Here is a 72,089-nt window from a genome sequence, read left to right on the forward strand (position 1 = left end):
CAGGACTGAGCCTCCCCAGCAGTCTGCTCAGTCTCTGTCTCCTGGATCCTGTCTGCCCACAGCAGGTGAAGCTCCTCCAATGTGACGCCGGCGTCCGATGTTAGCTCCGTCAGCCACGTCCGTGAACAGCACAACGCCACTCCGCCCTCCAGCAGCCCCTCTGCTGCTGGGCTAGCACGGCTAGCTCGTCCATCCCACCAGAGATAGATCCCACGTTCCCAACAACGATGGATGGAAGGGCAGGTCCACGTCTTCACCTCCAAGCTCACACCGAGAACCAGCACATCGTCCTCACCTCCTCCTCCTCACCTTGAGGGAAATCATCAAGCCTTACACTAGTTAGCATTGACATGCTACAGGCTGCTAACAGCTAATTTCACATGTAAACAATGCAGCCATGGTTACATGTAGGATCTCCAGACAAACAGGAGAAAAGTAGTAAAAATATCACTGAAGACACAAAACGTTTGGTGTCTGTGACCAACAATGAACCATACAAAGTGATGATCCACTCCAAATACAAAGATGATGAAAAAGAGACGAAAAAAATTACAAGAAACGGACAAAGAAGAGTGAGCTGCTGCAACAGGCAGCTACTTGGGCAGCTACTAACAACGATATCATCCTACATTTAACTTTATGAATCAATAACATTAGCATTAGAGCTATATTTGTCAAAGCTGAGGGTTTTAAAAAAGGAAAACAATAATTTTTTCGTAATTTTGGGACCTGTCTGGGTTTTACTCTAAGGTAACGCCACAAAATGCGTGCTGTATCAAAATGAAATGAACTGAACCACTTGGTAGAAACAGTGCTTATGATATGGGATATGGGATAGAGTTTTTTTTTAACATGGGTCAATTCAGACAAGAAAAACAGACTTGATGCGCAAAGCCTTTAAACAGCTAATATCCAGTGTTCCTGAGACATCATAAACCAGGTAATGTTAATAAGTTTCAGAGTTCATTCAGATCAGCTTTAGACAAAGACTAAATCATCAATAATCTTAAAGTGAGGATTTTAGCAGTAAAGTGACTTGTGAGCTTCTAAACAGAGAGCAGGTTTTCTTCATGGTAACGTGTTTGTTAAACAGGTTAAGGGAACAGACAAATCTCTGTTACTGTTTCTGTTTGATCAGAGTTATTACAGCGCACATGTGCAGACATACAAACAGCTGTTAGAGCTGACTGACAGATGATCCAGAGGTGATCAGCTGATGCCGCTCCAGAGCTAGGGACGTCTCAGATCTCCTTCTTTCTCTTAATTTCCTTTAATTTCTCCATCATCTCTCCATCATCTCTGGTGGGAGGCAATGGTGTTTTCTCCCGGAGGCTAAGGGAAGCCATGCTGTATGTAGCTGTGATTTAATGAAAATCCTCCTTTTAACAGTTTGGATAATTCTCCTGTGTTTTGTCACTGTCATCTCTTCCTTATTTCTCTCCTCTACTTATTGAGCATTTTACGATGTGTAAAACAGCGCCCTCCTTAATGTTATGTGGTGAATGAGTGGTGAAAATACGTTATTGCACACTGTTGTCTGCAAGGAGGCCTAACTTAGTTGGCGCCCCTTGGTGAAAAAAACAAGAATGGTTAACCAATCAGATGAGGCTGCGGTCATGACACTGCTCAACTGTGATTGGCCAAGACTGTGTGAAGGGACTCCAACCAATCAAATCACAATATCATCATCATCATCATCGAGCCACTGAATGAAATCAGGGGGATTAGCACATTAGCAGTGTGCATGAAGCGGCTGGTTGTATATTTAAGTGGACGGTTGAGTAGATTAATACGATATTTAAGCTAAGTCAAGAGGACAATGTACGTGTGTGAATGAGTGACTGAGGGTGAGAGAGTGTAAGGGTGTGTGTTGGTATTCAAAGTATTTGTTACATAACAAGTGTGTTTGAGTAACAGGTCATTCTGTTACATGAAATAACAATATACAAGCTGTAACGTAGTCTTTTATGTACCCCACTCCCTAAACACATACAGATCAGAGGCTTTGACTCGGCTTCCTCAAAAAACAAAAAAAAAAACAAAAAAAAAACATGCCACACCACAGGTGGGAAGGACCAAGACACAGGTGAGCGATATCATCAGACACACACACCTGACTCTGCTCTGTGATGATCCCTCCATCACACTCAGTGGCTGTTTCCAAACTACCTACAGCGTAATGCACATAACAGCAGTTTGACTCTTCTTCTGTCTTATCGTCAGATTTGATCTTCAGGCATTTACCACATGTACCAGTTATGACTTCCTGGAACATCATTACAAAAGCTCAAAAGCAAAGCCTGATGGGATACTTGAAGGCTTGAGTCTTTGGCTGCCGTTGGACTCGTAGTTCTGCTGAAGCCTGAGTGTGTAGCCTGTAAATCTGTGTGTTACTCTGACTGTTACTGTAACTCTGTGTGAGTGTGAGGTGAGTCAGACAGTCTGATCTCATCTCTGCAGCCAGGTCATGAAATCTACTTTTCCACTCTCTCTGCTATCTCCCTGAGGTTCGGGTTATGTGGCCCACATCTTGACTGCGTTTGGGTCCTGTCTCTTGTTTTTTATTATGATTTTGGATTTGGGTTTTGTGTACAAATATGTTTGTTTGTTCTTGTTCCCAGAAATATAAAAAGAAACCCAGAACACGATGTTCTCTGCTGGATTCATGTGGGCGACTTATTGGTTTAATGTGAAGAAATGTAACAACAGCAGGACAGAAAGAAAGATAACTTCTGACTTTAAATCATCAAGTTATTCCAATTTGGTTATTCATCCCCCTCTTATGAAGTTTTACATTTTAACATCAAAAAACTCAGTCTAAACACTCAAACTCAGCCTTAAACTTTGGGTCCTCAGTCTAATTTTGTCATTGGTCCCCTCTTCGTAAGTACGACAAACAAACACACACTGACATTAAACTTCAGTCCTTTTTTTTTTGGTGACACAGTCACCTGGAAATGCTCTGTTTATGTTGTAATTTCAGAAACAGAAACTAAGAAGTTCTTAGTTTAAATCACTTTCCAGTGGTCTAAAGTTTTTTTTTTTTTCTAAGCCTGGTCCAGATATCTCATCATCGTTGTCGTGTGTGTGCGCTCGTTCCCTTCCTGTGTCCCACTAAGCTCCCTAAATCCTTAGCTAAACACCTCGGCTGTGAAAGGTCGCGCCAGGGTCAGAGGAAATTGAAAATATGTTGGTTAGCAGGACTCACAGGCATCACACACACACACACACACACACACACACACACACACACACACACACACACACACACACACACACACACACACACACTGACTGTCACACACTCTCACTGTCTGCACTCGGGCTAAGTGAGGTGAGTGAGTGTGTTTAGATAAAGTGTTAAAAGCTCAGACGGACATCGTCGTGGAATGTAAAGATAAGGCGTTTTTGCTTATACAAAGAAGCACACACACACTCAAACACACACAGAGAGTGGCGCGGCACACACCTCACCTCAGTGGTAATTATCTAACTTACACACATAATGGTGTTAATGGTGTTAATGGGCTAAGCAGCGACAAATCTCCCTGACCTGGACCGGAGACGCTGAGAGGCTGACACATTACACAAGAGGTCGTGACCTCATGATGGAGGGATGGATTCACATCCAGCCGGGGAGAGCTGGCTGATATTTCAGTAAGGCAGCATGAGCGGCTTGAGTCAGCTGGTTTGAACCCTCTCTGAACTGGGATTGGTGGGATTGTGGTGAAGTAAGGACTCTGTTTTTAGAGCAGAAGTTTGTGAATCAGAGCTGCTTTCATGGACTTCATCATTTCTCTGCTCCAGGTTTTTTCCACAACAGCTCTGAGATTCAGTCCAGGATACATGACTCAGTCAGAACAGATCCCTGGGGCTGGGAGCAAAACGTGGTCCTTCTGGAGGGTGGACTGGTTTCTGACTGTCACTTTAAGAATAATCAACAAACGAGTAAACATACAGAGCAGCTTTAACATCCACCCATTCATCTATCATTCCTCCATTTATAAATCCAGTTATACATTCATTCATCCATTTATCCATTCATCCATTTATCCATCCATCCATCCATCCATCCATCCATCCATCCATCCATCCATCCATCCATCCATCCATCCTTTGATACATTCATCCATCTATCAATCAATCCATCCATCTATCAATCAATCCATCCATCTATCAATCAATCCATCCATCTATCTATTACTCATCCTTCCATTAATCATGTCACCATGCATTTATACATTCATCATCTATTTATCCATCAGTTCATGCATACATCCATTAGAACAAGTTCAACAAACTTAGTAAGTTGACCCAAATGTCCCCCATTCGGCAGCGTCTTCATCTTCTGTCTATTCTCTCGATTATCATTATTATCTCTTCACTGATCACCTCCTCTCTATATTGAGTCCATGTTTGGTCAGAGCCTCGGCCCCAAACCAACTTTTTCAGTAAATAAGCAAAGTCAAATCTGTATTTGAAATATTAATTCATATTGTTGTTTGTGGTCAAACCTGGTTAACTGAGGTTGGATAAAGACGAAACATTTAACTACACACCCACAGACGTCGCTGATGTTTCAGTGTAAAGTGTGACCCTGTTAACTGATGACTCCCGGCCGTTAATCACATAGACTGTATAAAACATGGACGTAGCCTCTGCAACGTCACCTGTCTGTTCCAGAAACTGTGAAATGAAGCCAATGGTCGCAGCCACATCTGATATGACGCCGGCTGTGAGTTTTTCTTTGAGCAGCTACAGAGCGCCTGGCGGTCACGTGACCTGAGCTGTGTCGCTGATTGGACCATCAAACAATCCTAAATACTTGTAAACCGTGGAAATAGAAAGAAACTCACTCACCCTACAGTGTGTGCCGATAGTGAAATCAGTGTTTCAGACCCAAGCTGTTTTTGAACCAGACTGTAAATATGTTTTTAATGCTGTAAAAGTCAGTTTTTATGGCCTCTGATCAGCCAACCTCAAGCTGATTCTAGATGCACAGCCACTTTAAGCACTTCCACATAGGCTTCATTTTTACTAACCAGATGTTGTCCAGTGCTGCTAACAGGTTGAATTCAGGGTTTTAAAAAACGCCAACTTGAATGAATGAATAAAGCTAAACGCTGATTCTCGCGCTTAAGATCTGTGCACATCTTTATGGTGACTTGGACTGATAATCCCTCTATAGAGATCTCTGGTCCTAGGCTGTTCCAGTCTATCTATCTATCTATCTATCTATCGATATCTATATCTATATCTATATCTATATCTATCTATCTATCTATCTATCTATCTATCTATCTATCTATCTATCTATCTATCTATCTATCTATATATATATATATATATATATATATATATATATATATATATATATATATATATATATATATATATATATATATATATATATATATATGTATACACACACACACACACACACACACACACACACACACACACACACACACACACACACACACACACACACACACACACACACTGGGCTTGACCAGCTCCAACACTGAGCTTCCTCTTATGTTTCAGCTGTGTTTTCTGCTGTGATTCTGGTTTCCTAAAGGCTGCCAGCAGTGTCTATTACATCAACCCCATACCCAGAACCGCTTTAAAGAATGTCTGTGGGGTATTAGTGATATAAGCATGATCTCAAGTGTAACCAACATCTGATCGACCATGACCGGGGACGGCATGTTGTGGGTTTATAACTCAATGGGTGACACAACGTCTGATGATGAGAAGAAGAACAAAAACCAGGTCTAACTGAACCATTTCTTTGTGTGGAGACGTTGTACAGGTCTGGTTGTATCTGCTTTAACTCCTTATTCCTCTTTATCTACTGACATTAAGATCAGCTTGGTTCTGTCTGTGTGAAATGGAACGACGCTGTCCATGGTGCTGACACTCCCTCCAGTTCACCTTCAGGTCATTTTCATGCTGCAGCTCTGCAAACCTGCAGAAACTCCAGGCCTTAGCTGTAAATAAGAAACCAAACAAGCTTTTCCTTTTCACAAACACTCACCCACACACACACTCACACACACTCACACTCACACACACTCACACTCACACACACACACACACACACACTGCATGCACAGCGCTGTTTTCCCATCCTGAATTTCAGATTCTGATAATCTGTGAGTCTTGTTTAGAAGAACAGGATGTTCTGTGTATGAATGTGAGGATTGTACCTTAAGGCTGTTTTGCTGCAGGATTTACATTCGTTACATACACTCCCTCCAACCTGTAGCTAATCCACGGGTCAGCTGCATGTTTGCCCGGGTCAACAGAACTTTATGCGTGTCATGTAAGCAATGCATTTCTGGTTTTCATACGGGACCAACAGTTTTCTCCTTTTCTGCTGGAGGAATAAAAACTTAAGCATCTGCAGTTCCAGCCTCACGATTGTGCAACTCCTGAGGAGAGTCATATGATGTGACAGAAAGATCCAAAGCGGACGTTAAATGAATCCTGTGGTGGGACTTTTGTGCCAGTAACATGGTCGTGTTTCTGAGACGCCTCTGCCCACAGCAGCACCAAATCCTCCTCATCATGATAAATGACCCGTGACATGTTGCAGCTTTGGGATCTTAAAAGCCTCAGCTATGTTCTTCAGTTTTCTCTTCTTCAGATTCCTGAAAGAGAAGTTCTCAAAGTGAAAGAGGCTGAAAACGGACGAATAATTGATCCTCATGAAGCCAGAAGGTTGATATCCTCTCCTCCACGTGAACAGATGATGCACGATGAGTGTGTCTGTGTCTGTGTGCAAAAAGTGCCCATGCACACACACTTTCCCCATCAAAGCAGAAAATCAAAACAGTGCTGTGTCTCTGTTTTTCCTCCTCCTCCTCTTCTTCTGGCCTGCTGCCATGTGTCTGTCCTCCGCTAGGCGGCGGCATTGAGCCGTTTTCAGTGTGTGAGATGCTGAGCGGAGGAAAGGGAGAAGAAAAAGACCCTGAAATCCAAAGCCAAAGATTCCAAAAGGAAGCAAAAATACTTCTTAGATTCACTCTCTTTGCTCTGTTTGGAGACCGAAGAGACAGAGAGAGGAGAACCCAGATTTCAGGAGCAGGGGGTTAGAAATGTGTAAAAAGAGGTGGTGAAGCTCATCAAACACATCCTGACACATAAAGAAGCTCTAACTGCTCCTGTGTGTTTGACCTCTGCAGCACTGGGTGTGTGAGGGTCTCCTCTGCGTTATATCACCTCCGCTGATATTCCTGATCACAGTCTGAGGACCTAATTGAAGCCACTCACTTTCTTTGGCACCGCAGCGTGCCGAGAACAGCCCCGACTTCCCCCCAGAGCCTGCGACTCATTGATCCGTTTGTTTCCTGAAGGCTTAGGTGGAACGGAGAAGCGAGGCGAGGACACGACAGCGACACGTAGACCAGACCTGGAGTCACATACGTGACCTTTGGGTGAGAGGACACGAGAGGTGGCGTTAGATCACGGGTCGTCAGAGGTCTGAGGTCAGGAGGGATTCAGAGGAAGGACGGGGAGAAGGTTACCTTTACCTGAAGACACATTCTCATTGGAGCTCGTTTGGCCTCTGTAAGTTTTTAGAAAACCTAAAAGACGCATTCTAAAAAGAGAAAGAAAGAAAGAAAGAAAGAAAGAAAGAAAGAAAGAAAGAAAGAAAGAAAGTCCCTCCTCTGTGTCGACGCTCAGAGATTAGTGGAGAATTAAGGTGATAATGCGTTAATTGAAGCACCTCTGAGGACTTATGAATCAGATTTAGTTTTTTGGCACAGGCTCATTTCGGAGCTGAAACATTTGCCAGCTCCAAGGTCAGCTGGTGGTTTCCCATGATGCACCGGAAGCTGGAACGTGAGAAAACTGTAAGACGTTGGACTCGGGAAGGAGGGCGCACTCTACTTTTTACGCACCGAGCCCTGCGCGTAAAAAGCGCGCCTGGGAATCATTCACGTCTGGTGTGAGTTCGTATGATTCTGCAGCGTTTTCATCAAACTGCGCTGGAGTTTGTTGATTCGCTCTGCTGTGTCTGTGAAAGCGGGGTTACATCAGTCCCGATGAGCGCGCAGCGCGCTGTGTTCGTCTGCAGGTGATTAGCTCACCAGTGCGCACGTCCTGCACGGAGACACGAGTCATAAAAGTAAGTGCGAGCCCCGCTCCTCTCGCTCCCTCTCTGTCTGGCGCTCTGCCAGCTGCAGCACGCTCCAAGCCTCCTCTCCTCTTGCGCTGCTTGCCGCTCACTTTACACCAACCCCTCCCTCTTCTGAGAGGAGAGGAGAGGAGAGAAGAGGAGAGGAGAGGAGGGAAGGTTAGGAAGGGTAGGAGGACAAGAGGAGGTGGGGTGAGGGGAAGAGGGGGTCCTCCAGGAGCTGAAAGAGGTGGAGCAGAGGGAAGGGAGGGAGGGAAGAGGAGGGAGGGAGACTCTCTCTCCCTCTCAAGCCGACGCTGGAGGGGGGTGGGGGGCTGGGGTGGGGGGGACGGGAGCCCTTGGCCGCCTATTCGCCTTCCAGTTGCCTCCGCACTATATAAACACTCATTGGTGCCTCTGGCCTGACGCACACACACACACTCTTTACGCACGTATCCACACACTCACACACACTGAGGGTGACTTGTATATGAAGAGAGAGAGGGAGGGAGAGAGAGAAGCGCTTCAGAAACAGAAAGGTACACAGAGGAGAGGAGAGAGTGGACGACAGAAAGTGAGAGAAGGAGAAAGAGGACGGTGGCTCCTGAGCATCTCCTGCGCACCTTTTCCCTCCTGACGGATCTTAAAGTCTTCACTTTATCCTCCCCCTGCTTTCCTCAGAGAGAGATTTAACTTTTGTTTTTTTCTTTCAAAAACATTTTTTTAGTTTTCTTTTTTAATTTAAAAAAGTTTGGAGTTGAGAAAGACGCGATTCCTGGAGGAATTTTTGTTCTTTTTTTTCCCCACCAAACCAAGTCTTTCCATCCTTCGAGAAGTTTGAGAAAGTAAAGCCCTTCTCAGTTCCAGGGCTCGGCTTCACTTTTTCCACGTGTCCCACGGTTCCCCACAGCTCCTGAAACAAACGTGTCACTCTGTTTTTTTTTTTTGCCTGCTTGGGAAGTTTCAGAAATTCTTTTCATTTCATTTTGAATCACCAAAAGAGACCAAAATGACATTTCAAGCCCCAGCCGTGTGTGGTTCTTGTCCCAGAGGCTTAAATCACTGAACAGAGTCAGTCTCAGAGATTTACTGAGGTGTGAAACTGAAGACACGGGGAGCGCAGCTCACCTGTAGCATCTCCTCCACTCTGATAACACTTGTTTGCACTTTTTACGCACAGAGACGCCACTTTGTGACAGTTTGAAAACAAAGACCCACTCTCTCTTGGAGTGGAATCTCGCACTTCAGACACTTCATTCATTCGGCTGCCTCTTGTCACATCCAGCGGGGCTTTGGAGCGCGTAAAGGAGCGCTGCGCTTTTACGCATAAAAGAGTTGAAACACTAACTTTTGCAGCACCCAGAGGATCCAGACCTGTCTGCTTTCACGAGTTTCAAGAGACTTGAGCATCTTTTTGAAAGTCTTCCAGAGCTCTACGGGGACGCCGGGCTCTCCATCATCATGCTCTTCGACAGCTTCGACCTCGTCTCGGCTCTGGCCACTCTGGCTGCCTGCCTGGTGTCCATGGCTCTGCTGCTCGCCGTGTCTCAGCAGCTGTGGCAGCTCCGGTGGACGGCCACGCGGGATAAAAACTGCAAGCTGCCCATGCCTAAAGGATCCATGGGCTTCCCTTTCATCGGCGAGACCTGCCACTGGCTCCTGCAGGTAAGCGTGCGCTCAGGGCGGGGAGGAGGGGGCAGTGATCCCGGAGTCAGACGGGATTTAATCCAAGTCTGATGAAATCACCCTTATCTGTTTCAGGAGCTGGCTCTCCAGACTCTTGTTCTGAAATCTTCTGCTTTGGCTTCATTCATGAGCTCTGCACTTTTTCAGACTCTACTGAGCGTGCGCTGCTTTTATGGGCTTCAGTTTGGAAGAACGAATGAGTTAGACTGAAACGAGGAGCGAAATGAGCTTCAAACAGACATGTCCAAAACTTTAACCAACTTTTCCACATTTTTTGAGATAATTCTGCAACTGACGCTTTGAACGCACCAATAACGCTCAGTGTTCTTCCTCTTATCCGTGAAATATCTATAACTTTTCAGATTCTCTGACTTTGAATGCTCACGTTACGCGTGATAAAGCGTCTTGATTCCGTTCATTCTCAGCCTTATATCGACACTTTACGTGACTGTAAGTGTCGCGCAGGCGGCCTGACGCTGATCCACCCCCTCACAGAGCCCTCACGCACACTTTCACTTCACCTTTGATTAGTTCAGAGCGCGGCTCCATCAGGGATCGGATCAGTTTTATTGTCTCAGACGGGAGCGTGTCGGGTCAGCCAGCCGCGGCGCGCGCAGGGGTCGAGCTGCAGTCAGGCTGATAGTTTATCTGATAGGCTGAGAGTTTGGGGCATTTCCTTCAAAATAAAAGTCTGAAGGATGATGATTGGATGAAGCTCTTAGAGTATGGGGTGTGAGATAAAAAGTGCAGGGGAGAGACAGAGGGGAGGTAAATGGGTGAGGGGGTGAGGTGAGGGTAAAGTGCACACCTCGGACACCCTCTCTCCCCCTTTCCTCCCCCTTCTTCATCTTGGCTGCATCCAGAATCAGTTCCCAGCACGCTGCATGTTTCATCGAATAATTCAGATTCCTCTTGTTGCAGTGGTTTAGGAAAACTTTCTGAAAGTCTGACTGAGGTATTTCACTCCAAAACTTCATCTTCTGAATGAGGAAGTTTAAAAGAATCCTTTGAATGCAGCAGGAATCTATGTTTGACCTTTAGGTTTGGATCAGTGAAGGTAAAAAGGAGAATACAGCTCACCAAACGGCGACAGTCCCGGTGAAATTGATGTCTCCAGGGGCGGTGGGGCGGGGGGGCTTATAATGAGAGAAAGGGGGAGAAGGCAAATGAGCGGAGGCTTGAACTCGCCGTGCTCCTCTCCGTTAACATCTGACACCGAGCGAGACGCGTTCCCGGAATGCAAGCGGGGACCACGGCCAAGTTTATGGAGTGTGTGTGTGTGTGTGTGTGTGTGTGTGTGTGTGTGTGTGTGTGTGTGTGTGTGTCAGATGGAGGAATAAAAGGCTGAGTGTGAGTACTTATGAGGACCAAATGTCTCCGTAAGAAGAGCAGGATGGGGTCCTGGCTCCTGGATGCAGCTCCATCACGGTGAAGTGAGGTGGTTAATGTAATCCATGAACTGCCTCGTAAATCAGCTGAGCTCGCAGAGAGGGAGAGATACTCAGCTGCAGCCGGAGGCCTCGTCCGCTCTGTGGGGAAGCAGCACACAGATCCAGGTCTGATGGGGACCCCCTGTCCCAGATGATTGTTCATGTCCCAGCTAGTAGCTTGATTGGTCGTGAAGACGAGGTGTCAGCCGCGCCCTGAGACAGATGTGGGGTTTCTCTGCTCCGCTGTGGTTTGGATGAAGAGTGTGAGAACAGGGAGAGGGAACATTCAGAGATAAGACGATCACTGACACTTTGACGTCAAACACAGCTGCTGACATCTTCACAGCATCTTCGCTGTTCCCGCTTTCTTCAACATCCTTTTCCTTTCATTCGATGCACTTTTAAAGTGATTCATAGACTTTCTCTGAGAGTTTGAGTCGTGTTTGGTAGTTTTCAGCCTGTTTCCTCACTGATCTGATGAGTACCAGACAGGAACTCCTCAGCATTTTGATTGGTGTGGTTTTTTTCTCTTCTTTTAGCTCTGTTTTTGGTCTCCTCCACCCCTTCAAGCAACTCTCTGCCTCTGTCTCTGCCCTAAACACCTCTTCTGTCTCTGAATTGTGTCAAACTTTGGATATATTTGATTTTAAGTGCTTTCCTGCTGCTTTACCGTCAGTGTTTGTTTCTTTGCTGAAAACTGATGCAAAAAGTCGTAAGCGAGGACTGAAAAGCAGGAGCTGAAACTCTGCAAACAACATTTTCAACCCTTTTCATTTTGTCATTTGTTTGATGAAACATATATTTCCACGACTCTCATGGAGGAAAAAGCTGAGCTTCACATATAAGAGTTTAGATTCCTACAGGTCATCGATGAGGCGTAGACTTCTTGCTCGCTTTTGTTCTCCGTCTCCTTTTCTTTCCCTCCACATCTTCTCTTAAACTCTGCTACATCAACACACTTTCCTTTAATCTGAGTGTATACATACGGTGTGTATATATTTAACCTGACACACACGCACAGCGGCAGCAGCAGCAGATTTCAGTGACAGCTCCGTTTTAAAGCGATCTGCAGTTAGGAACAGTTTTACGGTCACTCTGCCAAAGACCTGTCTGCTCTCATTAGGAGCTGGAGCTTTGTGGACCCACGGTGCCAAGCAGGAGCCTCACACACACACACACACACACACACACACACACACACACACACACACACACACACGCACACACACACACACACACGGGGCAAATTCATATACACAGTGAAATAAACAGGAGTTATGCACACACGTCTTACCGTTAACACATGCTTTTCGCTTAGGAGCGCGCGCACACACACACACACACACACACACACACGTATGAACAAAGCATGAACAACACACATCGATTCATGTTTGTTCAAATCTTGACTCCTAAAAATGTTCTCCTCAGAGGTCTAAAACGTGTAAATGAATGAAATGTGCAGCATCTTGTAACTGGTCACAAAGATCTGACGCCTTTTTTCTTTGACGTAAAAAACTTTGAGATGCTAAGATTAACATTTCACCAGATTTATTTGAATTTTAATCAGATATTGAAGCTTGATGAGTGAAGACAATGCTACTTTTTAATAAACTGGTTAAGACTTCATTCTATAAGTTGTAAAAAAAAAGACAAAATTGGGAAATCATCTCTCTTACTAGAGGAAATCGTCATCGATTGTCAGTTTGTCTCAATTAAACTCAAACTTTTTCAGCAGTTACACCTGACAGTTTGAAGTAAAGAAAAACTGAATTTGAGACAGAAACAGAAAGTTTCCAGATACCCTAACCCTGACTGTGGCAGTTACCTTCTGCTGCCACAAGGGGGGTCCTGAAAGTGAGCCAAAGGTCCTAGAAGCTGTTTTGGATCAGTTTATGGCTTTTGAGTAACATTTAAAACTTTTCTTTGAAGTTTTTATGTTTAGATGCCGAGTGTTGCAACATGTACAAATTCCACTTTTCTTAAACACATTTTCCACAACTTTTTTTTTTTTTTACCCCACATTTGATAAGGGTTTCAGAAGTTATGAATACAATTAGTACGGTTAGAGCTAAAACAACAGATTTATTTAAATTTAAAAATAAAATAGTTGTAAAAATATTTAAGCATGATTTCTGTAGAAACCAAAACACTTTCTTCTTCTTGGGGCCAAGGCCAAGCTGAAGGTTTTGGAGAACAAGCAGGGTTGTAATTTGTGGGACTTGAAAAGTGGAGGTCCTTCTCCAAAAGAAATTTCTAGATCAAAGGTCAATCATGAAGAAAAATGTGATAAAAAAACTAAAAAACTGGAAGAATAAAAACATCAGATTTCTAAAGGAGCCGATTGGAGCAGTTACCTTCGGACACCTCTAGGAGTCCCCAGAAGTTCCCAGACGCTGTTTAGCTGAATTTCTACCAACAAAATTAAACCATCTTTTGAAATAATTTATTTAGTTTAGATTAGATTTCTTCCATGACACTTTGTGAAGAGTGGAGGATAAGAACGCTGCGGCGCCACGGCCCGGGTTTCCCGTCGTACAAATTACTGCTGCTCCTGGACACTGAAGTGAAACCTATCAGCCATTCTGTACGCGTCCTCTCACAGTCTGGTCCTGATATCCCACAAATATGCACACAAATACACACGTGCACACATAAAATGACACCACACATACACACACACAAACACAAATACACACACATGTGGTGCAGACAGGCTGGATTGAATCTGGGTCAGACCTGCGGAAATGAACACATGGCACTGGGACTCAGACTGTACTCAGTGTGTGTGTGTGTGTGTGTGTGTGTGTGTGTGTGTGTGTGTGTGTGTGTGTGTGTGTGGAGAGCCAGGCACAGAATACACACTCAGAAGACGGTCCGTGCAGACGCTTTAAATGTTTTCTCTGATTGTTTTTATCTGGTTATCTTTCCAGGATCATATTAGCGACAGTTAGCATGCACAGCTACAGTAAACACACGCATACACACACGGAGTGATGTGTGTCCCTCTGTGCCAGCCTGTCTGCTGGTCTCTGTTGTGCAGTGATGAAGTGTAAATGACGGTGGGCAGAGTAATAACAGAGCTGCAGACCAGAAACTCTCTCATCTCACACAGTGATGACAGCTCTCTCCTTCTCCTCCTTGTCCCTCGCTCCTCTTCTCCTTCTTTTCTCTAACACCTGTCCTGCTCTCTCCAGCAGCTCTACAGATAAACATCCTTCCTATCTAACATGCATCAACCAGTTAAGTTGAAGACTCTTAAGATAAGTTCAGGTCCTGCTGAGCGGACATGCGTTTTGTGGTGTTTCCTTTGGCTGAAACCGGGACAGGTCTCCAGATTATCGACCTGTACTGTCCCACTTTCTGGTTCCATTCTGTTGGGGTCATACCAATCTGACCCTAGAAGGAGGAGGTAGAAACCCTGCAGTCTGTTGATTGATCGAATAAATGGTCACTTCCTGTGTGACAGCGGCTGTTTTTCTCCTGGCGACACAGCCTTCTCTGGAACAAAGCTTGATTGTTCTGTGTAACAAAGAGCTACATGCCGACCACAAAGAAGACAAACCACTGGATTAATTAGCAGGTACCTTGTGTCCACCATCTTGAAAAATTCAAATTGGTTATGGGCAGTTTGTTGTCAAGTGACTTACAGAGACTGCTCATGCCAGTTTTCATGCTGACATCACCAACTTATCACACTACTGAACTGCTTGACCAATGGTCATCTTGACTTTTTGAAGCATTTTACATCTTTTTTTTTTTTTTTTTAAAAGAGTGGCTATTAGAGGGTATATGTGCCAAATCACATTCACATTCTGCTGCACTATTTTAAAGTGGACATATCATGCTTGTTTCTCCTTTTCACTATGCCAGACTAGGATGCCTGTAAAGCATTTCTGCCCTCGGTACAAGTCATTTAGTTCCTTCATTGCCCCACAATAGCGTTCTCAATATCCTCAGTTTAGACCATTCTGAAGATCTCGTTGAAACGCTCCGTTTCCAGAATGACCTCCAGTAACCTCGCAATGTCACAGCCCTTTGTGCTCTGATTGGTCAGTTCTATCAGAGGGGCGGAGGGGGTAGAGCCAGGGGGTGGTTTTTGCAGCATGGCAGTGTTTACAAAATCACCACATTGAATGGAGCAGACCGAGCGAGTTTGCTGTTTGCCAAAACTTCACCATAAGGCATTGATAGCACTAATAAAATGGCAGAGTGTAGGATACGTCCTTTTGTATTGGACCCCGAGTCAGACCCGGACGGTTCTGCAGCTCAGGTGGAAGAAAATCCACCTGGACACAGATCATCTCAGGACGCTTCAGTGTGGTGAGTCAAAGCGGTACTGTAACATGTAGAGTTTATACGTGGAAATATAGGCAGACTTCACCAATAAACTATTTCTATAACAGGGCTCCATCCTGCTCCTTCACTTTTCTCTGTCTGTTTTATCCATCATGCTGAAAGTGTAGACTAAAGATCGCCTCTACCGTCAGTTCCTCACTATGTTATTACCGCAGCATTATTGTGGTCCAGGTTCACAGTGCATGTCAGAACAAGCATGCAAATATCACAGTCTCAAAAGTATTACAACGTCTGCTAAAACTACAGTGTTTCAACTGCTAATTCACCATGTAAAGCCGAGCTGCTCAGCAGAGCAGAGTCCCTGCATCCAGCACTCAGTCAGTCGGCTCTTGGTGGGTGTATCCCTCGGTGGCTGTTGTGTGACTCGTTCTAGGATATCAGAAAAAATACAATATCTCATGTTTTGAAAATTCAGGAGGTGAAAGGTCTTGTTTTCAAATTTATTATATTATATGTAAGTATTAAATCGGGGATCAGCATGATATGTTCTCTTTAAGGATGTTGCATGACAAAAAGACAACTTTCAAATACTTGTGCCCATGTGGTTCACGATTTGAGGACATCATCAGCCTTGATAAGAAGCTTTGTTCCAACGTGTTTCTTAAATGTTGTAGAGATCGCCTCCACGCGTCTTTTAGAAGCTTGCTCCTGACCTCATGGAAACTCAAAGTCACGCAGGAAGAGGTTTGAGTCCTCCGAACTGCTCCCGTCACCTGGAGTGTTTTGGACTTTGTGGCACATATGGGATCTTTTTGTTTTTTGATTCTCGAACAGAGCGTGGATTGTGAGGCTTGGTGGCTTCATCTATAGAAGGTTCCATTACTGCGGTCCAGCTCGCTGTGTGCTGCATAGCTGCGGTTACACAGTCCTCAGGCACACACACACACACACACACACACACACACACTGAGTGTGAATGGAAATACTAAGAGTATATAAGCACAACGTCATGTGACACACACACATCAACAGTTGGTGGATGAAGCTAACAAACACGAGCATGTCCACTGACTCTTTTTCTACGAGTCCGTCAGACCTGGAGTAAACCTGTGAGAGCATGATTTAGGATTGGAACTTTTACTTCAAGGAGCAGACTTTTCTGTGCACGAGTGTGTGTGTGTGTGTGTGTGACTCAGTCAGCATCCATGGAGGGAGCCTTGATTCCACCAACCTTTCAGCCTTTTTTCACTATCTTTAAGCTCACTTCTCTCACCCTTTTTGCATTTTTTTGTCTTGTTTTATGAATTAATTGACAGAAGTAGAAGAATGACATGAAATTGTATTATTTTACTGGTCTTTAATACGTGTTTTTACCTTTTAAATCCTCCCACATTCATTAACACTACATCATTCTTCGTTTTCATGTGTCCGTCCTCTGAGATCATTGGTCTTTGCATCTTTTGCACCCACTGCTTCGACGCCTCACATGTTTCTCTGTCCTCATCCACTCCAACACAAACTGTGAAACACAACTCTCCCACATGTATGCCCACCTTTTATCCATCCATCCTTCCTCTCCATCCATCCGTCCTCCTCCTCTTCCTCCTCTTGTTCTGAGTAGCAGGAGGTGCTGGCAGCCCCTTCTTTCACCCTGAACACGCCGCTCCTTCCTAACAACACTCTTGTCCTTGGCCGAGCACAGAGCACAATGTTAGAGCTGTTTTTGTCAATGAGTGTGTGTGAGTGTGTGCGTGTGTGTGTGTGTGAGGGGAAGATCGTCTTCGGTCCAGTCGTGAACTTTGTGTTTGGATGTGGAAAGTTTAGTATGACCTGTCTATGGTCAAAAACTGGGGATGCAAAGACTCAAACCGTACAGTGTCAGGCCTTTTTACAGCTTCATGACCGTCCATAGCTGCCAGTGGGACTCATTTCTGGACCCAAACATGCTTTTTATATTTAGATAGCTCTAGTGCTCTGTCGTTATAACGCTGGCTTACTTTTTCAACTGCTCTCCATCACTTCTGCCGAATTTTAACCCCTAGTTTTCCACTTCCTGTTTGTTATAGCAGCTTATCTTACAATAAACCAAGCATTAGCATGTCTAATATTTGGTGAACAGCGTCACCTGACAGTGTCAAAACATCAGCCATAAGTGTTAGCTAAAGGTTGATGTTAGCTAATGACTCAGGTCTACTTTGTTTATTCAACACTTACAGCAAACTCTCACCCGTTTTTTTGTGATAACTTAGAATAGAATAGAATAGAATCGAATAGAAAATACTTTATGTATCCCAGAGGATAAATTTAGGAATTATATAAATATGTATTAAAAAAGCTACTGCTTCAGCTGATACTCTAAGATGTCCATTAGAATTTGTAGCTAACAATTTACAGGAGCTAACGCTTTCAGATTGGTATCAACCACTTGCTCGAAGCTAGCATGATAAAGCTACTATTAGGAGTTCTGAGCTAGCACTGAAACAGACTGAAGCCTTTTGTGGATCTACATTAGCAAAGAATTAGCATCCATTTAAGGTTATTTTTGAGGCTTTTTACTGGTGCAAAAGGGGTGTGTCTGACAAGATGATCAAGAGATCATCACATAAAGCTCATCTTCTCTTCTTTCAGGAGCCTTTTGTTTTCCTTGCCCAAATATTTGAGGAGTTACGGTAATGAGAGCAGCTTGCATCAGTTACTGCCTGTGAGTGGAATGTGGTTACACATTAAAGAGTCTCAGTTTCACTGTAAACAGTGAAACCAAAAAGAGTTGTAACATTGTATCTGGTTAAACTTGAGCATCACAACCCGACTGGAGAAATGAGTAACAGGCTAATAAGCAAACTTTAGCTGAACTCTACAAACCAAATTGATGTTGTTAAATCACACACTTTGTGATCTGGTGTTTGGTTGGGGTTTAGAAAACATTTGTGCTCAATTTTGACCATTTTCTGAATGTTTTCAGACTCTTCAAGGAGGCAAAAAACTTGAATTTCCATTCAAACGACAACAAGCTGAGTCACTGTTGGACATTTTAATGTAAACAGTATGTTAGCAAAGTAATTCAACCATTTATCCTTTATTTGTAGCCACCTTTGTAAAGTATTTTCACTTTTTAAACCACTTTAGAGTTGTTAGACATGATCCAGGCGGTGTACTGTGGTGGTTCCCCTACGTGGTTCCCGACCTGGGATGTGAGTAGGCCTGTTTAGGGTTGGAACATGGATCTAGTGAATACATCCAGCAGCAGGATGACATGATGTATGAATGATGCTACTTCCACCAGGGGAACCTAGCAATGCTGAGTTACAGAGTATAAGACTGACGTGTTTTTTCCCTGAACACATCGTGTGGACGGCTGTGCACTCAGACAGTCCTTGGTCGGTCCCTCTCCTCTGACCTCAGATATACGTCGAGCTCCTCGCCCTAATGTTTGTCGGGTGGCTGGTTGTGTGTCTGCATTTGCTTGCAGTCGGGGAACGTGTTTGTGTGTGTGTGTGTGTGTGTGTCGGGTATTAGCTGGGGTCCCGGGGTGAGTGCTTAGAGAGTTTTGAACAACCATAATCTCCCTTCCTATAATGTCCCCGGGTCAGGGGCCAACCCTGTCCCTCCCCGGCTCTCTCCCTCTGTCTCTCCCTCTGTCTCTCCCTCCTCTCCATTCTCCTTGTTTTTTGGCTGAACCATCCGAAGCTCATTTTCCTTAATCCGTCTTTTTAAAGCGAGCAGCCTTCCCCATCTCTCCGCCTCCTCTGCCACGCTCTCTGCTTGCTTTCTCCTGCTCCCTTTTTGGCGCTTTCACACTTTCTCCTTTTTTTTTTCTCCTCACTTTTCTCTTTCTCTCTCTTTTCCTCCACTTCTCTTCTTTTCTCCCTCCTCCCCGCCCTTATTCCCTTTCTCCCGTCTCACTTTCTTATTCCCTCTCTTTCGTCTTCCCTCTCTGTCTCTCTGATGTGGTGGCGTGACCGTAAAGGGACGGGGTTCATTGTCAAGTGGAGGACCTATCGCACCATTCAAACACACACACACACACACACACACACACACACACACACACACACACACACACACACACACACACACACACACACACACACACACACACACACACACTGGTTCCTTGGTATCTCTGGCAGCGCTGAATGATTGACAGCTGAAAAGAAAGAAGGAATTCCCTCACAGCCTTTGACCTCGTTTCCTCTCTCTTGTGCTCCTTGATGCCGCTGCTTTTTCACTTTTCCACGTTTATTTTTCTTTGAGATGTTTTCTCTCCAAGAATTCATCTTTCAACGGTAAAGTTTGGTGCATTTTTCCTGTTTCTTTGCTTCTTATCCCCAAAAAACTCACACTTATATCAAAAAATGTTGCCTTTGCTAAAAACTTGGCGTCACGAACAGATCAGTTTATCATTATGTTTCATTAAGAAGCTTTTTTTTTAAGTAAACGTGACGTTTTTCTTGTATGTTTATACTTTCTTTGCTGCTGTCAGGATGGTTAATAAAGGTGGACTGCTGTGTTGGGTTGAATACAGTTAAAATGATGCTCTTTTAACGGCTGAGGGCTGTTCCTGATCCTGCAGCGAGAGAAAATATCAACTCAGCTCTTTTTCTCTTCTATGAATCTGCTTCATTTTAATTTCATTTAGGTTCATGAGGTTGTTAAAAAACCCTGCAAAAGAGCCATAAGGACGTAAAACCAACAGACGCAAAAAAGTACGAATGAACATTTTTAAAATACACGGCAGAACTGAAATGAATTTTCATCAGAGAGCAGAAAAATTGATGTTTCCTCTAAATCCTCACTTGACCGCACACCTTCACTCACTTAGGCATGAGTAGATCTTCATATTATATTTCAAAAGTTCAGGAAGGATAAAAAAAGACATTTATGCAAAATAAATGATAAAAATAAAATAAATAAACAAACAAATAAAAAAGAAACAACAACAAAAATGAGGCCAACGAGGAAAGGACTGAAGGCAAAGGGAAATTAATAAAATTGCTGGTATTTCAGGCTTGTTATCCTGCAAAGATGAACTGCAAAAACTATTTGACTTAGGTGCAACATTGAGATGATAAATGCCGACATCATGTGTTTTAAAAATATGCAGGGAATATTCTAACTTGGCGTTATTATTATTATTATTATTATTATTATTATTATTATTATTTTTGATGCATTTGTCTAAAAAAGTCCAAACTCATGCACTGAACAAGCACAAAGCCGCCAAATATCACGAAGTGTCTCCACGTCCACCCACAGGGTGACAGGACTAGAGCTTTAAAATGCATTTTTTCCTCATTTCTTTAGTGTTGTGTCTTCACACACTCCTCTTTTTTCCTTTTTCTGCTCTCATTCTGCTTTCGGCTTTTTCGTAGTCGAGGCCTCTCTGCTCCCCTCGCAGACGTCACCCCGACATTTCTCTTTCATAGAGCTCCGAATGTTCACCTTCCTGCTGTCCCCCATATCACCAGGCTGTGCGTGAGTGTGTGTGTGTGTGTGTGTGTGTGTGTGTGTGAGGGTGTGTGTGTGCAGGTCGAGTGGCGGCGTTGATCTGAGTAAACATAATTAGCTGTGTTTTTTTGTCTTGCCCTAATAAAAGAGTCATTTGTTGGACATTTCCACTGAGCTACAAAGAGGACATTTATAAGCCCAGGGCCCAGGTTCGCCCCCAGGCCAACCCCAACAGAACAGACGGGGGTATTTTTAGCACGGCCGGCTGCTCGCCCCCTCGCCCTGCTCAGACGCTGTGTGAGTGTGAGAGGTGAACATGGGAGATTTTATGATATTTCACCAGACTCTCTGAGATCTCTGTGGCGTTGCTCTCAGATCTGAAAAAAAAGCTCTTCCTTCAAACTGCAAACTTTGAGATATCACAGGACTTCTCGCCCTGACGCAACCTTCAGAGACATCGATGTGCGTAACACGCAGGCAGATGTACAAAAATCTGTGCAGAATCTGTACGTAGACGTCACACAGATCTTTTTGCTTTGGCTCCTCTGGTTTTTTTGTTGATGATCAGCAGATTGTGCGTGTCGTCCTCATTTATTTCACAGTGAGGGGTTGTACCATCCTCCACCCAACGCTTCTTTTCATCATTTGGTGAAATTTCAATAAAATTGCAAGTGTCAATTAAAAAAAATGAAACAAACCAAAAAACAAACAAACAACAACAATAAAAAAAAAAACGTGAAAACAAATTTCTTTATTTACAGTAGTTTTTTTTTTTTTTTAATTCAAAGAAACATCACAGGTAAAGATTAAAAATTATCGCAGGTTTGCAAAATGGCTAAGTCGTGCTGAATTATTGCAAAAAGTCCTGACCCCTTAATGTCTTCATATTTATTTCTAAATTTCTTCCGCTTTAATGTCCAAATAATTGTGGAGAATATTTTGAGGAAGCACGATGACATCTGACGTCCAGGGCTCACCAGACGTCTTTAAACTTCTTCGGACAGGATGTGTTTTGGTGCTCCCTTCTGAAAGTCGTTAAAAAATAGAAATAAAAGTCAAACACTGATAAAAACAGTGTTTGACTTTTAAGGTGTGTTTTTTTAATTTCCTGCACGGAGCTGCTTTTGCTTGGGCGTCTTTGCAGCGGGTAGATTTGCTCTACTGCATGTCACAGCTGAAGAGGACACACTTCAGGCTTTGCACCGCCACGCTCGCTCCTCTCTGTCACTCAAAACATGTCCTCAAAAAAAAAAAAAAACAACAAAGAAAAACTTCTCTTAGGTTTTCAGCTCAGAGTGTGTGTGTTGCCTGTGACCTCAGCGGGAAAATCAGTTGTGATGCCGTTGGCGCATTTTTAGTTTCTGGGTTTGTCAAACGCTCTTTTTTTTCTTTTCACCAAACGGAGAGTTTACAGCAGATGGTGAGAATTGTTCAACTCGTGGTCGATCAGTGTGAAAGTGTGACGCCTCAGTCTCCGCGGCGACGTCTACGACTCTGTGTGTGTGTGTGATCCAGTGTGTGTTTCTGTACGTGTCCTCCTGCACGAGTAGAGTGGCGTCATTACATCACAACTTTCCATGCTCGCTCTTGTTCCCTCTGAGCATGTGTGTGTGTGTGTGTGTGTGTGTGTGTGTGTTGCCAGAATTCAGAGGGAGAAGGGGGTGTACACTTCTCACCTTTTTTACGTTAAATGTCATCCAGACCACACCCCTGGCACACACTTGAACACACACACACTGAAAACACACACAGGGATTATTTTAAGGCGACTTTGGTTCTTCTGGGGAATAAGACGGATGAAATCCCGCCAAATTGTGCGAGTGTGAAAAGAAAATACAGAGGAATGGAAAGAGAGGAGTGCACGCATAATATTCACTCACACACACACACACACATACACACACACACACCACAAAAAGTACACAATCGACTCAATCTGATGCTGTATCTTGGAGTGTGAAAGAGAGCCTTGTCTGGCTGCCTGAGGAACTCCCTTCAACTGTGTGTGTGCGTGTGTGTGTGTGTGTGTGTGTGTGTGTGTGTGTGTGTGTGTGTGTGTGTGTGTGTGAAAGTGCAGGCCAGCCAGGCAGACACACTAAACCACTCTACATCCATGTGGCAGCAAAATGTAGCTTGGAAAACAACCCCAGTCTCTTACACACACACACACTTACACACACACCCCGAGGGCTCCAGAGGCCAGCCGGCGACCTGGTGTGTGTGTGTGTGTGTGTGTGTGTGTGTGTGTGTGTGCCACAGTAAAAAGAGGAAGTGTACAGGAGCTGTGAAAACAGTTCAGGTCAACAGTTTGTACCCAGACAGGTTAACGGAGAGAGAAGACGCAGAAGAAGAAGATGAAGATGAAGAAGAAAGCTGCAGATTTAAAGAAATCAGGAACACCTCTCTCAAGATGAAGTCCAAAAATGAAAATGGAAGGTTTGCAGACATGTTTAAAAATTAAAGAGCAGGAGGGGGAGAGTGCCCGGGCTGCAGGACGAGACGCAGACTCACAGATCAATTCCAAAGCTAATCTCTTGAACGCAGCGCGTGGATAAATTAACGTCAACACCTCATGAAAAGGTCTTAACATCTGCAGGGACTTAAAGCGCCCTGACAAACAGAGGTGGGCCGTGTCGGGGGCCGAATGCTAATTAGCAACATTTTTCATCTATAAAAGCAGTCTGGCAATCAGAGCTTTCAAAGCGACATGAAACAGCGAAGGCAGCCGTGCCGAGGCCCGGGCATCTGTGCTCAATTTGGGGGAGCGAGTTCACACAGAGAGACGTTAAGATGTGAGGTGCGTTGCGAGGAGGGGAGAGGAGATGAGCTGCAGGAAGGGAGGCAAATCTGTGATGTTTGTACCATGCGTCTTTTTAAAACAATCTCTTTTCACTTTTTAGTGTTTCCTGCAGAACAGAAACGAATCAGCCTCCTTAAAGATAGCTGCAAATGTGCCCAGGAGCAGTAACGTTGATTATTTTCACCTTGATTACCCATGTTTTTTAATTCCACCATACCAGTGCACACCAGGGGTAAGAGTCAAGAAATCATACAGACAAAATTGAACGTCCGGACTCGTCCACATACTTTCATTTCTCAGCTTCGTATTTTTTCTCCCCTCTGTAAATTCAAAAGAACGCCTCTCAGGTTTTAGCATCAGAAATTGAGAAGATTTTGTCTTGACTGAACATCAGCATGGAGAAAATGTTGATTTAAATCCTGTTTTTAAGAGTTAAACTGAACTTTTTCCCACAACTCCCTGTTTGATATTTATTTGTGAGGTTAAGTAAGGCCCCTTTGAACATGATGACGTATGTTAGTGAACCATTTGTTCGTTATTTGAAGAAGTCTTTACTTGTAAGTCAGTAAAGAGGGACTCCTCTTGTAGATTCACGTCTGTGGAGGGATAAATCTGCTGCTTCAGTCTGTGAAATTCGATGAACACGCCTGCTCCCTCTGTGGGAGCTGAGGCCCAAACAGGAGCTGAACCACCTCCTCCGACACGGTGGTTCTCAACCCTCCAGTGTCCGCTCAGATCCATGATCATTTCTGGAAGGTTGAGGATGTAAAGTGGCAGAAGTTGTTTCAGGGCTGTTTGGCTGGTCTCCGTGTTCAGTCAGAAGCTGCACCGCGACTCAAGGGCAGGTCTGTGAAGACTCACAAGTTCCTGATGGAAAAGGTGGAGAGCCACCACTCCAGTGTGACTGGACCCACGCTTCATGTACTCACAATGATATTCTGCTGATTTTTTGATAAAATGACAGTAAAAGTGGACTCTATTGTTGCTCTCCTTCAAATAAAAGCACACTAATAATAGAAAGTTACCTCTAAAGTTTGGTTCTTTTATTTTTTGGATCAAATTGAACCACAGGAGCTCATGGAGCTGCTTTAAGCTATATTTACATATGTTACCAGTGTGTGTGTGTGTGTGTGTGTGTGTGTGTGTCGTACATATCTCTTTTCCCAGGAGTAAACTGGGGTCAAACCAGTTAGTGTTGTCACGGCCATTTGCAGTTCAGCCTCTGCATGTTTGTTTGCTTTGCACGTTTTTTTATGACTTCTATGAGCATGAATGTGTGTTTTCACTGTATCTGTGTGTCTCAGAGTGTGTGTGTGTGTGAATGGTGTGTTTGTCTGACAGTGTGTAACACGGTAAGCAGCCCTCGGGCTGATATATATTCTTTTCACTCAAACAGCCCATTTACAGTTCTGGGGTTGGCTCCCTCTCGCTCTGCCGTGACCCGGACCGTTTAGAGGTCAGCGTCAAAGCTGAACCTGGGTCGGCTCGCTAACTGACTCCAGCTATGGTCCTCTGGGGGTTTACTGACGGCCCGGCCGCTCAAACTGTAGTGCGAGGGGCCTGGAACGGGCTGTTTGGCTTGTCCTGGTGGGTCTCTGCGTGACGCCGTACGCTCTGAAGCAGAGGCGCTCAGCAGAGGCGCCCCCTCTTTTGAGTTTCTGTCATCTGTCTCTCCCTTTGCAGCCGAGGGGAAAATGGCTTTCACTGCTCATGCAAATTCTCCATTTGGTTCTTCTTCGTCTGTTTATTTCTGTTTATTTCAGAGGGGAAATATTAAACACATGACTTCCGAGGGAACAAGGAGTGTTTGGACGGAGAATAAAAGAGCTCTCATGACTTTCTTGAAGGATTCCTGATCTGGAGTCGAAGTTTTCATACATTTTTCAGAAGTCCCAAAGTGACGGACCGAGACCAAAACAGACCTGGGGACACATGTCAAGGCTCTGTTTGTTAAATAGCCTTAAAATAAAGGGAAAATCAGACCTTTCGGGACTGAAATAGTTCAGGCAGGCTGCGTATCAGAGGAGAGAGGAAACACGTTTGGTCTCTATGTCTCAAAACAGGCCAACCATTCTTTGGTATTGGTAATCCATGTTAATAATCCGTCATTTTCATCATCACTTAATTCTCACAGCGCTCCCAAACACACACTTCTCTTCTCACACTTATTCATGCTGGTAACCTGATCCATGGTTCAATCAACACACATTCAACATGATTGATGAGTCTTCCCAGATCCATCAGGTCTGACACATCTGACTGACGGATCAAGGACCTGGGGTTAGGAAATGGGCTCCGTCTCGGATGTGGTTGACTGTGATGAAACGTGGACCGTTACTCAGACAAATCCAAGTAGAAGTGTGTGAGACGAGACCAGTCTGGGATTAATCGGGTCAAAGAAGAGAACCCATATTAAGACCTTGTGATGTCTCAAGATTTCTTTTACTCTTCTTCAGGGATGATGTGTAAATGTTTGGAGAACCTCTGCCCTCAGACTTTCATTGCTTGAAGTAAGATCTGAACCCAGGTCTCATCCTGCAGGCCCCCCAAACCAGTCCTCATTGAATTAACCTGCTGTATACAGTCTGGTGAAACATCTGCAGCCCGTGTTTGAGTTTACTTTTGCTCCGAGACGGTGGATACACCAGTAACTCTTAGCATGTGGGTACTCCAGAGACATTTCTCTGTTAGGGCTCCAAACCACAGACAGAATAAATACTTCTGGAGGTGAAGATGAAAGCTGGAGTGGGGGTCAGAGAGAGCCCGAAAGACTGTTTTGAATCAGAAGCCAGGGTAAAAATGGGTTGCAGAGCTTACAGCGTTGTTTGTCAGTTTGTCGAAGCAGTTGAGAATGATTTCGTCAGCCAGGCAAAGAGCTGATCTGTGATTTGAGGGTGAAAAAAGTCTTCTGAATCTATCTTTGTCTTCTCTCTCCAGGGTTCAGGTTTCCACGCATCGCGGAGGCAGAAGTATGGCAACGTCTTCAAGACCCATCTCCTCGGCCGCCCGCTGATCCGGGTGACGGGCGCTGAGAACATCCGGAAGGTACTGATGGGCGAGCACACCCTGGTGACGGTGGACTGGCCTCAGAGCACCTCCACGCTGCTGGGACCGAACTCGCTGGCCAACAGCATCGGAGACATCCATCGCAAGAGGAGGAAGGTGAGGGATAAGGATGCAGAGCATGAAAGAGGAAGAGGCAGGGTTGACTTTGGGGGTTGTATACGCCCCGCTCTGCCAGCGTGCATCAGGGTCCTGTCTTTGCTGCACCATCACAAGTTTTAAGAGACTAAGACGAAAAGGATGCAACTTTTTCAGCCTGTGCAGTCTTTTTTAAAGAGGTCAGGGTAGAAAAGGTGCTAATTTGTACGCAACACTTTGGGACTCTCCCAGGAGTCCGGTTCTTGGAGAGCATTTTGCAAGCAGAGGTTTTTGTCTTATCTTCTGTAGAAAATGTATTTTAGAGTTAATATGAGCCACATTCACCTGATCAGTCCAGAAACATGTCTGATTTCAAGTTATTTAAAAACTAAAATAAGCATTGCTGTAACAAGTTAAAAAAAATCTACCAATGGAACAAGAGAAAAGTGACCCATATTAAGATATTATTATTAGACATTATTATATTATCTAGTTAAAGAAAATTTCCTAGAAAAAAATTCTTGTTTCATCAGCAGAATTTTTTAACTTGTTACAGCAATTTAGATCTCATTTTGGTTGAGTTTTGATAACTTAATGGTGATATCATGTAGAAGACTTACAGGGTTATATGGACTTGGACAAAGTTGTCATCCTCAGCTAGAGGAGGAGTACAGTTACCAGTCCTTATCAGCAGCAGTCTGGCTGATGAAGCGTGAGAACCACCCCTCCATCACCCCCTGGATTACCTGTTTTTATCTCCCCTCTGCTTCATTCTCACTCTTCCATCTTCCTCATTTCACCTCCTCTTTCTCTTTACTCCCTCCTTCTCTCCTTCTCATGCCAGGACCATTTCAGGTAATCTGCCACTTAGCTCTCCCTCCTATTATCCCTTCTCCCTGAGGCACATACCTTCCCTCTCCCTCTCACAGCCACAGATAAACACGCTGAAGCCGACTTGTTTTCCTGTAAATCAGCCTGTAGATTTCATTCCTCATCCTGGGCAGGGGGGGTGGGGGGGTTGGGGGCGGGGTCAGGTTTCGTTGCCTGCGCTGTGCCCGGGGACAGTGAGGGGTCGGTTGGGTCTAATCTGGGCTCTGATCCCCTCTCCTCTCCCCGGGGACCCCTGCACTAACCTCATGTAATGACCCCTGATTAGGAAGGCAGCCTCCAACACAAGCACAAAGAGGGGCTTTCTGTGGGGGCCCAACACACACACACACACACACACACACACACACACACACACACACACACACACACACACACACACACACACACACACACACACACACACACACACACACCTGAACATTCCTCTGCTCTCAGCTCAAACAGCCACACATACAGACATGGATCGTGGAGAAAACTGAAAGGCTCACGCTCCATGATGGACGGGAACCGAACTGACGACGATGCTCTGAGCACGAAGAGTCGTCACGTCTCATGGCCTGTGTACTCCCAGTGTCGATTTCAGTTCATTACTATTTTCTACTGAAACAGATCCAAACCATTCTCCTGGTAATAAGAATTTAATAATTGAAAAGAAACAGATTTTTTGAAAAGCAAAAACCTCAGTAGGACCAAGACTTAGAGGTAGAAACCTCCACAGACCATCTGCCTGGACCCATAATGCAATATTCCTGCAGAGATGTCGTCCCTTTGGTGTTTTCTCACAGTTAGTGATGTGATGCTAAGATCAAGCTTTATACCACCCCAGAAAACTGTTTCTGTCCTTTGAGATAAGTCTCAAAGTAGTGCTCTAAATCAGAATTAATATCAGTAAGTGGAACAAAAAGCAACATTTCCAAAGCAGTAACATTATAGAAGTCAGAGTCTAGCTTCAAATTCAGCACAAAAATCAGGCTTCAGCGTAAGAAACAATTCAGAAAATATGCTTAAAGTTGCTTAAACCTGCAAGTGCACCAAGACTTATGGTTTCACATTAAGAAGCAGAAGAAAAAAAGAAAATAAAAAAGCTCCTAAGGGCCTGTGTCCACCGCAGTTTAAAATACTCCCTGTTAAACATTGATAAATATAAACACTGATATTATATATTTTTTCAGACAGTCAATAAGAATTTAGGGAACGTTATTTTTTTTTCAGAAGCAGAAACCTTGGACAGAACCAGACATGGAGGTGGTGAGCCCTCCTCCATGGCTGACAGATGGTGTCTTCTTAAACCTAAGGCCAAATTTGTTGCTGGGATCAAGTTTTTTTCCGCTCTTGGAGTTTTTGTTGCTGTATTCCTAGAAAAATGTAAAATAGATACATAAATAAATAAATCTGCAAATACAACAAAAAATTCATTTTTTAAGTGAGTAATAATTTTAGAAGTGAAAATTTAGCTATAACTTTAGCTCAAATTGAAGCTTAAACTGAATAACTTCTTAAAAGATATTCTTTAAAGCACTGCAAGTTTGATCTTGCACAGGGATTCATCATTTTACATTAGCTTTAAGTGTTTGTTTTAAGAGAAATAGAAGAAAAAGAGAAACATAAAAGCATCTGAGGGCCTGTTTCCACTGAAAATAATGTTTTGAACTTGCGATGACTTATAACAAGCTCCTTACGTCACCATAACCCTTATACCATTTGATCTTGATAATAATAATACAAAAATTAAATAGTTCCTAAAAGAAGAGAAGATGAGTCTTCCAGAAATGATCTGTGACTATTTGAGGACAAAACAGCAAACACAAAAAGTCCAGGTGGCCTAGATGATGATATTAGGGTGATAAGGGCCTGTGGCCACTGACAGCATCTGTCTGGACTCACAGAACAAAATATTCCTTGAAAGTGTATTTTTGTCTTTTTTGCTGTGCTCATTTGGATCCCTGTAATACTTTTCCCTGTCACAGTTCCCTCATCAACCAATCAAATTTAAGAAGTGGGTGGGGCTTAACGAGTCAGCTATTGTCAGTTTTGAAACACATCATTCTGTCATGTTTTGGGGGCGTGAAGTTTCTGTCTCTGAGCGTCTGCTGGTTCCAGGACAGGATTCCTCTCCACTGATTGTACATTTTTAGACAGAACTACCCTTTAAATAAAAGACACTAAACATACAAGGCAGTTATGAAGACTCATCATGAAGCACTTTTGAAGCCTAACAGCTGTTAGCTCCTATGAGACGTGCCCCGAAGCTGAGGCTTTGGGTGCTGCCACTACAAAGACTGCAGTCAGTGGAGACAGGCCCTGAAGCATCCAGGAAGAGACTGAGAGAGAACGACAAGCAGAGCAGAGAGGTCAGCTGGGCAACTCTCTGTGTGTGTGTGTGTGTGTGTGTGTGTGTGTGTGTGTGTGTGTGTGTGTGTGTTGGCAGAGCTCCCTCCTGTTTTCTGGGTGATAAAACAAAGTCAACAGACAGAAGCGAAACAACATCAACTGAGAGAAAGAATGAGCAACTGGCTCGCTGTCTGACCCACTGGACCAGAACCGCTCCTCGGTGTGTGTGTGTGTGTGTGTGTGTGTGTGTGTGTGTGTGTGTGTGTGTGAGTCGGCCCTCCTTGTGGTTTTTGTACGGAAAAACAATCTTCACACAGTACATTAGCCTTTGGTGGATCAACAGAGCCAGCCAGTTTCCATATAACCCCGTGTTAAGCTAGGAAATAACTCTGAAGAGCCACAGCGGACTGCCTTTTCCACTACGGGACGGTCAGGGCCAAACGGGGCCACATCATGCTCATCTGAAAACAACTTCAGACTGATGATCTCTGCCTGGACACATGCTGTTGATCAGTGTCAGAGCTAGATCAATCCTGTCCTCTTGGGCTGGAGACGGTGCCTCAAAGTGGACACAAATCCAACCAATGGGAGCAGCTTTTCTTCATTTATAACACAGGGAACTCACAGCTGTGACAGATCCCTTTAACTCTTCTGCAAATTTACCTGATTTCATCATCAAACTCACCCTATGCAGATCCAAAACAGGCATCCACACTCATAAAAACCCAGAGGTCATGAAGCTGCAAGCTGCTTACTGAACTCACAATGCACCACTTTGCAATTTTTTGACATGTAAATTGACTTGAAATGACTCATTTTTGTTGCGGCATTAATTGCTGACTGAAGCTTTGTAACAAAACATAATGAAAGTCAAAAAACAGAGACACGGATGATGTAATTTCTTAGAACACTGCAGCAAAAACAGAAATTAGTGAGTGCAGAAATCCTGAAAGGACTGCTTCAGATTCTGTGAGTCAGAGTGGATCTCTTCAACAAAACATGTTTGTTTTCCTCTCTCTTGATTCTGTCGTTCCAACCTCAGTTTTCAGCATGCGTCTGGCCTTTCTGTCCTCTGGCTGCACACAACACTAGAAATTAAAAGTTGTATTGGATGGATTCTCACAGATACACTGTTAGTAACACTCTGAGCTAGAGCAAACATGCTGAGATGTTCAGTGGAAATAACACGGGTGAGGAGTTTAAACACACTCTGTGTTGACAGTGGCAGCTCGCTCCTCATTCCCCCCTCTCTGACATCCATTTCTTTATAAATCTCTTCATTCCAACTCTTCCTGGTCCCACATTTTCCACCCTGTTTGTTTTTCTCTACTTCTCTTTTAACTGTAGATTGGTTCCTCAATTAAGGAAGAGGAGAAACGCAGAAAGGAATAACACACGCTGACCTCTGCCTCAGTTTGCACACAGCCAGCCTGGCTGCTGATTCTGCTCATCACCAGTAGAGGGCACTGCCAATTCTAGCTGAGCCAAAGCCAACTGTGCCTGTGCTTTTCTCACTTTCCTTTCTCTGAGGTCAAAGGAATAAAAGTATCTGATTGTTGAGCTGCAGAGAGTTTGATTTGTGCAGGATAGAGCCATGAGGTTTCTGAGCTGCACTTCAGCAGGTTTTTTTTGTTACTTTCCAGCTTGAAACAAAAACTGCCACATTTTAAACTCCTGTAATATTAAGTCCTGGTTTCTATTTCAGATTTTTATTTTACATTTTTGCACAAATTTTTGACATTGTAGCTTTTAATGTACATGAAATCTGAAGCTAGCTTTATAGTGCATCATATTTCATTTAACTGTTACACTTTGTTTTCTGTCCAAATTCATGAATTGCAAGACATTTAAAGTCATCTACTGAATGCATCAACAAAATCTGACAATTTTAATGCAAGTACACATCCTTCTGCAGGATTTTAAGACATTCATGCTGTGCAAACTTAGCAGAGCACAGCTTAAACATCTTAAAATCAGAGTCACAGTCTTAGTCAGAAGGAAAGGAAAAAAAGGAATCTTTTCAGGTTCTCTTTGGTAAAAATGCAAAATTAGACCCAAAGGATGCTTTGATTATTCTTACTTATTGTATTTTTGGGCTCTTACTTTCGTTTTGTTGACATCTGCAGACTTTAAAAGTATATTTTATCACTTTAAAGCACAGCAAAGAGATAGGAAAGGTCAAATAAAGGGAGTTCATAACAATTAAGGTGAACAAAACTGACATTAAGCAGCACTTCTTGCAAGTATGCATGGCTTCCAGGGTCTTCAAAGCTCCCTGAGCTGACGGTTTTCTGTCAAACATCAGCAGGAGTCAGGGAAAAATGCTTCCTGTTGAGTGGAAAAGAGTTAATAGTTAAAGTTTCTTGAAATGTGATCTGGAATTTCAGTTCAAGTGCAGATACTTCTGCAGGAGTATAAGATATAAATCTTCCAAAACTTCTAAAGCATGGTAAACAAGGTGCAGACTTACTGATAAAGAAAGAAAAGGGGGATTTGCACAGGTCCTCATGGGTAAAATGCTAAATTAGACCCTGAAGATGCTTCACCTGCCATTATTTATCATCTGCATCAGCTGAAGTTATGACTCTGCAGATTTAGACTATAATAGGTTGAACACTGCATTTGAGTGTTTTAAAGCACAGCAAAGTGAAATTTTAAGTCAACAAAAGGGAAATATAAATGTTTCAAAGCAGTTTAGGTGAACAAAGTTTGCTTGTAGCACGGCTTCTTGCAGGGTTGCATGACTGTCAGTGCTCCTCAAGCTGAAAACGCTCATTCACTTGGACATCAAACGTCATCTATGGGTAGAAGGGTTGCGTTTCATGGCACATTTGACTGTTTGCAGGGAATAAAGTGACACAGTCTTCTCTGCAGCTCTGGCTTCAACAGGTCGCTCTGACTCTAAGGCCTTGGCCTCACAGACAGAGCCATCCTCCTCCTCCTCCTCCCCTGAATCACAGATGATGATAGACGCGGGGAAAGTCGTGTGCGCGGCTTGTTTGACTAAGGGAAGAGAGGGAAAGGAATAAAAGAGTGTTTTAAACAGAGGCTGGATGAAGGGGCAGGGAGAGACGGGAAGAGGTGGGAGTGAAGAGAGAGGAGGGCTGGGAGAAGAATAAAGGAGTCTTTACATGTCTGTGGAACCAGCAGCTCGCAGCACTTTCACATAATTTAAGACATATGGACGTTATTAGGACGACCGTGTCTGTGTGTCTGTGTGTGTGACTCTATCTGTGTGTGCGTGCGTGTGTGTGAGTGTGCAGGAGTCTGGGAGTGTGTGTGTGTTTGTGTGTGTGTATGTGTTTAAGCCTGTGTCTTTGCGCTGCGGGCTACAGAAGACAGTCACGTTTTTGTGGTGCAGAAAAATGACTATTGAAGTGAACAATCCCCCGAACCCGCCTCATCCCTGGACTGGGTATGTCCCAGAGTGACACGGCATAAAAACTGGACGTGATTGGCAGCCGGGCCGAGGCGAGACAGAGGGAGAAACATGTATGTGTGTGTAAGTGAGTGTGTGTTTGTCTGACCTGTAGTTACCTCTCAGACGGACTGACTCACCGGCCCTACAGTAGCTCGACTCTGCTCCAGCTCTATTTCTGTGAGGCTGTGTGTGCGAGGAGGCACAGTACGCTCCCAAATTGAGCAATTACTCCTAATCCAGCAGAGACAGGTTAAATAGGTGGACTCTGAACATTACACAACCATCTTTGGCTTAGTCAAAATGAGACAAACCACCGTAAAGTCAGCGCTTGATGTGTTCCTGTCTGCTGGACATGTTGGGATGATCTGAACAGATGTTAGTACAGGTTTCTAGTCCTCTCCTGAGTTAAACCAAGGAGCTGGTTCAGCAATAGATACTTTTTATGTAAGTTTTGGTAAGATTCAGGAAGAAAGACCCAAGAACCTCAGCAGTGAGTGGTCGATTGAACAAAGCTGCTGTAGATCAGGTCAGTTCTACGGCAGAATTTAGCATCTTCCGTCAGAAAGTTACTGAAGCCCGTTTCCACCAAGTGGTTCAGTTCAGTTCGTCTCAGTACAGCACACATTTTGTGGCGTTTCCTTTTGACTAAAACCAGGACAGGTCTCCAAATTACTGACCCGTACCATCCAACTTTTTTGTACCTTCTGTTGGGCTGCCAGACATACTGATCCAATCCCACAACGTGGAGCTAGAAACGCTGCAGTTTGATTGGTTGAAAGAAGCGTCTCTTCCTGTGTGACAGTGATAATAAAATAAACACATGACATGTGCACATCTCCAGTCCACTTCTAGAAGATAACTTTCATTGTTGCTCTTTGTTTACAGTGTCATGTTTTTCTTCTTCGTTGGATTCATTAGTGGGGTGCACTGTGTTGCACTGCTACGCAACTGCACTGTTACTGTCACGTAGCTGATGCAGCTATCGGCATCCAGCTAACACACTGCCACCAAGAGGGGCACGGTTGGCTGTGGAATCAGACTTTACTGATATGACCTGTACCAAAAGTCTAGTTTCAGCCACCAAGTGGTCTGGTTTAGATCAGCACAGTTTGGTACGGGTTAGATCTGTTAAACCTGACTCTGTTTGTGTTTCCACAGCCAGTCCTTCTATTCTACAAGTGCTCCTTAAATTACCATATCTCTTCAGTGATTCAAAAGGCTTCTTAAAGCAGAAAAGACAGCTCCACGTTGATGTGCGAGGTAATAATTGATGCAAGCTGCTCTCATTACCGTAACTCTTCAACAATCTCTGACTCTTTTAAAGGACAACATTTTTCTGATACTTGGATGATAAAGCGTTAAATGATCAGCAGTCATGTGATAAATTCAGCAGTGTGGTGATATGAGAAAAACTGATTGAACCTCTTTCCTTTAATTTCCTGGATGACGGTCCAGGCCGGCCTCAGACTGCTCTGAGGTCAGACGGCGAGTGTAATCCCTGGTGGTCAGGGTTGGAAAGCAGGTCATGTAAACCGATCCGCAGCCAGCGACCCCGGGCGCGGCGGCAGAGGAAATGTAGCGCTGCTAACGTCTGTGATCCGCACTAACCCCTCCCTAACACACACACTGCATTATATACTGTATACTTACCATACAGAGCACACACACACACACACATGTAATGCACACACGTTCACACACAGCACTGAGCTCAGTGGACTATTGTTCATTCATTCTGAGGGCCACGGAGGGAGGGAGGGAGAGTTTGGACGCACGATGAAAGAGAGAAGGAGAGAGAAAGAGGGAGGATGGCAACAGACGAGAGGAAAAACTTTCTGTTTGATGGGGTAGAGGACAAAATAAGAGTACGGGTGCCCAACTGTTGGTTTGGTGGCTGAAACATGGACCTCAGGAACCACATCTAACCTCGCTGGCCGAGGCTCAAAGCCCTGGAGAAGCCCCTTTATTCACTCTCAGACTCCATTATGTCTCAATGGAAAGAAGCAGGAACAAAGTGTCTTCATGAGTGTGTTTCTGCAGCGTGTTTCTGCAGCGTGTTTCTGCAGCGTGTTTCTGCAGCGTGTTTCTGCAGCGTGTTAACATGTGGAAAATATATCCTGAATACACAGTACAGCCTCTCTGGAGCACACCTTGGTGTACGTTTCCTACCTGAACATCCAGGAGGAACCCAAAGTCCCTGAAAGCAGAGCCTGCGTTGTTTTAAGCACAGTTTACTTTATCTGCTGAGTTATAAAAAGTAGAAAGAAAGCCGTAAAAAAAGAACCCACAACGATAAAATAAATCAAGACCACAAACAAGCTGCAATTATTAGTTTGTGCAAGTTGGGGGAAAGCTCATAAAAAGCATCAAAACACTTCAAAATCAGCAAAAATGAAAGAGAGGAACTTTTGCAGCAAAGCATGTATTTGTGCAAAAGTTCATCCCACATCTTAACGACCATTTCCAAAACAACTGTACGACTCTGTGGGCCAACCAACGGATCAATGGATGTCAAACGTTCAGATGTTCCAGTCTGATTTTATTAAAACACAAACCATGTGTGCGAGTTGTTGGATGACAAATAAAAACTGCTATAACACCGCCTGCATCGTAACCTGCAGGGGTATCTACCACCGTCTTACACATCTCCGCCAATTCTGAGGAAAGCTCCAGAGGTCAAAGTCACAGAAATATTATTTCTCCAAAGTGTCGTATGAGTATAAAAGCCCCATTCTCGTCTCGTCCCGCTCACGTTTCTGCTCTCCTCTCCAATCTGCTCCACTGCTAAATCATTTCCAAGAGCGTGTAAGGGCAGTTTTAGAGGTTAAATCAGAAGGAATGTTATTTGTCCAAACAACACTGACGACTGATTCATACAAAGAAATACTACGAGCAGCCAGGAAAGACTTAACCCCCACCCTCCTCCTCCTCCTCTGCTCTCTCTGTCAGTCAGGCCCATTCTGCTGACTACAGGGGAAAACCTCCACAATGTATAAGTCTCTTTAAAGAGGGATGAAAGAGGGGGAGAGAAACGGTGGGTGAAGAAGGAGTGGACATCTCAGAGTGGGAATAAACACACAATGGAAAGTCTTGTTGAGGCATAATTCATTAGAGAGAAGAAGGGGATTAATGGATAGTAGCAGTTCAGGGAAGTGACAGGAGAGGGAGGAAAGGTTAATATTAGGAAATTTGTACAAGGATCAACTTGGAAAATGTCAAGTGAGTCAGATGCACAACTGTAGGCCAGTTTTTATAGCTGTAATACTGTCTATAGGAGAAACGAAGATGTATTTTGGAGGTTTAAAAGGTTCACATGTTGATTACTCATTGTTGCGTTACATTGCAGCGTGTTTGAATAAGATTGCAGAGCTGAAAACGGCAGAAAAAACAAACGTGAGTGCAGGCAGAGATGCAACCCAAGTTAGAGGAACTAGATCAGGGGTCTTTGACCTTTACTTTCCTAAGAGTCATTTTGTCCCAGCTCACCTGGTTACAGTCGTTCAGAAGCCACAAAATCGACTTTACCAACACAATAAAGACAAAAAAAGTGTATAAAATTCTTAACATAGTTAAAATCGTCAATAGTCAATATCTAGATGAGAAGTTTTTTGTGTTTATAAAATTAAACGTGTAATGTTTCAGTTTTTTTATTTTAATAGATTTGCAAATATTGTAAAAATGAAAAAAAATGTAGTGTCATTTATTTCATGAATTTGCTAAATTTATGAAATTTCAATTATTTGCATTTTTTTAAAAGAATTGACATTCTAAAAATTTCTACAAAATTTTTCTCAAAAAATTAAAATTTCACAAATTTGCCAGAATTGCATAAATTTGCAAAAAATAAAAACAATTCCAAAATTTGCTCAATTAAAAAAAGTGAAAATTTTCCAAAACTGCAAAATTTAAAAAGAACTTTAAATAATTTGCAACATACTGTAGAATTTTTTTTTTTTAAATGGGAACTTGCAGAAAATAAAAAAAAAATGCCAACATTTTTACAAATTTGCAAAGTCTTCAAAGAATTTTGAATTTCCTTAACGTAAATTTGAAAAAAAAAAAAAAAGGTGGAAAAAATCTGCAAAAAAGCTCAAAAGAATTTGAAGCTTTATTGAAAGATGTAATGTACATTTAGTTTAACAGCATGCAAACACATGATTTTATTTAGTGTTATAGCCCTTTATCATCAATACCCTCTGTGAAAAAAATGAAAAGTCTTTTTTTCAATTTTTTTTTCCCGAAGCTACAAGGAGCCACTGCAAAGGAGTCAAAGAGCCGCATGAGGCTCCAGAGCCACAGGTTGCAGACCCTTGGCCTATCCGGACAAATCAGAGTGAAGCCTCTCCTGATGGAGTCTGTAAAGGAAAGAGGCCATCGTGCTGTCTGTTCACACACCCTGTCAGTCAGGATTTGCTATGCTCAGAGGTTTCCTTAAGATATTCAACCGTCAGAGGATCACATAGAGGACACAGTCTATTTGACTAATCAGTGCCTTTGTTGGGTTCAGTCGACTCTCCTTCCTTTCTGTCTTTGAGCCAACTTTTAGAATTTACGAGCATTTAATGAAACTCTCCGTTGATCTTATCAGCCTTTCCAGCTTGTGTCAGGCGTGGTCCCATACATTTTAATAGATGTGCCTCTCACTCTGTCTCCTCAGGTGTTCGCCAAAGTGTTCAGCCATGAGGCGTTGGAGTCCTACCTTCCGAAAATCCAGCAGGTCATCCAGGAGAGCCTCCGAGTGTGGAGTTCCAACCCTGAGCCCATCAACGTCTACAGGTAAGGCAGGGGTCCTGATGTGAAACACACTCATACATCTGTGCCTGGAAATGAGCTGTGCCACTTTGGGCTATTGCTAAAACTCAGGTAGAAGTTCCTGTTTCCACCAAGTGGTCCAGAATGGACCAGTACAGTTTGGTACAGGTTGGATCAGTAAAGCCTGATCCTGTTTGCATTTCCACAGCCAAATGAGTCATTCTTGGTGGACAGCATGTAAGCCAGATGCTGATAGCCAGGTCTGCTGCATGATATTGTGACGGCAAAGCAGAGTGACACAGTGTACCCTGCTAATAAATCCAACAAACGTTGTTTGGGAATGCCATTTTCCATCAAATAGAAAGTTCTCTTCAGGAAGTGGACTGGAGATTCAAACATGGCAGGGTGATGTGTTTATTTTATTTTATTATCACTGTCACACAGAAAGAGACCATTCTTTCAACCAATCAGACTGCAGAGTTCCTAGCTCCACCTTCTGGGGTTGTATCGGTATGTCTGGCACCCCAACAGAAGGTACCAAAAAGAGGGACGGCACGGGTCGTTAATTTGGGGACCTGTCCTAGTTTTAGTCAAAGTAAACACCACAAAATGTGTGCTGTACTGAGACAAACCTAATCAAACCACTTGATAAAAACTGGGCTAAACAGGATTGCCAGCATGCAGTGATCTGAGAGGGTAGGGACGCTTTGATAATTGGCCTCCTGAATGTAGTCTGAGGGTGTGGACGAAACCAGTGGTAGAAAAACACCAAAACGTATGGGAGCAAGTGCTCCAGGAGACTCTTCACTTGTACTAAGGTCCTCACAAAAACTGGATATTATCAAAATGATGGCGTGTCTGGGTCATCCCCTCTTACCACACTACCTCATTAACTCCTATCTGTGGGTAAATAGTCTGTTCTGAGGGTTAGTGTTGAAGCAAACCCAGCTCTTCAATCCCTCTCCATGAAAAGAAAGCACACCATCATCAGTGTACGGTGAAATATCTCCCCAGCTCATCTGTCCTCTCTAGGAAAAGTCAGACATCACGTTTAGATCCTGGGAATGTGGATGAGATATGTTGTTTCTGATTGATCTGTGTGTTCGTCTACAGGGAGAGCCAGAGGTTGTCATTCACGATGGCGGTGCGGGTGCTGCTGGGTTTCAGGGTGTCAGAGGAGGAGATGAGGAATCTGTTCTCCACCTTCCAGGACTTTGTCGACAACCTGTTCAGCCTGCCTATAGACCTGCCGTTTAGCGGCTACAGGAAGGTAAACAAAACTTCCTCCTTGCAGGAGACGAAATGCCAGTACCTATGTTTGGGCATGTAACCAGATGGGTCCACTCAAATGGTACACTTACTGTAATTCTCCTTGTTTGCAGGGTATTCGTGCTCGAGACTCCCTGCAGAAAAGCATAGAAAAGGCCATCAGAGAGAAGCCGCTGTGTTCCCAGGGGAAGGATTACAGCGACGCGCTGGATGTCCTGATGGAGAGCGCCAAGGAGAACGGCACCGAGCTCACCATGCAGGAACTGAAGGTAACACGTGTCAGCCTGGTAGGGAGCAGCTCTTTCACATATGGTCAGATTAAAAAATACAGCGTAGTTCTACACTATTAATGTAAGCATACACACTCATACTCATAAAAAACACACTCACTATTTACAGAGCAAAGTGAACCCTGAACACACACACACACACACACCAACAAATATAATTTGTCCAACAAATCATCCTGTGATCATAAGCAATAGGAGTGACTTTATATACACATCTTCATGTAAAATATGACTGCAGGGATGCTGAGCCAGTAACAGTATAACACACACACACACACACACACACACACACACACACACACACACACACACACACACACACGCTGGTGGACAGGCACACCCTCTATTTACCTATTAAAGTAATTCTGAGGAATTCAGTGGAAACTCAACTCTTCGTGTCTCTCGCACTCTCTGTGGTTTCTGGGTGAAGTCCAGGGCCAAAAATAAGTCAACACTCCCCCTGCTAGGGGTCTGAAAGAGGCCTCCTGTACGCACACACTCACACACACTTATATACACACACAGGCGGTGGTGAACTGGGGAGCCCCTGTCGCAGAGGCCCTCGCTGAAGCACTCTCCTGCAGTTTTCTGACGCACACGTATATATCACGCCGGCGCGGGGTGAGGCTGGGATCTGTTTTGACTGGGACGATGGCAGATGAGAGGTTTATAATGAGCGTCGTGCTGCCCAGCCTCAGTGTTATTTATTCCACTACTCTAATAATGGGCCCGGTATGGCGTGCCTGATGTTGTTATTGGATTTGAACTGTCCAAAAATGCTACTTTTTAGGAAAGAAAAACATCACACTTTTATTATGTCTTGGCTTTTTGAGTTTTTTTTGGCCATGTTGTTACGAAACAAATGGCAAGCATGAGGTGTGAGACGGTGGATTCCTGCCCAACGCTAGGTGGAACGCCCAGGTTCAGTTTGCTCAAAGAGATTTCATAAAAGTCTGTTTTTCTCTGTCTGTAATCCTGTTATGTTTTGCTACCATCCCTGAAACAGTAACAGAGGGAATGGTAAGGCTTCTGGCTGATATCCATGCTCACTTTAAGCATGTAATACCACCATCTTTATTTCCAATCTGCGGACAATTTATTCAAGTGACAAGCAATTTAGCCCATCAGAAGGTACGGACGAGTCCAATTGGCTTGTCTACAGAGTGAAGCCAAATCAGTTCAAATTACGGATCAGTTTGGATCTCTGCTTGTGCTGCAACCACGTTTACTTTACAGATCAATGACTGGTTTTCCAAATCTGGCTGAGTGGAGTTTAGTAAAAGTGACTGGAAGATGGAGACGAAGGATTGCAAGAAGATTATCAAAATGTAGAGCCAGATGTTTGTTTGTGTGTTTCTCTGACTCTATCATCAGCCCAAGCAGTACCCATTTAGGCCCCACTTAGGTAGGCGTATCCTATCCAATCATCTCAGGAAAGTGCACTAATAGACTGTTTCCCTCCGTCCCTCAGGAGACAACCATCGAGCTGATCTTTGCGTCCTTTGCCACAACGGCCAGCGCCAGCACCTCGCTCATAATGCAGCTTCTCCGCCACCCTCCTGTCTTGGAGCGTCTGAGGGAGGAGCTAAGAGCCAGGGGTCTCCTCCACAATGGCTGCCTTTGCCCTGAGGGAGAGCTGAGGCTTGACACCATCGTGAGCCTCAAGTACCTGGACTGTGTCATCAAGGAGGTGCTGAGACTCTTTACCCCGGTCTCAGGGGCCTACAGGACTGCGATGCAGACCTTTGAACTTGATGTAAGTAGACCTTTTATCCTTTGCACTTTGTGAAACCTGCCTTTGAGAAATTCACTGACTGGTGGCATTTCTGTGACTTCCTGTCTCCAGGGAGTCCAGGTCCCAAAGGGCTGGAGTGTGATGTACAGTATCAGGGACACCCACGACACCTCAGCCGTCTTCAAGGACGTAGACGCGTTCGACCCTGACCGCTTCAGCCAGGAAAGAGGAGAAGACAAAGAGGGTCGCTTCAATTACCTTCCGTTTGGCGGTGGCGTCCGGTCCTGTCTGGGCAAGCAGCTCGCCACTCTGTTCCTCCGCATCCTCGCCATCGAGTTGGCCAGCACCAGCCGCTTTGAGCTCGCTTCCCGGCAGTTCCCACGTGTGATCACGGTACCGGTGGTCCACCCTGTGGATGGGCTGAAGGTCAAGTTCTACGGCTTGGACTCCAACCAGAACGAGATCATGGCCAAGTCGGAAGAGCTGCTCGGAGCGACAGTTTGAAGGGCCAGGAGTCGACGAGGAGGGGGGAGGGGGGAGTTATTGAAGAAGTCTTTAGGGGGAGGATTGAAAGAAGGAAAGAAAGAATTTCAGAGTTATTTTTTCTTCTCCACCTTTGCTCTGCAAAGCCGGGGGTTCCTTTTCAGACTGAGAGAAAAGCAGAGGTCTTCATCTCTTGATACACCTGATGATGACGATGATGATCAGGACATACCTCTGAGAAAGGAAGAAGCTGCCAAAAAGTTCTTAAGTTTGCTCTTTTCTGTGTATTTTTTTAAAGAAATATACAAACAAAATCTATTTACAAAAAGCTATGTAATATAATTAGAAACAGAAGGTGGGTAGTGCACAATGGTAGTAAGGGAAGTTTGGTGGTAGTTATGGTGAAATGAAGAGTTGAAAATAGAAAAGTAAAAGTGAGGATGTGTCAAAGGAAGGAACGATGGATGAAACAGGGTATAGGATGAAAGAAAATGATATTGTAGCATTTTGCTAGCTCTTAATCAGATGCAGTGAACCGTTACAGTTGTCTAGCAGGGTAAAAGAGACGGATGTGTAGGCTGAACGTTCTGGACAAAACTGACCACCCACATTCAAAAAGGTTTGACAGATTGACATGAAACAGTGAGGACGTGTTTCCCATCAAAGGTCCATCAAGACTCAAAATGCTTACTAGCTAACAGATGCAGTGGCTAGGCTTGGGTAGCAGTCTGTGGCTCAGCGCCAGTAAAACTTGTCAGATCGGCTCTGCACCTCGTTCTCAAGTGAAGCACATCATGATGCAGAAAATGCTCTGACTGGCTTCAATTTGTGCCGCTAATAAGGGTCAAGTATCATTTCAGGCAGAGAGAAGAGAGAGAAGGCTGGGCTGAGAAATGAGGGATGGAGGTCTGTTAGGGAAGGTGCCTCTCAAGGTTTAGACCTTTGATTTGTCCACTCTGACATCGTACAGTAGAATAAGCTAAAATGACCAAGAATCAAAGAAAATGACTCAGTTACAGCCCAGACTTTGTTGACCAATAAGGGAGTTCTTTGATTAAGGACTTCTTTGGGCTACTTCTTGAGGGGGCACAATATATTAAACTTCCAAACCATGACCCCTTGGTGTCTTGGGATACACTCCTGTAATTGTCAGAGTACAAAGGACGGAAGGCCAACAGAAAGAGAAGATACTGCTTGATTTTATCACAAGTGTGTCCAAAAAGAGAATTGTACTTCAGAATTTACCCACATCCCACAGATTTTAAATGTCTTTGTAGGAACCAGCACACCAAAGCAGAACTAAATTAATCATTCAAAGAATGCTTCTACCTCAAGGTAGATGTTCAAAAATCATCAATAACAGAAAATCAACCACGAAAAGACAAAGTGATCTGGCTGAGTTCTCCTGTGACTTTGTTATCTGGTTCCACTGGTGATGGCACTCACACTTGCTGTAGAATCACAGCATCACGTCTTCCTGTCCTTCCTCAGTCATTCTAAAAACAAGTTCCCTGTTGACACTGACTCTGAAATGTTGCCCATAGTGACCTTGTTGGCTTGTGAACTCAGGTGAAAAGTAGGCATTGGGGTTGATGATGAATAGGCAAATACTTTGGTGGTTAACTCTGACTCTCTGCACATAAGGATCATCACTTACTCACTGTAAAAGTTTCAGAGCTGGATGGAACATTTCAAAGAGTGGTCGCTAAAAAGTTTTCAGGGGTTGTACCCGTCCAAGGAAGCTATCACTAAACTGCAAACAGAATCAACAAACAGCATCATAGGCTAGAAAAGCTAAAGAAGGTCCAGGTCTGTTTTCGAACCCTCTGACTGTCTGTTTCAATAAGGAAAAACCTTCAAGTTGCATTGAGATTGAACCCTTTGGACACTGACCCACATGGTCATAGAACTCGTTCCTTCCGAGTGATGCGACTTCCTGAGCTGAACAGGGGGGAGGAACGAGGGACACAAAGGAGCCGGGGAAGAGAAAACCTACATACATGCTGCTTGAATGTTGCTTTGTCATACTGAGTGTTTGTTTGTGTGCTGTTTTTTTTTATTTTTCCGTCTCTGTGGGGCAGCCATTTAGGGTTCTGTGGAGAAGGTGATGTTCTGTCTTGCTGCTCCTCCAATCAACGCTAAAAATGCAAAACAAACAAATTCCATGGTTAAGCAACTTTATTAGCTGAAAGAGATTTATCGCTGAGGTGATTGCACAATCAGAACTCTCAGAGCTTTTTGTGTTGCGTAGTCGGAGAGGAATTTTTCTTGTCTTTTTTCTCATTCTTGGAAAGCTCCTGCGACAGAACTCTGGGACATTCTCAGAAGCCTCCAAAACCCAAGTTGGAGAGAGATGGACCAATGAGATTTCGGGGATGGGCTTTCCTTATCAGACAATCTCTGTTGTTGTCTGATACAGCGTTCCAGATGAATTCTGCCTGTGCTCGACTTTGCTCGCTCTCAACAACCACACCACTGATTTCTTCTTCTGAGAAAAACTTAAAAATAGAACGTTTTTGCTGCTTTTCTTGTGTAAATTTTCTAATTGAGAATTATAGATTGCAATAGTTTGTATCGGGTGAGATTTTCCATTTCTTCTCTTTTTTATATATGATTTAGCTGAATAAAATATTTGCATTTTGTGAAAGTAAAGAGCATTAATAGGTAACAGTGTATATTAATTTGTACAATATTTCTTTCCTTAGCAAGCCATAGGGAAAATCAGCTATTTACAACAACTAATAACCTAATATTAATGTTATTGTACGATTAATATTGCTGTTATAAGATATTTGAAATGATATTTTTTATTCTATTACAGATATAGAGTTTTTAGGCTAAATGAGAAGGTCTTTGGTAAATATTGGATGTATTTAGAATGTTATGTATTTCAGTTATATTGTAAACAGTGTTTAAAATGTTAATATTGTTGATTTGGTTACTGTAATAATTATTATTTGTTTTGTTATTCAGACATATTATCACTGCATTTTATTTGATATTAATTATGGAAAACAGAAAGCACTTGCGAGGTATGTCTATTTTTTAAGTGCCATGCGACTACATTTCCCGTTGGTTCCTCTGAATTTGTCTCTCGTCATTCTGTACATAATATTTGTATTTCTTTATACAGGAGGAAATGTTCATTTAGTTCAAGAAGAAATGTCTTGTCCTCCTTTCTTTCCTTCCTTTTTGTTACCGTGACTGTTTATGTACTCCTGTAATAAACCATAAAGAAAATAATGAACAGTGAGTCTCCACATTTTTTACAAGACTTTGGAAACACTGTGTGTACTTCCTACGATAGTTTTTAAACACAATAGTCCAACATCCATATCCGTTTAAATATTACATACAAAAACACTGATTTATACCCCTACAGATGTATTCTATTTGACCACTTTGAAGAAAAAAAACTTTAAAAAAGAGGAATACCGTTATTGTCCTTTTTTTTAAATTGTTCCTTTGATAATGAAACAACAAGAAAGATTCTGAAGGAGTCTGAAGAGTTTTTTCTGACTTTAAAACCCTGGCCTGGGTTAGGGTTAAAGTAACTGTGAGGAGTTTTTAAGTGATGCAGAAAAAGTCTCCCTTCTAGATTTATGCCTGATCCTAATCCACACTCTAAAATGAGATTATCAGAGCCAATATAGGTTATTCCTAAATGCTACTTTTTAGTTTCCTGATCTGGTCGAGCAGGACCAGATCAATTTACAGCCAGTCTAAGTCTATAATGACACCAAGCCAGCTGAAGTTTAGAGATCTGTGTTTTTCTCTGCTGGAAATGATTTCTGTGATTAATTTTGTAACAATGGTGGACACTGGAGCCTAACTGTGCGTTCACACCAAAAGAGGCAAAAGAGGCAAAAGCGCCAAGCACGCCCGAGAGAGCAGACAGTAGCCAGAGTGGCAAAATATTTTAGCCACTTTGGCCGCTCGTCACGTGACTGACGTCAAAGTAAAATCGCACTTGTCACGCCCCCCCGGTGTAAACCTCAGATCGTTGCTGAAAAAAGTTAGTCTGGAGCCCTGGAGTCATCTCATTCAGATGAAGCAAGAAATGCTAGCATGCTAGGCTAGGCTACGTCTTTGCCACAGACTACACTTCCCTTCGCTATTTTCTGCTATTACTGCACACTTTTTTTGAACTCACTGGAACAACCTACCACCTCAGCGACACGATCCCAGGCAACAATTTTCTCACTCTCACTCTCAAAAAGGCGGACATTAAAAAGAATAGGATGAGCTTGAATACAATTTATGAGCTTTTCAGTATCCATGACCGAACTAGGAACTGAAGTTACATCTGTTGTTCTTTAGGGCCCGCACGGTCGAAGGACATCTCTTCTCTGATTGGTTGCCAGCTGTTTACGACTGAACTGCGTCATAGCTTATTACAATAAAGTTGACTGAGGCTTAACTTCTCATCTGGTGCCGCTTTTGTCGCTTTAGCCGCTTTAGAGGCTGCTTAGCTGCTTTGGCTGCTCAGGACGCCGGGCACTCATTGAAAATTGATTGATTAACTTCCAGCGTGCTTGTCGCTTTTGCCTCTTTTGCCTCTTTTGGTGTGAACGCTCAGTAACTGTCAGACAGAAAAAGGACAGAAGAGCAGAAGAAAGATTTACAGAAGAGAGGCAGAGCATGAGCTAAAGGCTAAAACATAAGCCAAAGGCAAAAACATGAGCTAAAGCCTCAAACAAATGCTAAAGGCTAAAACATCAGAAAAAAGCTCAAACATGGGCCAAAGGCCAAAACACGGGTGAAAGGATAAACATGAGCTAAGTGCTAAAGCACAAGCTTAAGGATTGAACATGGACTTAAAACTAAAACACAAGCTAAAATCTAAATAAGACATAAAGGCTGACATACAGGCTTAAGGATAAAACTAGAGCTAAAGGCTAAAACACAGGCTGAAGGCCAAAATTAGGGGGAAAATTCTGAAACACAGGCTTAAGGCTTAAAAATAGCTTAAGGGTAAAACTGGGGGTAAAGGCTAAAACACTAGCTAAATGCTTAAACACAAGCTAAAGGCTAAAACTGGGGCTAAAGGCTAAATGCTGAAACACAGGCTAAAGGCTTAAAAACTAGCCTAAGGGTAGAACTGGGGGTGAAGGCTAAATCACTAGCTAAATGCTAAAACACAGGCTAAAGGCTTAAACACGGGATAATCTGTGCTAGTTGATTCCAACCCACAGTCAGCAGTTATTCTGTAGTGGTCTGTTTAAACTTGAGAGTCTATCAATAAAATGAAGAGTGAGGTTACGTTAGCTCTGATTGGTGAGGTTGGAGTTGGTAGATGAAGCCGGCTACTAAACTACGGTACAAACTGACAAAGTTAGCTTGTTGTCACATTTCAAAGCGTAGCACTAACTAACTGTTGATTAACACCTTACCTTGTAGCGTTGGATCTGGTAAAAAGTTGTCTGCGACAAAGAAAAATAGAAGTTAAAAGATCTGATCTCCACTCATTTCCTAAACAAACACATGTCTTGGTAAGAGTCACGTTGTCACCACAGTGTACAGGCCTAAAAGGTAGTGCTGCAGTCCACTTCAAAAGGAGGCTCTTCACAGTCCCTTTAAGACGCATTTACAGCAGTCAAAAAAATAAATAATAATAATTGCATCAAAAACCATAATAAGACTGCATGCATCACTGTGGATAAGTTCTGTTGCCCTCTTTGGGAAAATTAAACTACATTGGGAAGCAATCAATAACAGAAGGTGAAACACCCAGAGGAAAACGGTTCTGTGTTTTTATATTCTGAGAACAAAAAGGCCGAAACCTGTCATGTGGCCAGGACATAGACTCTAGAAATCTGGTTTTGACTCTCAGCACGCTGACTGACTCCTTTCTCAATGTGTCCATATCTGTTTTTATTTTCCTGCCGCCAGATCAGTGTGGTTTTGGAGCATCAAGGAGAAAGAGTTTTTCCTCTAGCCCGGTATAAGTCAGAACCAAAGACAGAGACAGGGGAAGCAGTTATGGGGCCAGATGTTTAAACTTTAAAACCACTGACCATCAGAGTAAGATCGCAAACATTCATCCTTAAACATCTCTTCACAAGTCTAACCAACAATGACCTCATGCCATGTCTGACTGTCAAACTCTACACAACTACAACTACACAAGTATTCATGTTTTTTTATCTCAAATTCCAGTTATAAAAGGAAGCAAAACAAGCAGCTCCAAACCAAAAGAAGATGAAGAAATGCAGTAAAAACTGGGGATGAACATCTGAACACCCCCAGCTGTGTCTCTTCTCTCCTCTAAGGGATTAAATCACTGTTATTATCCATAGAATGGGATGCAGAAGCACAAAGTAGAACCCATCCGGATCAGGAGGACGGCTGGGAGCAGACAATCAGCCATCAGCATGCAGACTGAATCAACAGGATCAGAGCTCTCTGAGGGCGGAGGTGTGACGCTCCATCTCAGGACGGGATGATGTGAGGATAAAGGGAGAGAAACTGAACAGGACTTTACATTTAATCGAATGCTGTGGGTCAGAGCTCCTTCTTGAAGTTAGACTGTCAACTTTCTGTGCAGAAAGTTCACCTCAGGTAGATAAAGTGGCAGGTGTTGAGAGGAATTGATTCTGCATGCCATCTATAGTTTCATTTTTACACTGATTGAGAATGAAGAAGGTGCATCAGCAGCTGGGAGCAGCTAAACTGTTCTCACCTCTTGGTTCTGTCCTGTCCTGTTTGGAGAACTATGGTTTCTCTTTAACTGGATGGTTACAGTAAAGTATTGTGAGACAATGCTGCAAGGCGGTTTCCAGGTGAGTGATTTCCTGGTAGCAGTGTTGTGGGGTTTCCCTTTGTGACAGCCTGTCAGACATGTCTGAACCACTCTGGTTTGAGATTAAACACATCCACGATCCTGATTTAAGGAAATACATTGTTGGAATTATCCGTGCCAGTTAGTGGAAGCAGGTTTGACATGTCAGGAGTTGCATGAAATGTTGTTCCAGGAATTCCCGTCTGAGACGGTTACACCTGTGCTTCAACCACCTGAGCACAGACACAGATAACCAAACTCAGAGACTTCAGCCCTAGTTTCACCAGGAGAGACCTCTGATCATTTCTTTTTAATCCTGTGTGAACCAGCCTGTATGTCATTTGTGAAGTAGAAATTCCAGCTCTGTAAACAATATCTGCAGCTTTTCAGATCATTTTCTGGTCGTGGATGATTCAGACAGTGTTGGTCATTCTTAACAAAGGTTGAAACAGCACTTTGGATTGACATCAGATGGAAGAACACTCTCTTCGTTTCTCTTTGTCCTCTGTAAATAGGCTTTAAAAAGTCTCATTTGTGAATACAACAATGAATAAATCCACTGGTTTGATGTCACTCATGGGACCTTAGAGTGACACAATCATGACAATAACAAGCTTTAGCCTGAGTTATGGAGAGGGTACTTTAACCCATGTTTTGGCACTGTACTATTTGGATATTATGTTGGATATAATATTCAGATTATGAACTTAAACTAATATTGGTTTCAAACATTGATTGAGTAAATGGTTTTGAAAGAATTTTGCTTGGTTGCTATTTTTTGGAAATACATTTTTGAATCTTGTGTACCCCCTTGAGTGTGTTCCCCCATGTGACAAGCACTGCCTTGGCACATGTTTTGGCTCTGAGGAGAGTATTAAAGGCTAGCTTTTGGCTCCCAAGAGGGCACTTTAGCACGCATCTTAGCTCCCAAAAGCAGTTAAGCCTGTGATTTGGCTCCTCAGAGGCTCTTAAGGGCAAATTTTTACCTCCAAGGAGGGCACTTTGGCCTGAGTTTTATGAGAGGGGACTTACGCAAATGTTTTGGTTCCCCAAAAGGCCCTTCAGCATGTGTTTTGGCTCCCAAGAGGGCACTTAGGCACTGATATGAACTCCCAAAATCAGTCTAGCCAGGCTCCGAAGAGGCTCTTTGGTGCAACTTTTTAGCTTCGGGGTACGATTCAAGGATTCAAGGTTTTTTATTTGCCGGGTTGTAACTTGCTAAATGCTACAAAGTCCTGTACTCATGGTGGATTAGGTTAAGATAAGACTCCTTGTCTTGTCTTGATGTTGGGTTTCTGCTAATAAAATTTTATTAAAATTTATGGGTCTAGACCTGTAAATGTTTTTGTAAAGTGTCTTGAGATAACTTTTTTTATGATTTGGCGCTATACAAATAAAGATTGATTGATTTATTGATTTGTAGATGGAACAACAGTCCAGACACATTGGAAAATTTTGTGCGAGGCTCACTAAGAGTCAAAGACAAAAGATATAAAAGATATAAATATATGTAAAAAAGATTTATATAGGGAATATTAAATGAATTTAAAAAAAATTAAATAAAGAATATGAAATACTTTAGATAAAGAATATACAAAAAACACTGGAGTACCAAAAATCACTGTAAACGGAGTAGAAAGAGGATAAAGAGAGTATTGCACTTATTAGAGGGATATGTAGTTCACAGTCAGATAATTGCACACAGAAAGAAGTTTTCACTGGCAGGTTTGTGAATGATTTACCTCCCAAATGGGCCCTCCAACATGTGTTTGGGCCCCCAAGAGGGCATTGTAGCACATATCTTAGCTCCCAAAAGTGGTTTAGCCTGTGTTTTGGCTCCCAAGAGGCACTTAAGTGCACAGGCAAATCTCCATATAATGAGTAGCCTTAAATGTGATTTGGAGTCCTCTCTCAGGTTAGCAGTGATGTGTTGTCTGAGATCATATGCTCTAAATAACAATAAAATGAATTTAAATCATTGGACCGGAGAATGTCATTAAGTGAGTTTAAAAAACCAAAGGCTCGATGCTTTACTGTCTCACGAAGAAACTCAATGGTTGATTTTTTTTGGAGACAGCCCAAAAGCCCTGCAAATGACCCTTAGAAGTTCCTGAACTGTTGTCCGGAAATATGGAGCATGAATCAAAAGATACATTTGCTTTCGCTTCAGTCACAAACTGAAGACAGGCTAAGTTATTAATTTAAGGTCAGTGTAATCCTTGCTCTGCAGTAGCGAAAGTGAGAAAGTGTGACTCATTGAGTGTTGGAAGACGAGCAGCAGGGAAAAATCTGTTGCATAATGAGACGGAAGAATAAAGAAAAACAAAACTGAGGGTGAGAGGGGAAGAATAAACTGGAAGACATGTTTGACGACACATTATGACAAGGAAACATGATTCATAAGATGACACCAGGCGTGGGTGATGATGGGAAGATAAAGTCACAGAGATAAAGTTGGAATTGCCACAAGTGTGCGTGTGCTGGGTCATGAACTTCAGGTGAACTTGCAGGAGCGTCTAAAGCTCAGCAGGTGCAGGAGTCAAGCTGAGTTCAAAGAACAAGCACAGACACATGACGAACACATAGCCAAGTGTGTGTTTCTCTACGGGTGAGGGCATGTAGTGACATTATGCATTTCCCATCCACATGACAACATCTCTGAGCTTATCTGCGCTACACTGAAGCTCAAAACCTGAAACCAAGTACCAAGCGACAAAAGCTCCTCACTTTGGAAGAGTCCTTCAAGGATTCAGTCATTAGTCCTCACATGGACAAAAAAATGAAAAGTTAACAACACACTCTCCCAAACAACAGAAAACATGTGCAGTTCAGTAGCTCCAACATCAGATAGAAAATGTTCTTTCTCTCTGTCCGTGTGATGTGGATCCAAGAGCTGCTCATGGGAAACCCACATGAGCGAACATGAAAGTCATCTGTGAGCAGTCCGCTCACTATCACCACAAGCCGCTGTTCTTTCACTGAAACACACACTCACTGGTTTGATTCCTGTGACCAACACTGCCCCCTGTTTCCTGACATGTACAGAGAGCAACCAGGGAAGAAACAGAACACTGATGGTACAACCAGTGACCTCGTCACCTTCATTTTCATTGACTGGTTTTTGCCTTTTCCGTCTCTGACGTTGAAGTGGTGTCTGTTTACTCCCATCCTGAAAATGAGCTTAATGTAGAGTCTGTAGGCCGACACCCATCCTGAAAACTCCAGTTTTAACTCAGACCACTCCGTGTGCGCTCATATTACATCTACAGCTCCTGTCCTGAGTCTGGCTGAGTGATCCAGGTCAGATAGACCCGACAACTCTCCTGATTTAGGAGAGATTCTCCTGCTTTTTTAACTCTGTCTATTGCTCAACTCTTGACTTGTAATTTCTCAAGATTAATCCCTTATTTTTAAGCCTAGTCCTGTCATCTCTGATATCTTTTCAAGTCAAAACAAGTCAGCTACTCGTGCTTTACATTCAAACCAGGAAAAGCATCCACCCCTCTCCCTGGAGTTGGTTTGATCCAAAGACGCTGCAGGAGATCCTCTCTGACTGCAGGTCACACAGACACACACAGGAAGCTGTGTGATATTTGTTGATTAAAAGTTGACTTTAGCATCAGCTCTTTGTTAAAGACGTGTCAACACGATTGTTCTCATCATTAGTTGTGTGTCTGACACTTTTCCCCACATTTTATTTGTAGCTCCTCTCTTGTTGCTGGCTGAGTGAGTCAGGTCAGATACAGAGTAATGCTCCTCCTTTGTGGTAACGGTAACAGTGTTATAACGTTTGAAATGGTAATTAATTTGATTACCCGTTACTAGAAAAAGTTACGGCGTTGGTAACACTGTTAGTTTCGAAGCTGTTAATCCCAGCACTGCTCATGAAGCTACAGTTTCCTCATTCAGTCTCTAAGTCTTTGGATAATGCCAAAGTGTAACCTCCTAGAACTCAGTCCTGAGCTATCGACCCGGTCTTAATGAGGTTAGTATCAAGTTCAGACAGTCTATGGCTTCACTGTATTGATCTCTGGAATAAGGTCTTTGAGAACTGGTGCATTGATCAGTTTTAGCATATTATCTTACACTTGACAGAACTGCTGCACGGTGGTGCATGCTCTCCTCTTACATGTGTGTGGCTCACCAGGTTTTCTGGTTGTTTTTAACTAGGGATGCACTGATCCCATCCTCGTATCAGGTATCAGTCTGACACAGAATTTCAATAAGATATTTGTGATGAAAGGCCAATCCAATGACAGACCTATTCCACTCAGTTCTATGCTCTTCTTTGCTTACCTAATGCATGTGTTATGTCATCAATGCTGGTGGGTTCCATGCATTTTTACTAGGCAGAGCAAAATATCGTGACGTAAGGTAGCCCTGGTTTGTCTGCTGAGGTTTGCAGTTAAACTATAGTTGACCTATGGCTAAGCCCCGCCCCCTCCACTCACTGAGACAAACAATGAACATTCAGGGCTCTAATTTCGTAGACCAGGCGCAGGCGCAGACGCAGGCGCAGGCGCAGGCGCCGGCCTTCGCCGTGCGCACAGGGCGTGCCCGGCGCACTTTGCAAGTTTCCTGCAGTGCCAAGAGAGGCGCAGTACAGGCGCACATGAGCGCAGAGCTGCGCGTCCACGCCTCCCTCCGCGCAAATGGCAGAGAGGGAGGAGAAAAGCCGTGAGTGGGTTTAACACAGCCGAGCACTGTTTTCACCAATCAAATGAGCGCCTCTCCTCGCCTTTAAATGCCCTGCGACTGAGGCACAGCGTCTGATTGGTCTGAGTGATCTCCAGAACCATGGAGAGAGTGTTGGTAGCGAAGACGGTCAGAGCCGCTGTGCCTGCAGCAGGTCAATGGACAGCGGGGCGCATCGCAGGACACGACGCGCGTCACCGTGTGGGCCAGCTCCGGGGACAGATTTTATCTGTTCCTTTGTCATTAATAGGAGTAAAAAATGAAGAGACAGTAACACAGCTGGCTTATCCATTCAGAATACTTTTGATCCACCTGCACTCCTGGTTTGTCATCGCCAAGCAGAGCCTTGGTGATACACTGTATACTCTCCCAGTGTCTCCACCTCATCCTCCTTACAACAATGTACTCCATCTTTTTAGATCTGGTTAAAAATAAAGACTGAAACAGAGAAATATGGGAAATCACGGGTAAATCCTGAGTGACATACATTTATTTTGTCTCTTTTTTCTTCGTCTTTTCTCTCCCTCTTTTCTTTGAATTAAATGAAATAAGAGAACCAGATATATACTCAGTATCAGATGTTAAGGCTGTTTATTGTTTAATTGTAAGATGTGAATCAAACTTCCAGCTGCCGTCAGGTTAACTTTCCATTATGACAAACGGCTTTAATCTGACATCAGATGTGACTGGACAGTTAATATAGATATAAATGTAAATGCTGGTTCAGACAGTTACATTAAATAGTGATTGCTGTTTGTTTACTGCATCAAAATGTGCCTGACACTCTGGAAACCTGCCTCTGAGGCTTTGATGACATGTGCGCCTGTCACCAAATTACAGCTGCGTGGGGTGAGCTCCGCCTTGCGCCGAGGATAGACCAGGTTGGCGCTGGCGAGCTTTCAGCGCACTTTTTTGGCACAAAATTGTCACTGCGCCAACATGAATCTGCTGACACCTACCCCTGGTGCGCCGTCAACTCTCCCTGGCACGCCGTCACACCCATCACTGCGCAGACGGTCTACCAAATTGTCAAATTGGCAGCGCACAGTGGTGCGCCGCACAAAATTAGCACTGCGCAGGCTGCGCCAGGCTTGCGCCCCCTGCGCTGCGCCACGAAATTAGAGCCCTCAGTGACAGGTGCTATGGCAGGTGTCACAGTACGAGACATTTCACAGGGTGCTGTTGATGATTTTTGGAGACATACAGATCACAGATCATCTTTCAGTCACCAAAAGTCTCTAAAGTCCACAGTGGAGGGAAGTAGGAATCATTTTATTGTTGAGAAGATTGTTAAAAAGCTTCAGTCACAGACTCAATTTACAGCTCCCAGAGCAAACCTGATAAACAGCATCTGGTTAGCATCAGCATCTCAGACAACAAGACAGAGGATCAGCATCAGCCAGGACAAAAATATATTCTTCTTTTTACCATCTTTACCAAGAGTGTGTCTCTGAAAGTTTGGAGCTACAGGATTTACACTAAATCATTCAGCACAACCTTTGACAACCTTTATTATCTCAGCTATAATGGATAAGCTAGTGAAGCTAAGCTCCAGAGGCTAACATTAGCTTAACTAGAGCCCTTTGAACAACAGCTAACAATGATGTACGATCACCAAAGAACAAAAATTAGAATAAAACAGGCCGATGAACTCCCAACAAACAAAGACACATGATGAACAACACAGCTAGGAGCTAACGTTAGGCTAACTTTAGCTAACATTAGAGAAAATCCCAAAGCGTCCGTCAGACTGCAGAGGTGGTTCTAGTGTTAAAGATAACTTTATATTTCTTTACAGCAAAGACTCAATCTGCTGCTTCAAATACTCAGTCAGCTGACCTTAGAGCAGATGGAGACATCCTTCTTCATTTGATTCACACAGAGTTCATGTTGGTCTACTGCTCAACTTTATCCAAAGAAAAACACTTTTCTCTTCAGATGTGTTTTAGGAAAGGGTTAAACACCCTGTCAGCCAGCCTCTCAGGATACCTTGTGTCAGAGTTACATGTACCCATGAACAGTTTGACCATTTTTAAACTTAAAATCTCAGGGAAACCTCATAAAACTTAATGAAAACTGACTTTCTGCATTGCATCTCAATGGACATCAGGGCAGAGAATGTTTAAGTGTATGAGAATGGATAAAAGTGCTGTGATACAAAGCACAGTGAGAGCTGGTTTTGGCTTCAACCCCCATGACCCTTAAAGGTAATGATAATGGAAGGATTTCAGAACAAGTATGCTTGTTTGCAATATCTGTCCATTTGATGCCAATGGTTGGAAAATCTGTGAGATTTCAGTAGCAAGTTATAGGTTTACTACAAATTCATAAAAAATAGCATCTGTGAAAACAACTGATCGTCGATATCTGGTCAACAAGCAGCTGGTGACTCACATGGAGATTAGTTGTACATCTTTAGAGCCCAAGCGTTGGATCAATGATGACACTTTGCAAGTTGAGAGAAACATGATCTCTGTTCCCTAAATCTCTTCCATGCCTTCTTTCGGTAATTCCAAACCAACCAAAGAGCCTCATACTCATCCACCATCAATAAAGTCCGTCATGAGGGAGCTGAACCTGTAAGAAGCATCACAAGGGGAATAAGGGCCTGTAGGGGCTAGCTGCACCAGTCCTATTTATAGCCTTGGAACCCCTTATGACATCATCAACCATAGGGTTTCCATGGTGACAGATAATCTCCAATCATTTCAATGGGCCAAAATATTTATTATAATGCTGACTACTTTAAAAAGTACAAAGGTTACTAATGTAAAAAAAGTACACACACACTTCTCTTGAACATGCTGAACATGCTGAACATTTTGAATCTAAAAAAGTGAAAACTGGTGACGGTTTGTTGGAGGAGTACCGATGCAAAAAACATATGGAAAAATTCAATGTAATTATAAGATTTATGGTTATTGGGTAGAGGCTCTAAATCAAGGGTCTTCAACCTGTGGCTCTGGAGCCTCATGCAGCTCTTAGAGGTTATTGATGATTACAGACAGTGACAGAGGAAATCATGCGTTGACATTTTGTTTAACTAGATAAGCATCATCTCTTGCAATAAGGCTTTCATTTTTTTATTTATTGCAAAGTTTTGACATTTTTTGAATCTTCAAAAAAATTCCCTTTTTTGAAGATTTTGCAAATTTTTAATTTAATCAAATTTTTGCATATTTTTTAATTTTCCTTTTTTTAATTGCAAATTTTTGGAATATCTTTTTTTTTTTTTTTTTTCAAATTTTGCAACTTATTGAAATGTGCTAAATTTTGCAAAATGTTGAAATATATGATATTACAATTTTTTTTTTTTTTAATATTGAAAATGTTTTAAAAGGAAAAATCTAAGACATCACATGTACAATTTCATAAGCACAAAAAACTTATCTAAGCACAAAAGATAATTTTGTGGCTCTGGAATGACTTTAATCCAGGTGGGCTGAGGAAAAATGGCTCTTATGAAAGGAAAGGTTGCAGACCAGAAGATACTCAAACTTCATTCAGGTGAGGATGTCTTTAGACATCTCAGGTTTCAGTGAAAGTATGACAGGGCGACAAATTAAACAAGGTGACAGTAAAGAGAGCAAAGATACAACAGGGAGGGTCACTTATGATAGAAAGGAGGGGTCAAGGAAAGACATGAGCAATCAGGAAATGTGGGTGAAAGAAAACTTTCGTCTGAAATGTTAAAAGAATAAAACAGAAACCAGAGCCAAATAAGGCAACAGTATGGATGGGAAAATGCTAAGAAAGGAGGCAAGGGGGAGACAGGGATGGTGAGAAAGAGTAAAGAAGAAATCAAAAGAGTGAAAGAGTTGAATTTGTAGAAAAAGAGAAGAAGAAAGAAGTGTGTATCAGATGTGTGTCTGGGCCCTGCTGGCTAACCTCCTCTATCAGCCCATTAACATCCAAACTGTTGAGGAAAACTTTATCAGAGCCATCGCACACAAACAGTGAGTATTTTGACTACACTTGCCCTCCAGTTCTTGGGCTCTTATCTGCTGTTATGAAGGAACAATGGCTTCTTTCAGTCTTCTGCCCTCCCTCTCTGTCCAACTCTCTCCTTCTCCCCTCGTCTTCCTCAGCCTCTCTCCATCCTCGGAATGCAGATTTCCGACCACAGGGTTTGAAGTCGGGCTGGAGGGGAGCTAATTATTATGGAAAAGAGAACAAGGCATGGAGGGAGGAAAAAAAAAGAGATAGATCTGGGAGGGAGGGAGGGGGAGAAAAGGACAGACAGATGTAGAGAGGAGAGAAGCAGCGCTGTTGTTCATTAGCAGAAGAAAGAAACAAACACTGAGAGAAGTGAAGAGTTCATTTCCCATGCTTTGTGTGCTTTACAGGGCTGGTGGGCAGCTGGGGCATATCCCAGCATGCATTTGGCACAGGATAGGGAACATGCTGGAGAGTGATACACCTGGCTTCATGGTAGGAACGGACAGAGGCTGGCTATCGGCCTTCATTAATTAGCATGGATGTTGACTTGAGTTCATCAAACATGTTGGATTTTGGTCAGTATGATGACACCTCCTCTGTTTATCAATCAACAACTGTCAAACACAAGACATGCAAGATAAAATGTCAAATTTTCTCAGCAAGGGATGCCACAGTAAATCAGTACTGGTAAAAACAGTTTTTTTTTTTAGAGATTACAATATTTATAACATGGTTAAAAAATAAGCAGCAGTAGAAGAAGACTCAGAAACCAGCTAGTATGCCAGCGTTTGACGTGTGTCGCGACTACTTCAGCAGAGTCCATGTTGGAGGAGATGAGTGATGAACGTCAGGTACTTTGCTCACACCCAGAGAAGTTTCTACATCAGCTGAAGAGCAGGAGTGAACGGAAAAACAAAAAGCACACTCTAACGTGTTTTGGCTCCAAATAGGGCACCAACATGTTTCACAACAATTGAGGCATGATTTTCAGAACTTGGAAGACTCTTAAAAAGCTGATTTTACTTTTCAAATCTGCATGGGCTATCAGGATGAAATGCGACCATAATGCTTAAGTTTTACTCAATGGTTGTATGTCTTTTTTGCAGGAGAGATGCACCTTTTGTAGAGACACTGCAAGCACTGATTGAGGTCAAAAATGAGTATTTCAAGGGAGGCCTGGTCAGGACAGTACTTTTTTTTTTTGCCCCCGTGAGTGGGTAAGTGTTCCTTTCACAGAGACAGAGAGGCCCAACACAAGTGAAAACAGGCTGTGTAGAGGGTCATCTGAGTGGACTGTGTTCGAAACCTTTGGGAGTACTGGAATCAGCTTCCAATGAGCCAGTTTGGATGTTGGCTACTGTAATCTAGACCAAGGGTTTGCAAACTGCAGCTGTGGAGCCTCATGCGGCTCTTTGACTCCTCTGCTGTGGCTCCTTGCAGCTTTAAAAAGTATCATTATAGTAAAGAAATTTTAATTTTTCTTACAGAGGGCATTCATAAATAAAGACTCTGACCCTGAATAAAATCACACGTCGACATTTTGTTAAACTAAATATAAATTACACCTTGCAATGAAGCTTGGGATTTTTGCAGGTTTTTTTTCTTTCATTTTGCAACTTTTTTCAAAATTTTTGCAAATTTCAAAGACTTATGAATTTCTGCAACTTCTTGGATTTAAAAATCATTTTTTAAATAGAATTTGCAATTTTTTTGAAATTCTTAAAAACTTTTGAAAGTTCAGCAAATTTTCTACATTACGATTTTATTTATTTATTTATTTTTTTAGCAAATTTATCCATTTTTGGCAGATTTCTTTAAAGTAAATTTTTTACAAAATGTTTTTAAACTTAACTTTTTAAAAACATTAAACAAGTTTTTGGTAAATGGACCAGTACTTATAGAGCGCTTTTCTAGTCTCTCAGACCACTCAAAGCACTTTACACTGCTAGTTTTCATTCACCCATTCACACCACATTCTCACACTGATGTGTGTATTTCCTTCTGGAAACAATCTTTTTTTTTTTTGCGCATTCACACACACACACACACACCACTGACCAACAGTGGGAGCAATTCGGGGTTCAGTGTCTTGCTCAAGGACACTCCGGCATGTGACTTCAGGAGCTGGAATCAAACCACCGACCTTCCGATCGAGAGGTGACTACTCTACCACTGAGCCACAGCCGACCGTGTGTGTTTTTAAAATTTTATAATTGAAAAAAAAAAATGCAACTAAATGAAACTTCACTAATTTCTGCAAATTTGCAAAATGTATTACAAAGCAATTCACATCTACATTTTTACAAGGATAAAAACTTCTCGGTTAGATATTTGTTCTCTAGATTTTACTGTTTTTAGAATTTTAAACACTTGTTTGTCTTGATTGTGAAGATAAAGTTAATTGTGTGGCTCCTGAATGGCTTTTATCCAAGTGAGTTGAGGCAAAATGAATCTAATGGAACTTCAGGTTGCAGACCCCTGGTCTAGAGAGAGTGGGTTTTGGGGATTTTAGAAATGAATTTTGACTGTTTGCAGATGATGCAGTTCTTTCAGCTTCATTGTTCTACGACACAGTTAGTTGTTAAGACTAAAGCTTTGTTTTTCTGAGAAAGAACTTTTGACTGAAGTGAGTTCAGACTAAGAAGCTTGTCCTTATGCTCAGGGGGTGAAACTCTGACACCTTGTGTGACATATGAAGTGATTGGTGGGGTAAAAGATTGAACCTTTGCTGAAAGGACATAGGGAACCTGAGTGACATAAGGCTCCGAAGCTGTAGTCTTTAAACCATTGGGTGTCACATTCACAGATCGTGGCACCACGCCACACTTGTGAAGGCTACTTCAACTGTTTTTACGAAAAACTCAGGACAGAGAGCGTGAACTGGCTGTTACCAGGTCTGTTGGCTCCCTAACAAACTAAAAAGTGGAGAGAACATTCCCTCCATCCCTGTGAAATGAATCCCACTCTTATAAATGTGAGTTTGTCATGTCCTGACACTGAAGGCCTCATTAACTGGACTGTATTTTCCGTACAGTTATAATTACCAGGCGCACTGCCCAGGTAAATTAACACAAGTCAATTACATTTTTTATCTTGTTTTGGACCTGGTTTTGATACATTGGGCCCATGCTTCTCATCCTGATAGATTTAAAGAACCATCTTAATGCTGCCAAGTGCTGAAAGCTTGTCGGTGAGGAGAGTTGTTAATATTTCTCTGCATCAGTGTTAATCGGCATGTTAGCGCCAAGACAAACTGAAAGCTAAAGTTAACCTCAGCAATGAGGAAGAAGTAGTTATCTAATGTTGCACTGGTAGTTCATACAGTAACGTCTCTCTCGGCAGTTAACAGTCCTGTTGACGCCTCAAACTGGAAGAGTATTTGGACGTATATTCAGAAGCAACAGGCCTGGAATCACAGAGCTATCCAGAGCTCTTTCCAAAATGCCACGTATCATAAAAAACTGTAAAAAATCGCTTCCAGTGTTTTGGATCTCACATATTTTTATTCCCTCTGTCACTTAATCCCAGAAGAATCCCCCAGCCTCTTAAGAAATCACAAATTCAAGATTCTCTCCATGTTTTGTTGGAGTGGAAGGCGGTGGGGTAAAATATTATTGTTGTCACATTGTTGGACGGGGACTGGAGTGGGTATGAGAAATTTAATGCAATAACTGGGACGCTGGTTTGAGTCCCAGGCCTCTGCTGAAGTTCATCTAATGCCGCAACAAACCGGAGGGTGGGGGGGGCTTAGAATGCTGGAAAGCTGGCACTGGATCCCACATACATCCATATACATAGAGCTGTGGAAACTTTAGGTTTGTTTATGTGGAGGAGTCACAGTAGCTGAGTGGGAACTAAAGTAACCTCAGAGTACACAAAGATGAACTCCAACTGTCTTTATACGAGATGCACATGTAGACAGAACACATTCACTTGTCTGAGGATAGCTTTGATGCAAAACTGTGAAATATATGAGAGAGAGGAGCAAAGGTTGCTCTGCTTGTTGGTACAAGAAGTTTTGGATATTGGAGGTGAGCTCTAGACAACGTCCCGGTGTGATCCGTCATTCTTAAGGTGCCTTCAGACGAGCTGCTTTTAACAGGCGCCAACCTGTAGCCAGCCAGATCCAGTGGCTCTTTTCCAGTTTCCTTTGACCCGTGCACATCCCTGTGAGTGATGGGACTTAATGTGAAACCAGCCTACCAGTCTGATGTTTGGAGATGCTCTAGAGAGCATTTGGGACAAGTTGTCCTGGGTGGAGGACATAGAGAAAGACTGTCAAAGCTGCTTACCTTTCTTTGTTTAGGGACTTGTTATGTTTCCTACCAGGAGAGGAAATCAAAAGCTCCTCAGGTACCAAGAGTGTGACAGCCTCAGACTTTCACCTTTAAGTCAACTTTCCTCTGGGTCCCAAAGTTAGAGAGGACTGGATGTCATTCTGGAGCTCCCCTGGATCAGCGGCTGCTGGTAATGTCGCGCTGTCACAGCTTCTGGCTGAATCTGTTTACAATTTGCAGACGGAGCAGCTCATGCTCTGGGAACCATCGTCGCTGAAGCCAATAAAGCACTGGAAATGAAAGTTAATTAAATGACAGAAGAATCCAATGACAGAAGAGACGAAAATGAAAGTGTCAACGAGGCCATGACCCAAAGAGTTGGAAGCTGTGAGCTCGAACAAACCCTGACAACGCACGTTTTCAATTTACGCTAATTATTACAAGATGACAGAAAGGAAAATGCTGCTAGGAGGTGTGTGTTTATGAGCCGGTGTGTGTGTGTGTGTGTGTGTGTGTGTGTGTGTGTGTGTGTGTGTGTGTGTGTGTGTGAGAGAGAGAGAGAGAGAGAGAGACACACACACACACACAGGGGAAGTGTGTCAAATGTGAAAGGAGGCTGATGACACATTTGTCAGAACGGAGTCCCATAATGAAGAAGAAAGAAACAAAGGAAAGCAGAAATAAAGGAAGAAGGAACAAAAGTAAAGATAAACAGATGCACAGACTGCCAAGGTTCCTGCTCCTCATTCCGGATAAAATCCTTTTGCCAGGGACTTGATGGATAGTCTAAACTAGAAGTCTGCAACCTTTACTTTCATATGAGCCATTTTGCTTCATATCACCTGGATTGAAATCATTCTGGAGCCACAGAATCTACTTTATCTTCACAATAAAGACAAACAGTGTAAAAAAATCTGTAGTTAGAATGTATTCAAAAATTATGTATCCTATTATCTATCAAAACGAGAAGATTTATGTATTTATGAAATTGTACATCTTATGTCTTAGTTATTTATTTTTTAAACATTTTCAAAACACACAAAAAAAGAAAAACTGTAATGGCATGTATTTCATAAACTTGCAAAAATTTATGAAATTTTATTAAGTTGCAATATTTCTCAAAAAATTGAAATTTCAAAGATTTGCAAAATCTTAAAAACAGAAATTAAGAAGATGTGTGAAATTTGCAATAATTCCAAACATTTTTCAATTTCTAAAATCAGCCAAAATTTCATAAAATTGCTCAAAAAATGGAAATTGTAAATTGAAAAACTTGATAAGTTTTCAAAAAAAAAAAATTAACATTCGCAAATTTAAAGAAAACTGAATTTAAACAATTCGAAAAAAATTGAAAAATAGAAATAAAAATGAAATAGAATAAAAAATGATTCAAAAAATTTGCTGCATGTTCCAAAAATTGTTAAAGTTTCAAAAAGATCATGAAAAAATGTTCATAGGGAATTTGGGAATTTGAATAATTTGAAAAATATTGTAGGAACTTAATTGATTATGAATTTGCAAAAAAAAAAATTTCAAAAAGACATGAAGCAAACTTTTGTTCAACAAAATCTTAATGCATGAGTTTATTTATTGTCAGTGGCCATCAATATTCCCTGTATAAAAAATTAAAAACTCTTTGTTTTTATCATATATATATTTTTTTAAGATACAAGAAACTGCTGCAAATGAGTCAAAGAACTGCATGAGGCTCCAGAGCCGCAGGTTGAAGACCCCTTAAATAAAAAAATCTGAATCTTCCAGTGGAACAGTTAAACACCCACCCTATGAATCAGAGGGAATCTTCATCAGTTGTTTTTATACCAAACCCCCAGCAGCTGTCAGAGTGGGACTCTTCTCAGCAACTTCTGGACTGATGGTTAGAAAAATGATGGTAACACAATAATCCATAACAGGATGGATTACACCCCCTGGATGATTGTGTGGAGAGCAGCGAGTCCGCCGGGAACACTGACGCCACCAACCTCTTTCTCATTACGCTCAATGGAAACAGGAGGCTGCATTTTCAACAGTATAGACCCTGTCTCAGCTGTGCCAGCGTGCCAGTGGGTTTGTGTGTGTGTGTGTGTGTGTGTGTGTGTGTGTGTGTGTCTTCAATTTTGCTATTTTCACAGGGATACTAACAGGATTTAGCTGAGCCATTTGACCATTAAGCTAATTATCCTCTGTCTCCACACACACACACACACACACACACACACACACACACACACACACACACACACACACACACACACACACACACACACACACACACACACACACACACATCACCAATCAGCGCTTCGATATTCGATCTCCTCCACCTGACAGTTTCCAGTTCCTTGTCTGGAAAACACACACACACACACACACACACACACACACACACACACACACACACACACACACACACACACACACACACACACACACACACTAAAACAGGAGCTGAGAGGCTTTCTGTTTTCCTCGACTGGCTCTCCATTCCCAATTATCCAAACTACTCTGAAGAAAAACAAGAGACGAACAAATGAATACACACATTAATAAACACACACAAATTAATCAATACACATGTTGGCAGACAGACTCATACAATTTCAACTTTGCACATTTTACCACAAACCATGCCACTGCAGGCCTCATGCAGGCCAGACAAGAGCCAATGTGGACTCTCAGTTTGTATCCAGAGGGAAATGAATCAGACCAACAGGGTTATAATGAAAAGAAACTCAGTGTAGAAGCCATAGATTTAGAGTAAATACAGCCAAAAGTGGAGGAAGGGGTTGAAGGAAAAGATGCTGTTAATTCCTTTCATCAGGTAGACTTTACCTTAATAGTTGTAATCACTCACTGGCTATCCACATTTTATCATGATTCATAACTCTTCATATGGGTAAACTGTTAATAATTACTAAGCATCCATAGATAATCCTGATTAACTACATACCATACATTCTTAAATCCAAAATCTCTCTAAGTACCAACAGCTTTTGTGATTAATTGCTGAGTATTACCAGTTGATTGGGATTAATCATCCAGTTGTGATAGAGATACATGATTAATCCTGAGTATTGACAGTTGATTTTGATTAACCACTCAGCTCAGGATAGATAATGATAATTAATAGAATAGAACAGAATAGAACAGAAAAGAATAGAACTTTATTGTCATTGTAACAAGTACAACAAAATTGAAGTCACAGCAGCAATCAAGAAAACAAAAGTAAGAAAGTGTATAGAAAGTGCAAAAAGGTCCATAAGAAAATAAATGGACAGCTTGTCCATCATTGTCCAGTCAGCCAGTCTCCACCTCCACAGGGTCCAGGACTGAGCTTCTTCAGCAGTCTGTTCAGTCTCTGTCTCCTGGATCCTGTCTGCTCACAGCAGGTGAAGCTCCTCCAATGTGGCGTTGGTGTCTGATGTTAGCTCTGTTAGCCATGTCTGTGAATAGCATGATGCTACTCTGCCCTCTGGCATTCCCTCTTTTGCTGGCTTAGCATGGCTGGCTCATCCATCTTATTGGAGATAGATCCCACGTTCCCAATACCGAAGGATGGAAGGACAGATCCATGTCGTCACTTTTTAGCTCACACATGAGAACCAGCATATCGTCCTCACCTCCTTCTCCTCACCTTGCGGGAAGACATCATGCCTTACACTAGTTAGCATTGACATGCTACAGGCTGCTAACAGCTGAGTTCACATGTAAACAATGCAGCCATGGTTACATGTAGGATCTCCAGACAAACACAGGAGAAAAAGTAGTAAAAATATCACTGAAGCCACAAAAAGTTTGGTGTCCATGACCAACAATGAACCATACAAAGTGATGATCCACTCCAAATACAAAGATGACGAAAAAGAGACAAAAAAATTACAAGAATCGGACAAAGAAGAGAGAGATGGTGCAAAAGGCAGCCATCGCCAACAGGGCGGCGCCTAGCAACAAAAATCATGGAGGGTGAATAATTATGCAGTCATGCAATAATGTCTGATCACCTAGTATCAACATTAATTCTTGCTTGATCACTGAATGTTGATAGTTATTGGCAATTAATCACAATCAACAGTAAATTGCAATTGATGGCTGTGTGTTGACAGTTTATCGTGATTAAGTGCCCAGAATCAACAGCTGTACTTGCTTTTTTTTTTTAATCAAATATCCATAGTTACTAGTTAATTGCAAAAAATCACTGGGTAACAAAATACATTTTATCACTGAGTATTAACAGCTAAAAGCAACAAATTGCTTTGTATCTAGAGTGATACTAGCTTTAATTAATTATTGCTTTAATATATTTACTGTATTTCAGAGGTTACTTGTGGTTAATCGATAACTACAACGGTAAATTGAATTTGATTGCTGAGTAGGGAAGGCTATCGAATCGGGTACTTTTATATTATAGGTACCAAACAGTGCCAAATGGTACCATGTTTGGTAAATGCATCTTTATGACTGTGAGGGTTCTAGAGAGTAGGCAATTTCCCATGCTCGACATAAACACAGCATTGGAAGTTTGCAAAACAAATATGTAAAAGTGAAAAACTTTGAGATTTTATCATTACAGGTAGAGTCTTCAAGATTTTCCCAAAATCCATCAACTTTCACAGGAATAATCCTGCTCAATCATCTCCTTTGGGCCTCTATACATGTGTGTCAGTGTCTGTGTCTGCTTCAACCCCCTCATCTGCTTGGATGTTGATGTTTTGGTTGTTTCGGAATGTTTCTGGAAGCAGAGTAAGCGTGGTTACCTCAACCAACACTGTGCCCAGTGTACAAGTGATGTTGCGTGTTGATGATAGCGAGTGGTAGAAGCTATCCCGAGTGGCTATGATAGTGGATGTAGCACCAAGAAAGAAAAACAATCAGAGTGAAACAAAACGTTATACTGATAAAGCTTTCTCCTAAATAAGGGTGAAGCTTGGCTCCACTTTCACTCTCTTTCACTCTCTTGGAGAGCAGCACAGGACAAAGAGTGACATGAGTTAGCTTTCTGCTAACCAAATATGTGTCAAATACCTGTCATTAGCTTGTGCTAACATGCTGAGTTGTGCTAACATGCTGAGTTGTGCTAACATGCTGAGTTGTGCTAACATGCTGCGGCTCTGGAGTCTCTCCCATGTAGAAACGTGACGCTACGGGTGGTTTCTGGGCTAGTGAGTATGTTCATATAGCCACGTTCCGAGGCTGTGGGTGTGTGCTGCTGCTGGCACTGAGCCACAGAGGAGGAGCCCAGTTTGAATGTTGTGTTTACTGATAAGTAACTAAAAGTCCTGCAGACTCTACTGAAAACAATATACATAATTATTTCCACATAAACACACATGAAAGTACTTACATGAGTTAAATACAGATACTGACTGCCAGGTACTAGGTATCGGTACAGAATCATTCAAAATGTGAAAGGTACCCATCCCTATCGCTGAGTACTGTAATTGGTTTTGATTTTTAATCAGGATTCATTGAATTTTCAGATCTATTTAATTTCATTCTGAATCTATTTAAATTTAAATTTCATTGGTTTTGAGAAGTATTAATGGAGCCCTGATAGAATTCACTGTGAAACCAAGCAGATGAATTTCATCCCCCCCCTTTGAAACCTAAGCTGAAGTCTGATAAAAATAAAGCGATAAAAGTAAAAACAAAAAGAGTTGATGAAAGGTTGAGTTTAGATTTGCTCTCCATGAGAAGTTCCAAGTTGAGTCAAGTGGTGAAAGAGAAAAAGAAGATTCCAGAAATCAGATAAAAACACATGGAAATGTGCTCAAGAAGCCTGAACAGATAGTGATGTTTTTCCAGCCAGACATTTCCAGGATTTCAGGACTCCCAGCTCGAAAAAGTGATTATTAACGTATGAAGAGAGCGGCCTTTGTGACATGTAATGGTTTTTTCTGCCTGATTTATATGGAAAAATGTTTTGAAGAAGATTAAATTAGTGGACAGAAACTTCTATTAATCAGAGGAAACGATCTTTGAAGATGTCAGCCGGTGGCGGCACAGGCCTAAACAAACAGTACGCCTGGTGATGAAGAGTCTTAACAGGGGAGCACGTCTTTCTAGAGCTGCGCCCATGATGGGGAAGAAATTACACCCTTAACGTTGATAGAAATCTGTTTCTGGTCGACGAATGATCGACCTGACAAATGCTCCGCTTCACGACCATTCGAGTGTGGCTTTGGAAATGTCAGAAAGATCTGTTAAATACGCCTGCTGCAGCCTCCCTGAAGTGTAAAACCACAGATTCTGAGCTTTCATGTAGAGATGAAAGCAGAAAATTCTGCCCGCTTGCCCAGTCCCACCAGCAGAAGGATCCCCTTTTGATTGGAGGAGGCTTTTATTTTGAAATAGCTATTCCCAGGCATATCTATGTAGCAAGAGTTGATGGAACTGCCAAAAGTGTAGAAAAATAAAAGCAGACATTTATCTTTGGGTCCTGTTGGGTGGATGGTAGGTCACGGCATAACAGACTGTATAAAGACAGCAGACTCAGGCTTTTCAAGAAGAAGTTGATTTAGAGTAACAATGCTTCTACTGTTCTCCTCAGACCAAACTGTGTCATTACACGTTGTGTGTGAGAGAGGAAATAACTTTTGTATGTTGGAAAAAGAGCGTTTCATGTGGAATTTGTGTGGCATAGCGGTGGGGACAGCCACTACAGAGAATCATCCAGGTATCTTAAACAACACCATGTAGCAAGTCATATAAAGGCTTTAAAATGTACCTGTTTTTATTTCTTTGGAGCTTTGAAGGTCATTTGCTAACACTACCTAGCCTGAGCTAGAAGACTTGATTTTGTGTTTGAATCAAGAGCTTCTGATCAATCACATTTTTTAGTCGGTTAAATCATGTATATACCTCTAACTTAAATGTTAGAGGAATCCTGAGGGGAAATTCAGAAATTCCTGAATTTCCCCTTGAGGATAAATAAAGTATTTTCTATTCTATTCTATTCTATTCTATTCTATTCTATTCTATTCTATTCTATTCTTAATGTGTTTGTACTCTAAAAAAGTAAAGGATAGAAATGGGGCTACTGCCTTTAAAAGGACACTTACGTACGATCACACGTATTCTCCTTCCATGCGTAAAAAAACAAGCCATACTTAAAAACATCAACCTAACTTTTAAAAGTAACAATAAGCAATGTCAAAAATGCACCGTTTTGGATGATTTGATAACAAACAGTCAGCCGTGACTGAAAATTCTCTCCAACAACAAGCGTGTCGGCAGATGTGCATCACTTTTTAGTGTCCTCTGGAAACTTCTGTTTGCCACCGTACTTTCCCCCTCAAAGAAGAAAACTAATGTCTGCGCAACTCCATGCGTTGAACCAGAGCAGCCGTCCCTGCCGTCTCCTACGTGACCCCGCCAGGTTTGTTTTCCCCTTGGAGTAATCCGTACCTGGCCCTCTGTTGCAGACACACAGACAGGTCCGTGAAGCGTGCTGAAAGGGTCTGGCTGTGACAGTCTAATCAGGTTTGTGTTCACAGTAAAACGAGACCTGTTTTTGATTGATGACTGTTTTTTCTCTTCCCACCAGGCTGGTTGTTACACCTGGGGGAAGGAGATGCAGAGAGAAGCGTTTTAATGATCGATCTGCATGGGCCAGCTTCTCTTGATCAATTCTGTCATCACCCTTTGAACCTGAAGACACCCAGGACTGGGATTTAAATAAAGGAGCAGGTTGTATAAACGGTGACCTTTAAATCCACTGTGGTCTTCTTTAATAGACGATGCCTCCACATGTTTTTGTCTTTAGGTCTGTGTCGGAGAAGAGGAAGAGGATTAGGGACAATTTTAATGGAGAAAGCAATTTTGCCTAAATGACAGTCTTCAGGATCCCTGTATGTTTTGATAATTGGATTGTCGCCAGTTGATGATAAAGTAAATACTGATCTTGATAAGGCTTTAGTTTCAAGTATCTGGTTGTCCAGAGTAGTTTTATTGAGATGGCACTGGATTGATCATTTGACGCACGAACATGGCTCACATGAAGCTCCTTCCTAACATCTTGTAACCACTGTGAAGTTTATTCTCAATATTTGTCGACTGTGAAACACACGATGGAACGTGCATGAACAGTTTGATCAAGTTGAGCGTCTCGGCTCTATGATGATAATAAAAACTGGTCTAAAAAGTGTTGGGACATTACCAAATGAATGTCCCTTAAATGCAGAATTTAAAGAAGAGCTGGCTGCATGAAGACGCACAGCGAACACCGGACAGAGCGCCACTGTGTTCAAAACGGACCTGAGGATCAGACCACAGCAAACAAAGCTCATACAGGGTGAAGTTCGCTGTCTTTGCATGTTACTGCGGTAACAAATGATTAATCATATTATAACAAATAAAAAATCACCGTGCCCCTTGCATACAGTCTATTGAGACTGTTTGAGGACTACTGCCAGCTTTAAGGTGAGGTGTTTCTTTCATGTTACTCAGTGCATGATTTGACCTCATAAACACATCAAGCCACCTCAGATCAGGACGATATCAGAACACTGTGTTTGCTTTATCATCTTTTCAGCCTGACATGTGTTGGAAATGAGGTGAGTTGTATGACATACATCTAAGTGTCACTCCTACTCTGCTTTCCCACACTGCCTTGCAGGGTACCTCTAACTGGGTCCTCAGTATCTTCCCACGCTGCTATCCTGACAGAGCTACTTTTTCCACGCTGCCTTACAGGGTACCTTTAACCGTGCACTAAGTCATCTTCCCACACTGTTATCCTGACAGGGTACATTTTCACACTGCCTTACAGGGTACCTTTTACTGTTCACCTCAGTTAGTTTCCCATACTGCGATCCTGACAGGGTACCTCACAGATAGTTTGTCACTCTCAAGTGATGTCTTAGCTCTAAATTTCTCAAATACTTGAACTACTTCTTATTGGAAATGTGATGCTATCAATCTGACCAAAATACACTAAAATTATTAATCTGACTCCATTCTCCTCTCACCTCTTTCCGCGTAGTTCGTTGATGGAGAAGGATCAGGAGACGTCCTGGTTCTCAGTTGAACACAAATTTATTAACAATATGTCAAGAATATGCATTTACAGAGATCTCTGGTGCAGCCTCATTTCCCTGTTCCCTACATGTTGCAGAGACAGTTCATGAGACTGACCCTGACTCTCTCTCTCAGCACCAATATATAGTCACTAACAGAGTTTCTCTAAGGAATGTAGGTTGAGTCATCTTCTTATTGGCTTTCCAGGTGTTGTCCCCCTCTGATTGGCTGCTGGCCGTCTTCTGGCTCTGTCTGTGACTGGCATTCATCAAGTGGGTGATCAGCCCCCCTCACTTATCTGTAGAGAAACTGTTAGACACACAAATCTCGCTTCCTTCCTTCCTTTAATTGTTTACCTTCCTCACTTTGACTGAAACACCTCAACTCTAATAAAGTAATTGCTGACTTGCGTTATTAGTGTTACACAGTTACTTCTTTTATTATTGGGTATAAACATTAACTTCACTTGTGGTCACTCTCTACTCTGGGTGCTCCATAAAATCCCAGGAGTCCCCAGCCCCCCTCAAGTGTCCTGCAATTCATACCAACAACAATGAGCACATGTGTACAACCAAGTTAGTAAAAGCACATCTGTATAGTATTGTTAATAAAGACATGTCTACATGGGCTATATATTCTTTCACATGAAGTTCAGTAAAATCAGATCTTGAAGTCTTCATACCTGTCTGGGTGAATTTCCAATGGATTTTTCATGTGCGCGGTTAAGTGCTTGGGTTGTGCGTAAGATTTTTAAAATCAGAATCAAAACACCACTTGTATTTTTTTTGTATCCTTAGCTAAACGGAAAGTCCAATTATCAAAACATACACAGATCCTCAATCCAATGGTTTGGGCTCCTGCACTGTCAGTGGCACCTGTGGTTGTTGAGAAGCTGACTGTACACAGCCAACTACTGGTTAAAATCAGGGCAGGTTATTTCAACTTTTTTCTCATCATTTTAACTTTAATCTTGACATTTTGGGCTCTAATTTCGTGGCGCAGCGCAGGGGGCGCAAGCCTGGCGCACCCTGCACAGTGCTACCGCCGTGTGCTGCCAATTTGACAATTTGGTAGACCGTCTGCTCAGAGATGGGTGTGACGACGCGCCAGGGGGAGTTGACGGCGCATCAGGGGGAGGTGTCAGCAGATTCATGTTGGCGCAGTGACAATTTGGTGCCAAAAACAGTGCAGAAAGTGCGCTGAAAGCTCACCAGCTCCAACCTGGTCTATTCTCGGTGCAAAGCAGAGCACACCCTACACAGCTGTAATTTGGTGACAGGC

General features: G+C 42.7%; 1 protein-coding gene across 1 annotated transcript; it reads left to right on the plus strand.

Annotated features, from left to right (window-relative positions):
* Nucleotides 1-8,571: 8,571 nt before the first annotated feature.
* On the plus strand, nucleotides 8,572-45,316 carry cyp26b1 (cytochrome P450, family 26, subfamily b, polypeptide 1). Its single transcript, XM_074662244.1, has 7 exons — nucleotides 8,572-9,790; nucleotides 26,726-26,950; nucleotides 38,230-38,348; nucleotides 39,438-39,594; nucleotides 39,707-39,862; nucleotides 41,355-41,639; nucleotides 41,730-45,316. The coding sequence occupies exons 1-7, from the start codon at nucleotides 9,587-9,589 to the stop codon at nucleotides 42,120-42,122; spliced, it is 1,539 nt and encodes a 512-aa protein (XP_074518345.1). The 5' UTR covers nucleotides 8,572-9,586; the 3' UTR covers nucleotides 42,123-45,316.
* The last annotated feature ends 26,773 nt before the right edge of the window (nucleotides 45,317-72,089 follow it).

This window comes from Halichoeres trimaculatus, unplaced genomic scaffold (assembly GCF_033239565.1).
Source record: "Halichoeres trimaculatus isolate MK-OKI-2021-1 unplaced genomic scaffold, fHalTri1.1 fHalTri1_scaffold_22, whole genome shotgun sequence".
In the NCBI taxonomy this organism is placed as follows: domain Eukaryota; kingdom Metazoa; phylum Chordata; class Actinopteri; order Labriformes; family Labridae; genus Halichoeres; species Halichoeres trimaculatus.

Excerpts from the sequence above, each read along its gene's own strand:
- cyp26b1 (XM_074662244.1), top strand. The coding sequence starts at position 9,587 with ATGCTCTTCGACAGCTTCGACCTCGTCTCGGCTCTGGCCACTCTGGCT. Across the intron at positions 38,349-39,437 it reads GAGCCCATCAACGTCTACAG|GGAGAGCCAGAGGTTGTCAT; the intron begins GTAAGGCAGGGG and ends GTTCGTCTACAG. Across the intron at positions 41,640-41,729 it reads TGCAGACCTTTGAACTTGAT|GGAGTCCAGGTCCCAAAGGG; the intron begins GTAAGTAGACCT and ends TCCTGTCTCCAG.